Source organism: Cryptomeria japonica, chromosome 10 (assembly GCF_030272615.1).
Source record: "Cryptomeria japonica chromosome 10, Sugi_1.0, whole genome shotgun sequence".
NCBI classification, from domain to species: Eukaryota; Viridiplantae; Streptophyta; class Pinopsida; order Cupressales; family Cupressaceae; genus Cryptomeria; species Cryptomeria japonica.
Window position 1 is genome coordinate 691,059,369 of NC_081414.1, and position 72,089 is coordinate 691,131,457.

Sequence of the window (72,089 nt, forward strand, 5' to 3'; positions counted from 1 at the left end):
AGGGATGTCTCTCTCGAATGGTGCATCAGAAGTGTTAGGTTTAGGATATGGATACCAGTTTTTGGGGTCCTTGGATATAGAATGGTTAGCCTTGCAGAAGCAGCCTTTGTTGTTCCAACTGAAACTATTCGCCTTGCACTTGTGTGGATCAATAGGGCACAAATTACCACTTGAATAGGGATTTCCATGGTTTAACCGCAGACTGGAATATTTGGAGCCCTGAAACCTACCTATTACCCAAGATTTATCCGATTCTTGGACCGCTTGTATTCTACCAGTCTTAATGGGAAAAGAAATGTTTTCTTCATTGCTCCAAGAAGCAACCTTCATGGACTAGGAGACGGAATACCTCAGATCGGTAACCTTGTTCTATTCGCCAACGCCGCTCCTGCTGCCATCCAGTGCCGCCATTTCGCTCCTCCCCACTCTCATCCCAAATAATATCCCTTATTATAAACCTACTTTAAATCTAATAGTAGCCCAAACCCTAACCTTGATTAAATTATAATTGAATGATAAAGCTAATTGAAATCTAACACTAACCATAACTACAAGTAAACCCTTATCATAATCAAATCCTAGCCCAAATGATATATAGTTATAACTCCAATCTAAGCCCCAACCTAATAATGAACCTAAACCAAACTCTCTCTAATCCAAAGCTAAGCCTAAGCATAACCCTAACCATGATTCTAACCCTTACCCTAACCAGAATCCAAAACCAACTGACCACAATTCTAACCCTAACCCTAACCCTACATCGAAACCTGACCTTAATCCTATAGTTATAATTAAATTTGACATAAACCCTAACCCTAACTCTAATCTTGATATTGCCACTAAATTAGCAACCCTGAACCCTAACCCTAACCATAGTTCTAACCCTTACCCTATCCCTAATCCTAATTATGATGTAAATCGTAACCCTTACACTAAATATATTATCTTTAACCTAACCTTAGGCCCTAACCCTAAACTTGACAATAATCCAAACACTACCTAACCCTCACCCTAACTGTTAACATAAACCTAACCATAATGTTAACCCTAACACTAACCATAACCATAACCCTAATTACAAATTAAACATTATATAGTATAACTCAAAATTGATTACATCAATATTTATTAAATTAATATTATGATAATAATTAATTCACATTGTCTAAATATAAATACACAATGAAATTAATTTAATTGTTTTTTTCATATATATCCAATTCCAAATCCTACTAGCATATATATCTTATATAATCTATATAAAGCACGCCGAGATATCTCAGTGTTTAATCTTTGGGTTTAATCTTTATACAGACCTAAATATAAACTCTATAGATTAAACACCAAGATATATCTCGGCGTACTTTATATAGATTCTATAAGATATATATGCTAGTTTCTTAACTGTTTTTTGCTCTGAGAAAGGTCCTAAAATTTGCTTAATTTTAAAAAACCCAACTTAATAGGACCTAAAAATTTTGAATTCTTCCATATCTCACCTCATGTTTCTATGTGGCTTTTTAAGTGCATTATAAGGAGATAGTGTGTCCCATGCAAGTTTTTTTAGTAAATTACATAGTTATTTTCTAATATTATAGTAAATTGGAACAATGTGGTAGTGGTGTAGTAATATGTTGTCATAACAACATTTTTTGGTTTTTCAATTATTTAAAAGGGAGAGGTTTTAGGTGTATCCAATGTTAAGGAAAGTATATTTTAGAATTTTTTAGGAATGGGAAGAAGAAAATAATATTTAAAGAAAGTTCAATACAAAAAGAAAAAAGAAAAAATAAAAAAATAAATAGAAAATTGAGTGAAAGTGTTATTAAAAAATACATATAAAACAATTATATAGAATTTTATTGTGAAGTTTTGTTATAATTAATTGATTTTTTTGTGAAATTAATATATATATATATATATATATATATATTATTTATTTTATTTGTTAATAAAATATTTTATAAATAATTATTTAGTTGTATTAGAATTAAGTAATGCCATAAGAATGACATTTCTTATACTTAAAATTCCATGTCATTTATAAATTATAAACATAAAATAAAAAATAAGTGTTTTATGCGAAATGGCTCTGCAACATATCCACGAAATGGCTCTACAACCTAACAGATATGCGGACATCAAAGTAGTAGAAGAGAGGAGAGAAGCTAACATAATTGCCACAACATTTGGCAGGGCTCCCTTATGGCAAGAACACAACTAGGAATTGGTGAAAAGTAAGGAAACCATTAGGGCAGAAAGGAGATGGGTTGCGAAGGCAAACAAAATCTATTCAGTTCAATATCATGGCGAAAAAAATTTAAACTAGGGAAAGATCCGGGAGATGGCAAAGAGACAACCATATGCAAGGTATGCTTCGACACATACCCTTTCAAACATTGTGGATATGAGAAGGAAATCAGCTAGGACATAGATGAAGAAAGGAAGGGTGTTTGATCAATCGTAAATGCGAGTGATTCCAATCACATCACAAATCCCTAGTTATGCAACCAAGGTTAACAGGATTCTTTTGGTGCTCGAACAAACTCTAACTTCAGAGATTCCAACCATAGACCACAACACATGGAAGGGTTTTGGTAGACCTGTGGAAAATCGAGGAAGGGCAACAAATGTCCCTAAATTGGTCAATACGGCCCTGGACATGAAGCAGGACAAAATGCCCCACAAAGACCCAAGAAAAGTAGATACCCTAGAGACATTAAATCTTGCTTCAAAGCCCATCAAAATAAAATTGCCCATAGAAGCAGAGGCCCTAGGATATTATTGCAGAGGGCACAAGCTCTTTGCAAAATGGGGAGGAAACAACCTACCAATAGAAGAAATTATGGAATGATGGAAATCAAAATTCCACAGCGAGGTAAGTATAACAACCCTAGCCAACAATTTCATATATTTAGAATGCAGTGATAAAAATATGAAGGCCAAACTATTGCATGAAGATTATGTTTTTTATAAAGGCATAAACTTTAAATTTATAGATTGGAAACCAAATTTTGATGCCAAAAGCTTTGAATTTGAAACGGAAACAAATGGATAGAAATCCACAATGTTCCTATAGAACTAAGGCATGCCAAAATCCTTATAGAGATAGGGGAAAACCTAGGCAAATTCATAGCGGTTGAGAAAAATTGGGCAGAGAACTCAGACATAAAAATCCTCATAGAATTTGATGCTCTATAAAAAGGAGATTGTTAGGATGACAAAACACAAACAATAAGCGTCAGTGTTAGCAAATCAGAATTCTAACAATAGCCTAATCAATCATATCAAGAGAGATACTAAATAAGAAATGGAAAGCATTCAAAGATATAAGAAATAAAACCAAATTCCTCCAAATGCTAACCAAAACATCATAGTGGCTCCTCCTTTGTTCCTCTCCTCTCCAAGTTCCCAAATGAGTGTAGTTCTCAGTATCTTTTTGCAGTATTTTTAGATGTCTTATGGAGATTCAAGATTATGAACTCATGAAATGCAAACATAAACAAACTTAGAAATGAGATTATTATCTAATCTAGTGTTGATTTTAGTCCAAAAGATTAAATGTAAATGCTTATGCTAAATGCTCTCTAAAATTCACTATAGGTTAAATGCATACAAGTTTGAGGATCTAGATTATGAAGAAATGGGCTCTATTTATAGGAAAAATAGAGCAATGGATGGTTGAGATTGAGCAATCTCAACAAGGGTCTGGATTGAATGATATTCAATCCATGTGAGGTATTTCAACCCAATACCAGGATGACAAGTGTCAACATGAGATGAGTTGAGACGAGAGGAATAAGCATTAAATTCTTGATATGACCCGAGAGTTAACTTGGGAGTTAAGGTCAAGGTTGGGTTGAGTGAATAAATTCATTATTCAAAGAATAATGGTTTTATCCAATGGATAAACTCTTGTGCAAAGGTTAAAGGGATAACCATGGTCAAAGCAATAAATGCTTGAGGAGACACATGGGTCACATGAGGGTTGATTTATGTGATTACATTTGCCCCTCTTTGAGACGGTGTGGTTTATCGTGTTGTTTGAAAGAAAGAAAAATAGGTGTGAAGAAATATGCCCCATAAATATAAATTTAGTGGGTGGTATGCCCCCTCGAGAGATGGGACAAATTTTTTTGAAAAATTGAGCGATCTCTCGAAAAAGAATGAAAAATGGCGGGGTGATAGAAGAGAAGATTTTAGTAAGACTGGTGAAAAATAGAAGAAATCAGAGATAAAATGAAGAAAGAGGAGGCACGGGAAGTTCACGAGGACCACGGTGGTGAGCGGGAGAAAATTAGGGTTACGATGAAGGGTATAAATGGGAGGAAAGGGGTGAAAATAGGCTCATTTGCATTCGTGGCCATACTGAATTTTGAGCTCTGGGAGTGACTTTTTAGAAGAGCAAGGAGCAATTAGGATTTCGGTTCTCATAGCAAAGCACTGATTAGAGCGAGTCTGATGATTCCAGTAGCCAGACGACTACAGACCAACGATATGTGAATTTGAATTTTTGAATTTCATGCATTTTTTATATGTTTTTTTGCTTAGTCCAAGTTGAGTCAATACAATAGTGCTAAAACAATGTTTTGGCGCTATTGTCAACTAAATTAGCGCTATTGTGCCGCTATAGCGCTATTGCATAGTGGTTTTCATTCTTGTGTCAAGTCTAGCATTATTGTATAGTTGCTTGAGCACTTTTGTTTGTTTAGCTCTATTGAGTAGTTGATTGAGCACTGGTGTTGTGAGGTGGTGCTATTGATAGTCAATGTAGCGCTATTGTTGATTTAGCACTATTGCATAGTTGATTTAGTGTTCTTGTGTTTAGAATAGTGCATTTGGTTGGGAAAATAGATGTCCCAGTGTGCTTTGAACAAGAATCTCTAGATGCCAATGATGGATGGATGGAGAGGTTAGGTGAGAGTTGTTTTGAACCATAGTAGCCCTAATGAGACTTAGGTCATTAGGATAAATGTTTGTTCTAGTCTAGGTGTGCCATGATTGCTTACTTGTTGAGACCCAAAGATACTTGATCAAAGTATCTATTGATAGTCTAGGCTTAAACTTAAGAAGGTTAGAAATAAAACAACTGATAAGATGCGCGTGTGGAGGAGGATCTTCACATCTTACAAATCCGTGAGAGGCATCCCGCCACATAGGTGTTGCATGATCGATTGATAGAGGCTGAGGTGGATTGCATTGTAGGGACAGGGTTGTATGATGTTATACATATGTCCATGATTCAGACGAATCGCGTGTTGATCAAAGCATTGGCAGAGCGATGGCATAGTGAGACATGCATGTTTCACTTGGCGCAGGGGGAGATGACAATGACCCTGGAGGATGTATGGCACATCCTACACATTCCCATTCGAGGAGAGATAGTGACATATGACTGAGCGTGGGGGACATTAGAAGTGCATAGATTCTTTGAGGAGGGTGTCTTTATTGATGATGGATCGATAGCCTGGGAGGATATAGCAACCTTGTATGAGCCATTACTAGCAGTGCTATCAGGAATTGTTGGGGTACTGCTATGTCCAAATCGATGATCACATGGACTTGCCGTTGGTTGGGGTCAGGTGATCGAGCAGATGATGACAAAGGGGACCCGGTTTGCATGGGGACCATACGTGCTATCGTACTTATATCAGGATCTACACGAGGTAGCATACTAAGGGGTAGGCTCATTGGGAGTGGGGATCACACTACTACATATTTGGGATTGGGAGGGCTTTCCTATTACCTGACTAGTTAGTTTGAGATTCTAAGCAGTGGACCAGCCATATGTATACATGTATGGAGGTATGATGAGTTAGTCCCACTTGGGGAAGTTAGAGTGGTGGCCACAGGCACTGGATGATTTGGATATAGTGGTTTGGAGGCCGTACATTGAGTGTTAGCCATGGGAGGATGATGCAGAGACATTTGTGTATGTGTTTATGACACAATACCTCATTGGTAGGACATCCTATAATGTGGAGAGATAGCTTCCTTGCAGAGTATTGAGACAGGTTTGGTGGTGGCAGGGATTGCCTAGTGGATCGGGAGAGTATGCACGGGTGGTTTGAGAGAGGTACTTATGGGGATCGGTGTTACCTTATGATCACGCATTGGCAAAGTTTTGCATGCTACAAGAGACCATGGCATATTAGGTCAAGGGTAGTAGATGCAGGGGTGTAAGAGGAGTACACTCAATACATTGCGGCACATCCGATTCCAGATTTTAAGGAGGATAGGGGTCAGTGACGGAGGAGGAGAGGAGGTCGTGGAGTAGTAGGTGGATGAGGGAGAGGGGATGGTGGTGGTGGGGATGGAGGAGGTGCTGATGGAGGAGGAGGAGGAGGATGGGGTGGGGGTTTTGGAGGAGGTGGGGGTGGTGGACGGTTACAACAGAGAGGGAGAGGTGGGCAGCCATTGTGGCTATCTTAGGGACCTTTGATGTAGGGAGGCATGAGACTATGTGGCAGGGATGTAGGTGAGGGACAGGCACCTATGGATACAGGGGAGGGAGCCACTGGAGAGGCACCTATGAATATGGGAGTGGGAGCTATAGATGGAGATCTATAGGACCATATGATATTATATTTGTGGATGCAACTAGAGGATATGGAGGCAGAGGTGGCTGATAGAGATGTGCAGCTATTTGCACGAGATTCAGAGCTGATGGTAGTGTTGTGGGAGAGCAATCAGGTCATGGAGAGATTTTTGGCATTGTAGGAGAGAGTATGGGTGGGAGCAGGAGTAGGAGCACAGGGTCCTACTGGGGATGTGATGAGCACAGGAGGAGATAGATTATTGGTGGGGGTTATATGAGCAGGTGGTGCCAACTATTCAACAAGCACTTAGCTATTCCCAGATGCGGCGAGCAAGATTAGAACGGTCTCAGAGGATGCAGAGCAGTGGTGGTGTGATGGGTCCTCCATGGAGAGATAGATTAGGTGGTGTGGGGGCTAGTGGGGGAGCAGGTGGTGATGGTGGTGTGACATCTAGTCAGAGTGGTATCTAAGAGGGCATTTTTGTATGCTTTTACATTATAATTTTGGACTATCTTGGATGGCTCTTGGTAGCCGATATTTTGGACTTCATTATACTTTGGTACATGTATGTTTTTGGCGATATGATATGATATATGAGGAGATCCCATATTTTTGTGTTGATATGCATTTTGATGATATGGATGGATGTATGCAGGATGATGATCTTATGATTTATGCTTCGATGGATACTTGTACTTGCTATATGTATGCATTGATGAGATGATTCCTATTTGCATGTTGTATGATGATTTATTCCTACATGATGTCTATATGCATTTTTTATGAATGTGATGCCAATATGTAGATGCAGGTTTATATATGTGTACATGATGTGTTGGTGAAATGCTTTATGTATGTAATGCCATGATGATGATGTATTCATAATGAAATGATGCTTATGATTATATAGACAGTATCGTTTAATTTATGTTGATGCAATCATGAGATAATGATATGCAATGATGTTCGATTATATTGAAAATATAATGCTTGATTTATGTAAATGCATTTAGATGGTTAAAAATGAATGCAATATGGATAAACAAATGTAAGGTACAAATGTTTATATGATGATATCTAAATGAATGTAGATGTGTAATGTATAAACTAATGTTGAGACAAATGGTTTTGTTTATGATTTGATAAAATATGACTAAATGAAATGATAATTTTATGAAAATGCAACTTTATGAGAAATGAATAACTGCACTACAATGCAATTAAAAGGATAATGAATGCAATGTAATGAATCCTAAATGAAATGAAATGAATGAGTATAAGGACGTACTAGATGTATAGATGAATGCACTTAACTAATGGATAGACATATATAAATGCATGCAACTATGGGAATCTAAACAAATGCAGGGTAAACAAGTTTTTAAGTGATGGAAAATGATGATCAATAACTGACACTAAATGACTACATAGTAATGGCTAATAATAATAGTAAATGCAATGATGAGGAATTTATAAATGAATCTAAATGTCATTATTTGTGCAATGATGAAATGATGTAATGATGAATGATAATGGACTATATGTATTTAAATGCAACTAAATGATTTGAAATGCATGCTAATGAAGATTTTAAGATTTTTAATAAACCTATATGCAAGAAAATGAACTAGATTTATGCAAATACAACTAAATGTAATGATGATGTGATTTATGATAATGAATGCAAGGTTGTTGAAACTTTTGCATGATGCACTGATGATGTATCAGAGAACTCTGTCGTGATTGTATCCAATACCAACTCAATTTCACATAACTGCTCATATTAACTTGTTCACACTTGCATACAAAACCATGCATATGAATAATGAATGATTAAATGGATGGGTGACATGCAACATAATGCAATATAAACATATGGGATGGAATGATGATCCATAGTGCTTTACTTTCATCATTGAGCATGATAATATCAAACTTGGATGAGGCAGTAGGAACCAAGGGTGGAGTATTGTACCTGCAAACAAATAGCATAAATAAAGCATATAGAATATGGACCCTCGATAATGGTTCACGCTCTTATGGTCAAGGTATACATTGTTGATATGTGGCGACTAATCAGCAAAGTGTTGTACACTTAGCATGTATTTTTTTTCCCTTTTTTTGTTGATGAAAACTGATATTCTAATAAAACACTAAAAAGGTTGACTTTGTTTGTTGCCCTAAAAACGCATGTTATAAGCGGCTGGGATGCTTAAGGTATTGTAATGTTGATGTACTATTTTTGTTGGATAATAAGAAAGATTGGATGGCTGTGTATGGTGGACGTAACCCATTCTGGGTGAACAACGTTAAATCTCTGTGTTATCTATGTCCTATTTTATTCCTTTATCTTTTGTATTTAAATCTGCATATACTTATTAGTTCATATTTGCTTCAGATCTACTTGAAACTATAACAATTGGTATCAGAGCGAGGTTTTCTGTAAATTGGCAGGACTTTCAGATTTGAGTGGGAGCAATGGAGGATTCCAAATTCAAGGTCAAAAAGTTTAACGACCAGAATTATCAGTTATGGAAAATGCAGATGGAGGATTACCTGTATCAAAAGGATTTGTGGTGGCCATTAGAAGGAAAGGCAAATAAAGTGACCACAATGTCAGATGAAGAATGGGACATTTTAGATAGAAAGGTACTGGGATCCATTTGATTGTGCCTTGCACCATCTATAGCTTTCAATATAATAGAAGCAAAAATGGTTGTAGATTTGATGGCGACATTGGCTAAGCTGTATGAGAAACCCTCAGCTTCGAATAAGGTATTTCTTATGAAGTGTTTGTTTAATTTGAAAATGAGTAAGGGAGGATCTGTAGTGGAGCACTTAAATGAATTTAATACAATTACCAGTCAATTGTCTTTGGTAAAAATTACTTTTGCAGAAGAGGTTAGGGCTCTCTTGAGTTTATGTTCTTTGTCAGAAAGCTGGAATAGCTTGGTTATGGCTGTAAGTAACTCTATCTCCGGAAAAAATACTTTGGTATTTGATGATATTGTTGGTGTTATCCTAAGTGAGGAAATGTGAAGGAAAAGCACAGGTGAGATTCCAACATCATCAAGTAGTGTTTTGAATGTGGAGAATAGAGGAAGATCAAAGGAAAGAGGAAAAGGCCCTTGGAATGAGAAGTCACAAGGGAATTCAAAGAAAGGACGCTCTCAATCTAGAGGAAAGAAAGATTTCTAGTACTACAGAAAGCCTGGTCATCTAAAGAAAGACTGTTGGTCTCAGAAAAACAAAGGAGACAAAAATGAAAACGATAGTAAGGAAGCTAATATTGCAAGTAATACTTTACAAGATGCTTTAATCTTATGTTTGGATAATGTTAATGATTCCTAGGTAATAGATTATGGGGCTTCATTTCATGCTACACCCCATAGAAAATATTTTCTAGATTATGCTCAAGGTGATTTTGGACAGGTATATTTGGGTGATGATGAGCCCTATCAAAATGTTGGAAAAGGAAAGATAAAGATCAAGTTGAAGAATGGTAATGACTGGTTTCTACAGGAGGTAAAACATGTTCGTAACTTAAGAAGAAATTCAATTTCTATAGAGCAACTAGGTAGTGAAGGTTGCATAGTTACCTTCTTAGATAGTATCTGGAAGGTCACTAGAGGATCATTAGTAGTGGCTAAAGGTGTGAAGGTGGGCACATTATATCTGTGTACTAGTAACACTTACTCTACCTTAGCTGCTACAGATAAAGTTACTGCAGGGACAACAACAATAAATGTTGCAAGAATAGATTCGATAATGTGGCACCATAGGCTTGGGCACATGAGTGAGAAAGGGATGAAAATCCTTCACTCCAAAAATTTATTGCCAGGACTAAAGAAGATTGATTTAGAGTTCTGTGAAAACTGTGTTCATGGCAAATAGAAAAGAGTTAGATTTCTCAAGGTTGGGAAAGACAAGAAGAGTGAGAAGTTAGAGTTTGTGCATTCAAATGTATGGGGACTGACTCAGGTATCATCTCTTGGTGGCTCTTATTATTATGTTATTTTTATTGATGACCCAGCCAGAAAAACATGGGTATATTTCCTAAAACAAAAATCGGATGTTTTTGAAACTTTTAAGAAATGGAAAGCTTTGGTTGAGAATGAGATAGGAAAAAGGTTGAAGTATCTCAGATCGGATAATGGAGGTGAGTATTGCAGCAAGGCATTTGAAGATTATTGCTCCTTAAATTGGATTAGAAAGTAGAAGATAGTTTCAGGAACTCCATAAGAAAATGGTGTGTCAGAGAGAATGAATAGAACTATCATGGAACGCGCGAGGAGCATGAGATTGCATGCTGGATTGCCCTTACATTTTTGGACACATGTTGCACATACTGTTGTCTATTTGATAAATAGAGGACCTTCAACCCCTTTGGATGGTCGTATTCCAGAGGAGGCATGGACTGGTAAAAAGGTAAATTATTCTTTTCTAAAAACCTTTGGTTGTGAAGCTTTTGTCCATGTTGATAAAGAAAATAGAACCAAGCTTGATGCTAAATCTCATAAATGTACCTTCATTGGATATGGGATAGATGAATATGGCTATCACTTATGAGATTTTGAAAATAAGAAAATAACTAGAAGTAGAGATGTTATATTCAATGAGAAGGTTATGTATAAAGAACAGATGCAGGAAAAGAAGCATGAACATGACAAGCAAGAATATATGATGTTGGATGAGATTCCTGAAAAATGAAATGCCATAGGTATCTGATGCTCAGCAACAACAAAATGTCCCACAAAATCCTGCAAGTGTTAGACATTCTATGAGGTCAAGTAGACCCCCTGAAAGATTTTCTCCTTCTTTGTATTCTATATTATTAACTGATTCTGGTGAACCATAAGAATATGAAGAAGCAATGCAGGTGGATGCCAAACAACAGTGGGAGCTAGGCATGAAAGAGGAGATGGACTCCTTGATGAAAAATTAGATTTGGGACTTAGTCCCTTTACCTATAGAAAAAAGTGCCTTGCCTAACAAATGGGTTTATCGGCTGAAGGAGGAGGAAGGAGGTCAGAAAAGATATAAGGCCAAACTTGTGATAAAGGGTTTTGCACAGAAAAAGGGTATAGATTATGATGAAATATTTTCTCTAGTTGTAAAAATGACTTCAATTAGAACTGTACTTAGTCTTGTGGCTACAGATGATTTACATCTTGAACAATTAGATGTGAAAATGGCTTTTCTCCATGGAGATTTGGAGGAGGAAATTTACATGTTGCAACCACAGGGATATGAGGTCAAAGGTAAAGAGAACTTGGTGTGCAAGTTGAAGAAAAGTTTGTATGGCCTAAAGCAAGCACCCCGACAATGGTATTTAAAATTTTCTAGCTTCATGGCTGAACACAGTTATCATAGATGTCATTCTGATCATTGTGTATATTTTAAGAGATTGGATAATGGCAGTTATATTATCCTGTTGCTTTATGTTGATGACATGCTTGTTGTTGGGTCTAACATGGAACACATAAATGATCTTAAACATAAATTAGCTAGGTTATTTGCTATGAAGGATTTGGGTGCAGCTAAGCAAATTTTGGGTATGAGGATTACACGAGACAGAAAAAATAGAACATTGAATTTGTCCCAAAGTGAGTATATAAAGAAGGTGTTGAAAAGATTTAACATGCAAGATGCAAAAGCAGTTAGTACACCTTTGGCTAGTCATTTAAAATTGACTAAGGAGATGTGCCCAAAGGCACAGGAAGAGGTAAATAAAATGTCTAACATCCCGTATTCATCAGTTTTTGGTAGTCTGATGTATGCAATGGTATGCACAAGGCCAGATATTGCACATGCAGTGGGAGTTGTGAGCAGGTTTATGAGTAATCTAGGTATGGAACATTGGAATGCTGTGAAATGGATCCTTCGGTATTTGAAAGGAACCACTACGAAGGCATTTTGTTTCAAAGGATCTAATGCTTCTCTGAGTGGATTTGTTGACTCTGATCTGGCAGGTGATATTGATTCATAAAGGAGCACTACAGGGTATGTTTTTACTATAGGGGGAACTGCAGTCAGTTGGATTTCTAGGCTACAAAAGGTTGTTGCACTTTCAACCACTGAAGCTGAGTATGTTGCTGCTACAGAAGCCAACAAGGAGATGATTTGGTTACAATGTTTTCTGGAGGAATTGGGTCAGACATAGGAGGATCGCCCATTATATACGGATAGCCAGAGTGTCATTCATCTTGTGAAGAACTCTTCTTTTCATTTAAGGACAAAGCACATTCAGCTCAGGTACCACTTCATCTGGAGAAGCTGATTTCTTGATCTGTTTGTGTTGGTCTTCTTGATTGATAATTGTGGAATGTATACTAGTCGAGTCCTAGTGTTTTTTTTTTTCCAGTGGATGTTGCATGTACAGTGGTGTCATGTAGTTTTAGTCTCCAAGTGGGAGATTGTTGGGTGTGGGGCCTGATCAGTCTCCAAGTGGGAGATTGTTGATATGTGGTGACTGATCAGCAAAGTACTGTACATTTAGCACGTATTTTTTTGCCATTTTTTGTTGATGAAAAATGACATTGTAATAAAACCCTAAAAAGGCTGACTTTGTTTGTTGCCCTAAAAATGCATGTTATAAGCGGTTGGGATGCTTAGGGCATTGTAATGTTGATGTACTATTTTTGTTGGATAATAAAAAAGATTGGATGGTTGTGTATGGTGGACGTAACCCATTCTGGGTGAACCATGTTAAATCTCTGTGTTATTTGTGTCCTATTTTACTCCTTTATCTTTTGTATTTAAATCTGCATATAATTGTTAGTTCATATTTGCTTCAAATCTGCTTGAAACCCTAACATACGCTATAGTCAGCAAACCATAGTTATCCATGATTGTATTTTGCATATGATCACGTAGCTTAGTCAACTTCCCACATAGACACCATTAGTACATGCCCCAGAATTTCATTGGAATAATTCATAGAAGACATACAAACACTTGTTAGGAACCATCCCGACCACTCTAATCACTTGTGGATATCCCAGAGTAGCGTAGGAACCTGATATAAATGAATAAATAACCTACAAACCAACCAAGTACTTGACAGCTTTAAACAAAGTTTTCTTGTCAAAGATAACATCATCTTGTCTTTGTTTTGGTAAGGAAGAATGTATCTTTGTTAAGACAATTGGATTTTGTGAGATAGTTTTGAATGAAGAACTCAATGAATCACAAGTAATGCAGAATCCACTTCCATCAATAGGTCAATGGTATTGCCCCTAGTTTTTAGACATGACTATGAAAAAGCGAGATGCAAGACGCATAGAATACTATCCTTGATTGCACATCAATAACAAGCCATGGTTTTGGACTGATATATGTGTGGATGCAATGAATGTGATCACAACAAGTTTGAAAGACAATGGAGCCATAGTATTTACAAGTGGTGCCTGTTTGCCAGGTTTTCACCATTGTACTTACCCAAGGTGCCACCGGAGTGGTTGTTCACCGTTTGGATGCATGATTTTTCTTTACTATTTTGATGTTTTGGTATTTTCTTTAGGACATTTTTTGAATGTTTTTGGTGTTTTTCCTAATATGTATGGGAGCCTAATGCTCTGTGCAACTTAGGTATAAAAACCATTTGTGGTGCATGTTGTTGATTAGATCTGCTTGTGGTTCTCCTTCTAAAGTAGCCAACTGGTATGCCCCAGACCCAAGTACGACAGTGATAACACATGGGCCCAGCTAGTTTGACTCAAATTTTCTCTGATGTTCTTTGTTTGGTTGTTTATGAGGATTATCTCGAAGAACAAGATCACCTACCTCAAATGTGGGAGGTCTAACTCGATGATTATAGCTTTTGCTCATGCACTGCTGATAGGCTTTGAGGTGATTGTATGCAGCTTGTCATTTCTCATCAAGTAGCTCTAAATTTTGGAGACGTAAGACTCTGTATGCTTCATCATCGATGATATTATGCAAGGAAACTCATAGTGATGGTATCTCTACCTCAATAGGTAAGATAGCTTTTGCACCGTAGACTAGTGAGTAGGGAGTTGCCCCTGCAGGGGTTCGAATGCTAGTTTGATATGCCCATAATGCTGGATTCAATTGAACATGCCAATCGCGGCTGGCATCATTGATTGTTTTCTTGAGGATTATCAATATGTTCTTATTTGATGGTTTGGCTTGACCATTTCCTTGTGGGTAATAGGGAGTGGAAAAGCGGTGTTGGATATGAAACTTCTTACAGAGCTCACGAACATCTTGAATTTTCAAAGGAAGACCGTTATCTGTGATGATGGACATGGGTACACCATACCAGTAGATGATGTAATTTAGAATGAATTAGGTGATTTTCTTGCTGGTGACTTGGGTAAGTGCAACAACTTTGATCCACTTTGTGAAGTATTCAGTGGTGGTAATGATGAACTTGTGACCGTTGGATGAAGATGGATGGATTTTACCCACAAGGTCAAGTCCTCATTGACAAAAGGGCAATGGTGTTGTGATTGGATGCAATTCCTATGTGGGTGCATGTATCAGGTCTCCATGAACTTGGCATTTCTTGCACTTTCTGACAAAGTAGTAGGAGTCTTTTTCCATGGATGGCTAATAGTATCCAATGTGCATGAGTTTCTTGGCTAGTGACAGACCGCCTATATGAGTTCCACAAATTCCTTCATGTACCTCTTCCAAGGCCTTTGTTATCTCATCTTGTTCTAGACTTCAAAGGAGAGTACCATCAAGACTGCATCAGTATAGGGTTTCAGTAATAATAGTATATCAAGTGGTTTGGCAAATGAGGGTTTTACGTTGGTTATTCGATTGGTTAGGAGGAAGCGTGTGATCATGGAGGTAGGTGTATAACTCACCATACCATGGGGATTCAGAACTGACAAGGTGGCATATCATCTTGGATTTGGGGATATCATAAGCAGGAATCCAAAGCTATTTGACCAAGAACTCGTAGCGTGTTGAATTTTGTGGAAGATCTAGGAGAGATGCAATGGTAGCCATAGCCTTAGCAGCTCGATTCTGATCTTTGGGTATCTTCTCAAAGGTGATAGTAGTAAATGATGCCTTGAGATTGTCCATCATTTGCTTGTATGGCATGATTTTGTCATCCTTGGTGTGATATTCATTTGTTACTTGTTGGATGACCAATTGGGAGTCACCATATATCCGTCTCTTTCAATTTCCATTGTATGGCTAGTCTGAGTTCTGTGATCAAGGCCTTATATTCTTCTATGTTGTTTGTGCATGGAAATGTGAGCCTGTAAGACTTCAGGATGTTGTCACCTTGAGGTGTGATAAACAAAATGCTTGCCCCCGAGCCATGCGTAGTGTATGAACCATCAAAGTATAGTTTCTATGGTTGTGCTACTGTGATCATGAATATCTCTTCATCTAGAAAATTGGAAATAAGAGGATGATTGCCTATGAGGGGTGCATCAACCAACTGATCTACAATAACCTGTCATTTGATAGCCTTACGGTCCACATATTCGATGTCAAATTCACTTGGAATCATCACCCATTTGGCCAATCGGCCTATCAATGTTGCTTTGCTAAGTAAGTACTTTAGTGGATCAATTTTGGCAATGAGTTGTACTTTATGTGTTAACAGATAGTGCCTTAGTTTAGTAGCTGTCAAGATTACTACTAGGCAAGCTCGCTCAATAAGTGTGTAATTGAGTTCATAGCCGACCAATGTGTGAGAGATGTAGTAAACAACACACTCTTTCCCTTCCACATTGTGTTGAGCTAGTAGTACACCCAATGTTGTACTTGTTGCTAAAATATAGAGCAATAGAGGCCTACTTGGATCTAGTGGGATCAAAAATGGTGTATTCATGAGATAGTCTTTAAGCATCTAGAATGCTTGTTGGCATCTGGTATCCCATTGAAAGTGGATGTTTTTGTGTAACAATTGTGTAAAAGGATGGCACTGATCTGCTAGTTGTGCAATGAATCTTTAGATGGACTGTAGCCACCCTTGTAATGTCCTTAGCTGACTAATATTCTTTGGAGGTGGCATGTCCATGATTACTTTGACCTCTGCAGGATCGACCTCAATAACTTTTCTTGAGACAATGTATCCTAGAAGCTTCCCTGAAGTTACTCCAAAGACACATTTCTTTGGGTTGAGTCGAACATGATATTGTTCCAGTCTATCAAAGATTTTCTCTAATATTTCTAGACGACCTTCTCTTGTTAGTGATTTTACCAGTAAGCCATTGACATAATCTTCCATTATGGTATGCATCATGCCATGAAATATGGTGGTCATTTCTCTTTGATAGGTTGCTCCTACATTCTTTAGACCAAAAGGCATTATATTCCATAAGTAATTGACATAATCTTCCATTATGGTATGCATCATGTCATGAAAGATGGTGGTCATTACTCTTTGATAGGTCGCTCCTGCATTCTTTAGACCAAAAGGCATTACATGCTAGCAATATGTACCCCATGGACATGTGAAGGTTGTCTTATGTTGATCCTCTGGTGTGATCTTTATCTGATTGTACCCTAAAAAGCCATCCCTGACTGAAAGCATGGCATGTCCTGCTATTAGGTCCACTATTATGTCGATGTTGGGTAGGGGGAAGTCATCCTTAGGACATGCTTTGTTCAGATCCTTGAAGTCAGTGCAAATATGGATGGCCCCATTTGGTTTTCCAATAGGCACAATGTTGGATATCCAATCTGCATAATCAATTGGTCTAATGAAATGAACATCTAGGAGTTTCTTGAGTTTTGCTTTGACGAGTATCACAATCTGAGGGTGCATCTTGCAAAGCTTCTATTTGACAGGTTTGGCTCCTTTTGCTATGGTGAGGTGATGCATGACTAAATCTGGATCAAGACCAGGCATGTCTGCATATGACCATGCAAAGTTAATCTGATGTTTCTGGAAGAATTTGACAAAGTTAGGTTGTTCCTCTAGAGTTAAAAGAGATGCTAGATGTATGTGGTGAGGAGTTTAAGGAGTCCCCACGTTGTATTCTTTTGTCTCTTCAATGAGAATCGTTGATCATTCCTACTGTGTACTAGAGGGGAGAATGTCAAACCTTTCATCCTCAGGAACCTCATAGAGGTTTTCACCATTAGATATGCTCTTTCTTTTTACTTTTGCAGGATCAAACAGTGCCATAGTGTGGTTTTCACTGTAAGATCCATGTTTTATTGTTATATTTTTGTAGCTGAAAGGTTTGGCATCCACCCCAAAGTATGTTGCGCTATTAAGTTCTATGGCAAATCCAACTTTATGATCCCTGCTTGGTATGTTATCTTGTAGTTCCAAAAAGTCAGTGATTGCCTCATCATTTTGGAAATGGTCAAGACATGGGGGATTAGGTTGGTTCCATTCGATGAGTTTAGGATGGATAATGGTCATTACCTCATCAATTAAGTTAAGTTCGTTAGATGTGTTAGTGAGGGTTAAGACATTATGGTGAAGTTCACTAATGGTACTCTCCCTATCAGAATCAGGCATAGGATGTGATGTAGGGTCTGTGGAAGGTGTTTCCAGCTCAAGAACCCAAGAGGTCTTTATCTATGCTTCTCTATAAATAGGTATGTCTTTGTGCGGTGGAGGGGGTGATGTGTCTTCCTCATTTGAAGTATTAAGTTGTGTTGAATCAAATTCCCGCTCATGCGAGTCAGTCTCTGAGTCATTTTCCAGTAGCCAATTACTATACCATACTGGGATGTCCTTTGAGTTAAACACTACAGGTGTGATCAGCTAATGTACCTTTGTAGATGAAATGATTGGTGTTGCAGGAAGGATTATGGGGATCAATGAATCTGATACGAGAAGTTGGTAGTGTTGAAGTTGCTTCTGCTGAAATTGCTGATGTTTTCGATACTGCTATTGGTTCTGATATAGTTGTTGCTGCTAAGGGTGCTATTGAGGTTATTGTTGTTGTTGATGGGGTTGTTGGGATGACTGGTGTTGTGGATGGTTTTGCTAGGATTTTTAGCCTCAATGGGGCAGTTGCTATGGTGTGCGATGTCATTGATATAATCAAAGGTGACTTCTTTATAGCCGGCTGATATAGATGTTTGCTGGGTTTTCCTTTGAATCTTATCTTAGCAAGGATCTCTTTTTGAAAGCCTAATCCTATGTTATCTTTGGGCTTTAATTCTAGCTACAATAGTTCATGTCTTCCTTGCTTGCAAGGTCCCAAAGCACTCTGACCATCATAACCCATTCTTTTCATAATGAGAAGGCCTTTTCCATACTGATTTGTCTGAAGCTTAGCATGTGGAATGTCTGTGGTGATTGGGTCTTTATAGATCCATTCTGCTAAGTCCTCATCTCTGGTCTCTTCTTCTTGACTCTTTCCAAGGATGAACAATGTCAAAGTACATGTTGGCTTGGTTAGTGGTGTTTGAAGTAACCATTGAGGTTTACCATGAGTTCTAGGAGAAGTAGGCATTTGTCCAACACAAAAGAGTTGGCTCAAATTGTACTCCCCAGGACTTTCATCTTGAGCTTCTCTTGCTTGGGTATAGTGGTGTTTTAACTGGAAAGAGAGGTTGAACTTACATATGATGTGGATGAGATGGCTTCTCTATTATTGGGAACGGTAATCTCTAGTTGATAACTGGTATTGTGACAATATGCAAAAGGGTTTGCATCGCCCAGGATTGTGATTTCTACACCATTATGTGGGAACTTGATATACTGATGGTAAGTGGATGGAACGGCTTGCATGGCATGTATCCAAGGTCTTCCTAACAACAAATTGTATGGTAGAGAAAGGTCCAAAACTTGACAGATGATGTGTTTCACCACTGGACCTACTCGGATTGGTAGTACCATAGCTCCTTTTAATGAACACTCTACATCATCATAGGATTTGATTGTTATCTTCTTGCAGGGATCCACTGATTCAATTGCATATCCCAATGCTATGACCAATTGTAGTGTACAAATATTCAGGCCTGCTCCATTGTTGATCAAGACTCACTTGATCTTATGTTGATTGATAAACCCTTCAATGTGGAGTGAGGCATTATGAGGTTGCTGGAAGGATGTGTTGTCACTTTTAGAGAAAGTGAGACACTTTGATGACCTTAGATTTCTAACCATGGCTTGGAATTGATTTGTATTTAGGTTTGCAAGGACTGGTGCCTCTTGGAGAGCTTGATCCAAGATGGTTTTATGAGATGGAGATAGGCACAATAGCTCTACAATAGATATTAGTGCGGGGGTTTTATCTAATTGGTCCACAAGGTTATACTACTTTGGGATAGATGTGGTGCCTTGTGAACCTGCTTTTATGGTAATCTTGCCATGACGTGTAACAACATTGTAGTTAGAACTAACATTTTTGATGGTAATAGTTGCAATTTGTTCACTGGCATCATATAGGTGATTCACAGTGTAATTATATGTGGCTTGCATATAATCAATGTCTTCAGTTTGATGGTGCAGGAACCAATTCCTCTAACTAGATGTGAGGAATCATCTCTGATGGTTACTTCCTCATCATTATCCTCTGTCATGGAGTCTAGCACTTCTCTAAACCCTATAATGTGTCTGGATGAGCCACTGTCGATCACCTAGGAGTTAGACTTATTTGATGCATGGCTTGTAAGTGCTGAGTAGAGGACATTGTTCTGGGAGTCATCTTCTCTTTTAGATTTTCCTGCTCTGGCAAATGTGGCTTGTTTGGCTCTCTCTAGACATTTTGCAACAAAGTGCCCGAACTTATCACACCTATAGCATTGAATATGTGATAGGTCTCTCTTTGATGTGTTCTTTCCTTGATGGCCCTTCCGCTTCCTAAATTGCTTCTTCTTGGTTGTCTTATTTGTGTTAGTATTTAGAACTTGAAGGTCTTCATATATGTTCTTTTTTTTTATTTGCATCTTGTTCAATCTTGATTCTTCATGGAGACAATCGTCCCTTAATCTTTCAAACTTAGGATACTTGGACCTTGCACTGATGCCTTGGATGAATGTACTCCATCCACTAGGCAACCCATCTAGAGCAATGAGTGTTAACTCTTTGCTTTGGATCTCATAATCCAGAGTTGCTAGTTCATCTCTTAGAATTGATATCCACATAAAGTAGGTGTTGATTGTCTCCCCCTTGTTCATGGTGATATGATTTATTTCTCGTTTTAATGCCAGAGGTCGACTTGCATTTGATATCTCAAATGTCCTTTCAAGTGCTCTGAACATTTTATAAGCTGTCTGATGGTTTCTCATGATGGGCATTATGTTGTTTCTCACCCCATCAACTATTATTTTGATGGCCTTTTCATTTCCCTCAATCCATGTTGTTTTGTCAGGTTCATGTCAGGATTTATATGTTTTAGAAGACCGGTCAATAGATGTCCTGACTGATCATGTCTTTTAGACATGACCGATCAAGGCACCTATTGATCGGTGCACATCTTGATTTTTGTTATGTTTGGTAACTAACATTAATACTTAACACTCAGTTGAAACAGTGTTAGTTATGATGCTTTGTTAATGGCCTAAATAAATGTTTATCCCGATAACAAATAGCATTACATATGCTATCGGTTTAATACCCCGATAGCATATTAATGCTGATTCATAAATGAATCAATATTAATAAGCTATCAGGTTACTAGCCCGATAGCATTTAGATCGACGCTTAACTATGTTAAGCAAGTCGTTGATCTAATCCATATTTATCCAATGTCAATATCATAATTATGATCAATGTTACAATCTGATAAACATATTCAGTTCGGAAATCATAAATCAGATATTCTAATAGCATAGATGAGTAAACCAAAATAGAATAGAGGAGATTAAAGGATTAGGAAAGTCTTATCTTGTAGAAGCTACTAATGCATTAACACTAGAGATCTAGATATTCGAGCAAATTACATGTACTAGACCTGCTGGAGTACCCATTGATTTAGTTCTAGAGTAGCTTATGGTGTCTCATATCCTCTCACCCATGAGTGGTGATTTGGAGATTTGTTGCATTGGAGAGTGACATTTGACAGATTAACAATAAAGGTTATTAGATGGAGACCCTATCTCAAGATGCACATCTGGGCGGGCATACATAGGTAGTTGTTTTGCATGTAGAGGAACCGTCTAATAGGTGGATGGTACAACCATATTGTAGTCCCACTCTACTTTGATCGAGTCTGGTGATAGTTTGGGTTTGAGAAATGTGTCCTTATAGATGTTCCTATCTATATCTAGCACTCATTGTGATTCCTAGGTCGAGAGCCATTCTGAGGCCTACTAGCGATGAGATTGATATCATATATTCAGATGGGTTAGATCAGGATATTGTGACCAACTATAGAGATGATGTGGGTGCGCACCGATGGTACATCACATGGTGGGGTAGGACATACCCTAGAGCCATCTTTCTGGTAGACTTCCCTAGAGGGAACCCCAGACCATGGAGACAAGTGGGTGATGATGAAGATCCTAATACATTTGAGGACCTTGGTGAGGAGGACACAGATGTTTAGGATGATGATGCGGGATAGTAGGATTTTGGTGGTGATGAAGATGATCATGATGCAGGAGAGGGAGATCAGGATGGTGATGATGAGGAGGATGGAGAGGACAAGGACAAGGATGAGGCTAAGGAAGATGAGGAGGATGAGGAAGAGGAGAAGGATGAGGAGGATGAGTCAAATGTAGTCAAATGCAGTTCCTCATCACTCTAAGGATGACACCATATCCCTAGATCCACCGAGCATTCTATTATGAGTAGAGAAGGACCCTATAAGGGGTCCTGATCCTAGTCCCCACCATTTCATACCCACTGTGCAGAGACTTTATGAGCATGTATGTCTAATTTAATTTCCATGTGATTCATTTATCAATCCTTCGTGATCAAATTGATACATGTGTGATTTAATTAAATATCTAAGTATTTCATTAAATGATACCTTGATGATGTAGAAGAAAAATTTGTTAAGCTTAAGAATTATATGACTAATGTGATCTAATTAAACCCAATTAAACACAACATTATATAATCCTACTCAACACATGTCAAATCGTATAACATTCTAGCACATATAAAAAAAATGTAAATCTATTACAATTTACATAAATGAATCCAAGACTAACTATCAAGTGAAGAAACATGCTTGTCAAGAATGAAGTAATGTAGACTAAACAGTACAATATCATTTAATACTACATACTTTAATGAATATATGCTAACATATTATCCAATTTGAAGAAATAAAAGACACAAGGAGAGAGAGAATAAACTATAAAGAGAGAGAAAAAGATAGAGAGAAGAAGACTAGGTATAGTATCTACCAATATGCATAGCATTTATGGGTTCCTTGAGAGGTGTACCCTCCACATCTACTATCTTGTAAGAACATAATCCATAGACTTCGATGAAAATATATGGCCCAAGCCAATTAGGGATAAATTTTCCTTTTTCCTCAAGTAAGGCATTCACGTTATGCTGATTTTTATAGAGTGCTAAATCACCTACTAAGAAGGAATGTTGAATGACCTTATCATTGTAGCTTCGTTGTAAAGTTTTATGATATGCTTGAATATGCTCAAGAGAATTTATACATCTTTCATCAAGTATCTCAAGTTGTTGGACACTTTGTTCTCTATAAGAATCATCATCCACTATAACTTTAAGAGAAACCCTTAAAGATGGAATTTCTAACTCCTAAGGAATAATAGCATCAACTCCACAAACAAGATTAGAAGGAGTACAACAAATAGTAATATGCACACTCTTCTGGTAAGCCCAAAGAGCATAGATCAATTGAATATTCCAATCCTTACCATGCTTGTTCACGGTCTTACAAAGGATTTGTTTGATTATTCTATTTGAAGACTCGGCTTGACCATTTGATTGAGGATAGTATGATGTAGAAAATTTATGTTGAATATGATATTTCTTTAGAAACTTATTCACATCTTTGTTTTTAAATAATGTTCCATTATTCGAAACCAAAGAGGAAGGTATTTTGAATCGAAAAATAATGTATCTAAAATGAATTGATAGATTACGTCAGCAGTAGTGGACCGAATAGGAACTGCTTCTACCCACTTCGTAAAGTAATTAGTGAAAAGGGGGAAAAAGTGAGACTAAGCAAACAAGGCCTAATCCCACTATCATGTACACATTGTAGAATACGAAAGATCCTAGAGAGGTAACGCACTTTGGCTACTTCTTATAAGGAAGAGAGAGCCAAGGATTACCTCTTAGAGTTTCTATTCCTTCGCTACAAATGAGAGGAAGAAGTGATGCAAAGGGAAAATTTGAATGATTTAACCTAGAGTACAAGTATGCATAAACAATACTAATCTAGAAATGCAGAACTGAGAATAATTGATATACTGCTAAAAAGTACAAATTAAGAGACAAATTCAGAGGTGCACCCGTGCCAAAAATCTAAGCCAAAATGTTTGAGACCGGAGATCAACACCCTTGTCCTCATTTTGCAAACTAGAATTTGTACCTGACAGACTGGGGTCTATGGATTTTGAAATGTTGGTCAGCCAAATTTTGTTGAAAATAGGGAGGACCAGGCACCACGCTCCTATCCTAGGCATGACCAAGGTACCATGCCCCTATCCTAGGGGTTTTTATTGAGATCTGAGCCCTAGAACTGTCTCTGTGTGCTTTGTTGGTCTTGAAACTTGCAACAATGCTCAGATCCCGAATCTGCACCTGTAGCTAAAAATAGGGTTTTGGGTGGCTATATGGGGTTTTGCCTTAGTCAAACCTCTATTTTGGTGATTTCCACCTCAACATATAGCCAATTTGTATAGTAAAATAGTGTGTGCAAGAACCTTGTTTTTGTGCAAGATCCTAGGATGAGAGTAAACAATCTAGAGCAACCCCAAAGACTAAACCCTAAATTCTTGTAATTGAAAAAGTAAATGCTCTAAATAAATGATCCAAAGTGAAATAAAGCATAAATGTAAATCAAATTAATGTAATGAAGCTCTTACAAAGATATGAAAACATTATGAAATCATACCCAATCCTAGGGGAGGGGTGCAAGCCAATCTTCAGTCGGTGATCTCCTGTCGCTTTCCTACATATTCAAAAACCCTAATTGATGAAAGAATTCTTGATGAAATGCTTGATAGGTGTTGTTGAATGTTGTTGAAGACTCCAAAGATCTTCTCTTTCACTAAATAGAAGACTCCTTGTAATCGCTCCAAAATCTTTTTCCTAGATTCGATCCCTCTTTTTTTACCTTCAAATGAAGAAAGACAGATCTTATATATGAGACCCTAGATATTAATTTCACCTTTAGGCTGACCTAGGATTTGAATTTCCTACCAATATTTTTGGGTTAAGCATTATAATATCATAGAATTGTGCTCCCAAAATTTTGGGAAAAATGTCAGGGACTGTGTTGCACTTGCACACAGTCCAACCAACTTTTTACCAAATTTGCAGGGCTATTAGATATGATGATATTAGAGAGGATCCCAAAGTTACAACTGATTCTAAGATGTTTTGATATGCAAAATCGAGCCTTAAAGATCAAATTAGGACATAATTAGGGTTTATGATTTAATGATTAAATATATATTTAAATTTAATTAAACTAATTAATTAAATACTTAAAAGAGATTAAAAATTTAAGATTCAAAATGCAGTTAGATGGGTACTAAACCTAGCATGGAATTGTACTCCATTAGCAAGGGTTTACAATTAAAAAGTCTACACTTGGGCTTCTAGGCTTGAATATTCAATGAGGGCTTGAACCAATATTATAAAGATAATCTAAACATCATGGCTACTCGCCATAGCTTGTGGAATTAGGACTAACTCCAAAGTGTTGGCTCTCATCAATTCCATAGTTCCCAAAGTTGATGATCACTTGGCTTTCACAATTAGGATTGATAAGCATTGATGGCCAAAGGTCAAATCAATGAATCTCTACACAAAACCCTCTTAACCTAATTTGGAGGATCCTACACAAGACTGATGATTGGTCCTTTAAACTTACAACATCAAAATTTACCAGCCTGGTAGCATAAAAAACTCAGTAAAGCCTAGCTGGAGGCCAAGATACCAAGGGTTTATCAGGCACCCTTTGACAACAAAAGGATTTTCCCAGACTCTCTTAACCTTTAACAACATCACTAGGCCACAGCAAACCAAGCCTGGACCTAACCAAAAATAATAGCTAGTAAAATTGGGCACTTGAAAATTGTTAGCATCAGTTTGTACTTGGCAAGAACAAGAAACATAGGGTTTTTCCAGGCTCCCTCAACCATGATAGTGGGTTTTACAAGGCTCCCACAACTTGAAGTAGGTTTCTTTTAGGCTCCCTCAACCATGAGCGAGGGTTTTACAAGGCCTCCACAACCTGAGAAAGTGGGTTTTATAAGGATCCCACAACCAGAAAGAGGGTTTTAATAGGGTCCTTCAACCCACAAAATAGTTTGGGAAACTAGGAAAAGAAAGGGAACTTAGATCCGATTGTGAAGAGAACCATGAAAATATTGACAGGAAACCTTGACCAGCAACACGAACAACAATAGCCGAAATGTTTCCTCACCCCTTTTCTCCACCTCAATAGGAGAAAGATCTACCTCAATAGGACAAGGATGAAAGAACATCGACATCCCAAAGAGTCCAATTGCAACTAGCAAAAGCCAACTCACTCCCTCACACAAAATCTCCACCTCAATAAAAGAAAGGGTCACCTCAATAAGACAAAGAGGAGAGTAGATCGAACACCTAGACAAACCTCTCACAACCCAACACACAATCAACCTCTCCACCTCAAAAAGAAGGAGAACCCACCTTAGACAGATACCCAAGGAAACAAGGAGGAGGAGAAAAAAATCCCTAACCAAGAATGAGACAAGGAAAAATCCAGGGATCTATACACACCCTAAGCCTAAGGCTTCCACCAAAATAACCACACCAAAAAGAAGTCAAGCCAAGCCCTGATCCAAGCATCCAGAGATAGACAAGAGTACCCAATGCCAAACGAGGAGAACAAGGGAGAGCATGAAGAAAGAGGGAGAGGCAAAACTCACAAAATCCCGAAGCCACCCCATCCAACATGAACTCAACTTCGTCCACCCCTCCAAACACAACCCAGGCCACACCCACATCATAAACCATGTAGAGAAAGTAATCAAAAACCTAACCATTGACTAAATAGATTACCGCACAAAGCACAGTCGCCCACAAGTGCCTCCCAGCACACCACAGAAGCAAAAAGAATCTACCTGAAGGGAGAATCACCAACATTCACTACAGTTCCTAGAGGAGCATGAAACAAAACTTTTAGGGCATGTCCCCATGTTGCTGCTTAGCTTATTTTGGGTAGCAACAACTGTTCAACTTTTTAAGGAGCAATTTATGGAGCAAGTTTCCCCATAGATAGTCAAAAGGCTGCTTATTTTTATGCAATCTTCTTAAATTATTTTGTAAATAAAATTATTGATAGTATTTTTTACAAATAAAATTCATAAGAAAAATTTTAGGCAAGTAAATAGTAGAGCAAAAAAATATGGCGAAGCCATGTGTCTTTTTTTTCAATAAGTAGCCATTGCTTATTTCTAGCCCCCCGTTTTTTTCAAAGCTTATTTTTATTTTTTAAGTAGCCGCATGGGGACATGGGGTTAGCCCAGCGAAAAGAGGGAGAATTCGGTCAACCCCCAAAAGCACATAGGCACCAAAACATGAAATACCCAAAAAAGCTAGCCCTCCAACAATCCAACCCTCACCATCTCCATCATCTTCCCAATCGGCATCCTCATGTTTTATTTTGCTTATATAAAATATAAAGTTAGAATTTTTAGAACTAATACACATTACATATTGTTATATTAATGTATAAGTTAAGAGTAAAAGAGAAAATAAATAAGGATAGTAGATATTAATTTAACGTTTATTATAAAAAATAATAAATAAATATAATAATAATAAAGTGTTAATTAATTTATTTAAAGGAAGAAAGTAAAAGTATGAATAAATGTTATTAAGTAGTAACTTTTATTGATATAATAAACATATACATGTGTGTGTTCAAGTTAAAGAGAGTTATTATGGTGGAAATTTCACTTAATTAAGTGTTAAATTAAAAAGTGTATTGCTCTTGATAGTTTTTTAAAATAAATAAAAATTAATTTTTTTGTGATAATTAAAGATTATAATGTGACATTGCATCACCTTTATTTTGTAAAATAGAGATAAAGAAAAAAAAATTGATATCTACTAAGTATTAATATATTATGGGAGGTCTTAGGTTGAGTCTACTAGACTGGTTCTTTGGCTCTAGGGAAACTTTAGGGAAAAGCTACAAAATACCACTGTGGTTGTGACTCATAAAAAAAATAAAAAAAATCTAATTCCAAACCTTATATGATTACCCTTAAGTGAATATTCTAAGGATTTAGATTTTAGTGTATATGACCATAAAAGCCTTTTTTTTTTAATATTATGCTAAAAGAAAAAAATTATGTATAAATGCACTGGTAACTATAAATACAAGGAAAATAACATGAGAACTTACCCACTTGAGTAGATTATATTATGAAAAAGTCAATTGGTGATTATTAATATCCAATTTGAGGTGGTATATTGAAATGGATATAGACAAAATTTATAATATCATGTGAAATAAACTTGTTATATTCTTAATACATCATTTTTCTTTGATTACTTATGAATATCTTAGAAGGCATTTACGCATATGATCCATAATCTTTATCCTTGGAAGGTATTTATACTTAAGTTGTAAACAATAATAAGGGATATAAGAAATAGATAAGAAAATAGTATTTGGACCCTAATGTTAAGGAATATATGGAGTTATTAAATGTATTCATATTAGTTTAAAGAAAAAAATTATTGGAGTTTTCATGCCATGAAAATTAGGGCATGAAACAAGAACACTTAGGGAAACATGCCTATTTTAGGCCTAGAAACTCTTGAAAGTTGTCATTTTAAATGTTTACGGAGGATGATGCATATTTTTTTCTTAAAACCTACAAGATTAGTAATCACATACCTTGTATAATAGAAGAAAGAACATAACATAGAATAATAATATACTACATGCACTAGGAAAACACTTCTCTAAAATTTTTATTTTGAACATGAAACAGCTTCAAATACCAATTCCTACAATTCTTTCTATCTCTTTTTATTCATCAATTAACTCCTAAATTACCTCCTAACCAGAAAAGTTAAGTCATAAATTAACTCATATAAATCTTGCTAAGCATGAGTAATTTTAAATAGAATAATCAACTCCAAAATGAGCTCCTACAGTCCAAACCAAAAAATCAACTCCTACTTTTATGGCTTTAGTTAGCACTAAATCTCCTAATTCTTAATTCTTAGGACTCCATTTGCATTAGAGGTGGCCATTTGCACTTGAGGGAGAACAATTTAGGCAATTTTCAAAATTCATTTCTAGGTTGTTTATCTTGGTGTGAAATTTTGGGAGTTGGAACCATCCATGGTTTTGGAGACTTTAAGGGTTAACTTTCTTCACGTAGTTTAGAGGAGGAGGTGGCAGTTTTGCAAGTTGGAGGATCGAGGAGCAAGTTTATTTTCAGAAATCAGATTTTTAGACTTGAAGAATTTCATGGTAGTTCAAGTGCTTGAAATTTTCTGATTTTCATCATATGTTGTTGAATTCTGTATTTAGCCACTAACACTGAAATCTATTGTAACTTCTTAAACAACTCTCTAATTCCATTTTAAGGGAAAAAATTTGAAAGAAAGAATCATGTCTTGCATGTTTTCTGTAATTTTATTGTTGTTTTTGTGAGTTGTGTGAGTTGGTTTATATTAAGTGAGCACATTTGCATCAAAAATATTGTAATAAATATTAAGGAAGGTAATGGGTCTCAAGTTCTTATTTGAGTTTTGTTACGGTTTTGTCATGTTACATGCCATTTCATGCAACAATTGTGATTACATTCAAGAAGCAAAGCAACCATCATCAACAAATTGCAGATCTACAAGGTATGCATTTCCATTATTTACATTTAAGCATTTGCAATTACTTTCTTTCAAGGTTGATTCCTCAACCGAGGTTTGACTAAGGAAAAGTCATATTTGCATCTTTGTAGGTATCTTTCAAAGTTTTCAATACTTCATTTATGACTTGATCACATGTATCATCAAGAACATTCCCTAGAATACTTAAATTTTATTGTTCTACTTTACCCATTGATTCTTTAGATAGAGTAAACCCTTGTTTATATTGAAATTCACTATTTGAAACTATTGTAGGTTGATCTTTGTCAATGGTATGTGTATATGGTGAAAATGGATAACAATAATAACGATATTGAAAGGCTAAATGAATTCAACCACAAAACCCTAGCCTAACAACAACAAAGATCCACCATAACATATGAAGATTACCTAAGACAATGCAAATCAAATGAAATTACAAAGATTATACCATCACATGTCCAATAGGGTTTGGATCTCCATTGATTTTGCTTGATATATTTGCTCTCAGATTTTATGTGCACAAGAGTTCAACAAAGAACGAAATGTGGTTGCAAGTAGGATCGTAGTGTAGTCAATTGCATAAAATGATTCATTAGAATGAATGATTAGGGTTTGATAATGAAGGAAGCATCTCCTTATATAGAAGACACAATAAGAAATGGAGGGATAAGATTGAGAGGTGTAAAAGGAGGTCGGCTAAGATTAGAGGGTAGGTAAAAGAAATAATAAAATAATGAAAGGGGTAGGTAGTGTATGAATTAAGAGATGAATGACATGTGTCATGAGTAGAAAAGGTTAATGAATTGATTAAATAAATAAAGATTTATTTAATTAATAGAAGAAATGAGATCAATTAAATAAATAAGATATTTATTTAATTTAGGAAAAGGGTAATTTAAATAAATAAATGTATTTATTTAAATAAGAAATAAGGCTAGAAGAGGATAAATGAATTAATTAAATAAATAAAGATTTATTTAATTAATAGAAAAATTAGGCTTAGATAATTAAATAAATAAAAATATTTATTTAATTAGACATGACAATTTTAGGTGTCTACATTTTGCCCCTCTTTGAGACAATGCGGCTTGTCGCGTTGTTTCAAAGAAGATAAGACAAACTGATACAAAGTTGCCCCAAGATGGGAATGATATGCCCCCTTGAGAGATTGGATGAAAAAAATGTCTGAAAAGATTGCAGACAATCTCTCGATAAGAAAGAAAGGCTAGAATGGACTGACTGGATAAAGTGATAGAGTCATGGGATAATGAAGATTGACTCGGGAAATGACGGCTAGTACTAGGGTAGTCTATAAGATAGACCATGGGGGAAAATACATCCTCATTGTCATCTACACATCCACAAGAGCAGAGTGTAGAGCAAAAATAGAGCAGCAGTAGTCAGTAGTGATGGCCTTCGTTCACAGATTCGACCGCATTCACCGATTCCAGAGGCCAGCAGAGGCAGGAGAGCCGGTAAGTACCACCAAACCTCCTCGTACTTTGATGCATTTATTATTGTCATTAATACATGCTAGATAGGGCAATAAATGTGCCTAGAATAGGGTCTAAAAAATGTCCAAAAACATCCAGGCCATCTGCGTTGGTGCTAGGCGCGTCTATGCTTGCGAGGCGCATCTGTGTTTGTGCCAGGCACGTCTGTGTTTGAAACTGCATCTGTGTCAAATGCGGCCGCATTTATGATGTGTAGGCACGTCTGTGCCAAGAAGGCACGTCTGTGTCGCCCAGGCGTGTCTATGCAGAACATTGGCACGTCTGTGCAGTCTTTAAGCACGTTTATGTTAGGTAAGCGCGTTTGTGTTTAAAAAAATGTGAATTTTTGTCTTCTAGGTCAAATTGGTAGTTCTGTGATGAACATACGCTGTCGATTGGATAAGCTGCTGAGAGGATACACTCAAACAGGTCCTCTAGGGAACACTAGGATAGATCAAGGCACTTTGTGATGAATAGTGAGTACCAAGATATAGTACTTTGTGATGAACAGGGAGTACTAAAATATGAGCAGCACTTTGTGATGAACAGTGAGTGCAAATGTGAGTAACACTTTGTGATGAACAGGGAGTGCCACACATGTAGTACTTTGTGATGAATAGGGAGTACCACTAGGATAGAAGCAACACTTTGTGATGAATAGTGAGTGTCACTAGGATAGATAGCCATATGCATTTAGATAAAAAGTAGCATTTTGTGATAAACAGGGAATGTCACTATGACTGACATGATTGATTTGCTTGACTGCAGGAGTATTTTCCGATGCTGGAGTCACGGGAGAGATTCCCGTCTACTCAAAGATTGCGACCTAAGGTTATAGCCGAGGAGTGAGCTAATATCAAGGCTATGGGATTGAGACACGTTCTATATGTGCCTGAGTTTCGGGCGAACATGGGACGGTTGACTGTGTTGGCGGAGAGATGGCACTCCAAGACATGTACTTTTCATTTACCAATGGGGGAGATGACAGTCACCCTTGAGGATGTATACAAATCCTGCAGATACCGATCAATGGGGAGCTAATCCCATATGATCGAGATGGAGATAGGGAGGCCCTGAGATGAGTGTTCCAGGACCCAAGACTAGAGATGAGGGCTGGACATGTGGCGTGGGATACTATGACAGCTACAGGGCTAGCGCTGCCAGTAGTTATAGGAGGAGCGATCAGTGGGTTCCTGTGTTCGGATAGGGCGACACGGGGGTCGGCTGTAGGCTAGGGAGGAGCATTAGAGACACTAGTGACATAGAACACTAGATATGCTTGGGGACCGTGTGTGCTGGCACACCTCTACTATGAGCTGCATTAGTTTGTATACCACAGATCAGTGGGATTGGGCTGCGGGGTGACATTGTTGCAAGTGTGGGCTTATGAGCATCTGCCAGTGATGAGGCCAATACACTTCAGAGGTAGGGGTCATGGATGCAGTTTTGTACATTTATACGACATGATCACGTCACAACCACGGATTGGCAGGCTAGAGCATTGGCGGCGGGTGATTGATGACATTGATATGGTCATATGGAGGCCATACCTGGGATGCGAGCAGTGGGAGGATGATGCAGTTGAGCTTCCCTACACCTTCCGAAGCAGGTACCTAATTGGGCAGATGCCCTATGTGCTGGAGAGGCAGCTAGTGGACAGGGTTGGCAGACAGTTTGGCAGGATCCAGAGGATGCCATGGGGCTCAGGCATGTATGCACGGACTGTGAGAGATCAGGCGCAGTTTGGGCCCCTATTGTCATATGATCAGGCTGTTACATAGCTGGTAGAGATGATGCCCCTACCCTGGGACATGTGGCCAGAGATTGAGGATGCCGACATGGATGCCGAGTATACAGCATACTGGACGGAGCATCCATTCCCATGCCTGACGGATCTGGGAGAGGCCTTAGATGGAGATGGTGGTGGGGATGATGATGATGGTGGAGGTGATGGGGGCAGAGGCCGACGGAGGAGGAGGGGAGCAGTCGGAGAGAGGAGGGTTGCACCGCGAAGGGAGGGTGGAGAGGAGAGGCAGGCTCGGGTGGTGAGGGGTCATAGTGGATTGCCGCTACAAGTGCCAGCAGCACAGGGTCCCAGACAGGTACAGGTATAGGGACAGGGATAGATACAGGGACACGTACCAGTACAGGCACAGGCACAGGGGCAGGCACCTGTACAGGGGGAGCCACAGGTAGAGCTGGAGGGGGCTGATGCAGAGGAGGATGAGCTGATAGAGCTGAGGGAGATCTGCCAAGGATAGGCAGATGAGATCCAAGAGTTGGAGAGGGAGAGGGATCCGCTTAGGAGGAGGCTCAGAGATATTGAGCAGGAGCGAGATTAGGCTATTCAGCATTATACAGAGGCTGAGACAACACTGAGGGTTGGGAGACAGGTAGTGGAGGACACAGGGGCCAGATATGCCTATGTCCTATGGGCAGGGGAGGAGATTGCCTACTTGCGGGATCTCTATTATGGTGCAGTGCCAGTAGACCAGCGGGTGAGGAGCTTCAATAGATTGTTGCATACAGCGATAGCTACGGGAGGGAGCCGGAGGAGATAGGCATCGAGTGGTGGGGTTATGGGTCCTCCACCACCACCAGATAGAGGATACAAGAGGGAGGATCCTGGGGTGGGTCCTTCAGGGGCTCAGATTCCATCGAGGCTAGGTGGCTCCGAGGGAGGGAGTTCATCATAGCCGTAGAGGGCTCCCTATGTATCAGTATTGTACCATTTTTGTATGATGATGTAGACACCTGCGGGTGCTTTGTAGCCATATGATTGTTTTGACATCATTGTATTATGACACTTTATATATATATATATGACATTATTCATCTTTGTGGCAACTATATGCATGTGTACCTATATGATGAGATGTTCGTATGTGATGTTTATGATATGGATGCAAATATGTACATGATGCAATGCAATATTTTTGTTCTTTTAGGTTTTATATGTTATGCAAATGCAATTGTGAATGTATGAAATGCAGATGAATATGATAATGCAAATGATTATTGTGCTAACAGGTGTTGTGTGCGGGATGTGATATCTATGTGTATGTATGAAATGCTTATATGTGGTAATGCAGGTGCAACTACATGAAATGCAAATGTTTTCGGTGTGTCATTATACTCAATCATGTGATAGTAGGCTACGCGGACTCAAGAAGGACTATGGAGGTCAATCAAGAAAGGGGGATGGAAGACAGAAGATATGAAAGTGAAAGAGCTTCTTGTGCATTATCATCATTGAGCTTTATTATGGCAAGTAGGTTATGACAATCAAGGCATATGTTCGACCCAGAAAGTAACTATACCTGTTTGCATGGAGATAAGACAGTTGCAAACAAGGAATGCCCCAATTCATACTAGACTCACAGTGTCCTCATATCCTTGGACAAGTCATAGCATTACTAAGAGACAATCCACAGACAACAAATACAAATAGGTGATGATACCCCATCCTCGCCTTTCTAGTCAAAGACATCCTGGAGATAGAATCTCTAGTCAGAGACATCCTGGAAAAGCTAAAAGACATGTCACCAAAAAAGATGAAATCAAAAGAAAACCAAGACTCGACACCAACATCCACTGTAGTCCTCAAGTTTAGTGTCTCTTGTCACTTGTATAAAGTTGTATTTGATTGTGGTCACAATGTTTACTTTCACAAAGAGGATAGATAGCATTGAACCATAATGTTGTCTGAGTCTATTGAAAGATTTGATTTGTTGAAGCCCATTATTTCTACTGTGTCTCATCTGAAACTGACTGAATCTATGAAACTGATACTTTATTGCGGAGAAGATGAAACTTTATTGCAGATCTGTGATGCAAATGTTGCTTTATTGCAGATTGTGCGTGGATAGACTAAAGGAAGTTGGAAGAAACTGTACTCCTCAAAACATGTGATGTTCTCAGTTCCACACCCATCACTAGACGTAGGATTTGCCTTAGCCACAGATAGGATCTGATTTATTATGGATGGAAAGGGAGGTTTATTATGAATGGCTAACCAATCTTGGGTAGATCAATAACAAGCCATGATGGGAATGGGTAAGTTTATTATGAATGGATAGGTTGTGAGTGTGTGCAAAGTGAAAAGATGAAAGTGAATCCTGAAGGAGGGAGGAGCAATGTCTCTACGCATGGCGCTGGTGACCCAGTTTTCACCATGGTACTTGCCCAGGGTGCCACCAAAGTGGTTTTCACTATTGGATGAAATTATTTCTCTTTACTTTTTTCGATTTTTCAATGTTTTTTTGTGTCAAAAGGTGCCTGTTTGCCAGGTTTTCACCAAGTAACGATTTTTTTTGTTTTATAATTTTTTTTTGTATTTTTGAATTTTTTTGATTTTTTTTGTATTTTTGAAATTTTGATATTCTGAAGAGCTATGTGTAGAACTTGCGAAGGTGCATGCTGTTGATAGGATCCTCCAAAGGTTCACCTTCTGTAGTTGAGAGCTGATATGCCCCAGATCCATATGCTGCTGTAATGATGTAAGGACCAAGCCAATTTGGTTCAAACTTGCCCTTCTTCTCTCTGTCTTGCTGATTTTTGGGATTTTCTCTGAGGACCAAATCACATACCTCAAATGTACGAGGCTTGACCTTGTGATTGTAGCTATGACTCATTCATTGTTGGTAAGCTTTGAGATGATTAAAAGCAGTTTGTCTTCGTTCATCCAATAGTTCCAGTTCTTGTAAGCGAGAAACCCTATAGTCTTCATCACTGATGATGTTTTGCAAAGAGACCCGTAAAGAGGGTAGCTCAACCTCAATAGGCAAGATGGCTTCAGCGCCATAGACAAGTGAATAGGGTGTAGCTCTTGTAGGTGTGCGGACACTCATGCAGTAAGCCCAAAGTGCAGGATTAAGTTGGATATACCAATTACGGCCAGCGTCATCGACTGTCTTCTTTAAGATTTTAAGGATTGTTTTATTAGACGGCTCAGCTTGACCATTACCTTGGGGATAATATGGCATGGAGAAACAATGGAAAATATGGAAGTGGTCACAGAGTTCACGAACATCCTGATTTTTGAAAGGACGCCTGTTATCAGTGATAATGGAAACAGGAATACCGTATCGGCAAATGATATAGTTGAGGATGAATGTAGCAATTTGTTTTCCTGTGACTTGTGTGAGAGGCACGGCTTCAATCCATTTTGTAAAATATTCTATGGCAGTGATAATGAATTTATGACCATTGGAAGAAGGAGGGTGAATCTTGCCTATGAGATCGAGTCCCCACTAACAAAAGGGCCAAGGAGATGCAATTGGTTGAAGTTCTTGTGCTGGTGCATGTATGAGGTCTCCATGAATTTGACATTGCTTACATTTCTTGACAAACTGATATGAATCTTTTTCCATATTGGGCCAGTAATATCCAGTCCTAATGAGTTTCTTGGCCAAGGTAGGACCACTAGCATGCGGACCACATATCCCTTCATGTACTTCACGTAACGCAATCTGAGCTTCATCTCTTTCTAAACATCTAAGAAGAGTGCCATCTAGACCTTGCCGGTATAGGATATCAGCTAAAATGACATGTCGAGAGGATTGGCGAATAAAAGTGTGACGTTGGCTATTTGATAGATTAGGAGGTAGGATATTGTCATGAAGGTATGTGAAAATGGAACCATATAACTGGGACTCGGGACCGACGATGCATATCGTCTCAGTAGGCATGATCTCGTATGAAGGAACCAAAAGGTTATCCACCAAGAACTCATAGCAGGTCTCGTTTGGAGGTAAATCAATTAGTGAAGCAATTGTAGCCATGGCATCTGCGGCACGATTCTGCTCTCTTGGTATCTGTTCAAAGTCTATCTTTGTGAAGTGTTGTTTCAGGTCATCCACCATTTGTTTATAAGGCATTAATTTTTCATCTTTTGTTTGGTAATCATCAGTTGCTTGACGGATGACAAGTTGGGAGTCCCCAAAAACACAAAGTTCCTGGATCTTCCACTGAACTGCAATTCGTAATCCTATTGTTAATGCCTCATATTCTGCTATATTGTTAGTGCAAGGAAATGATAAGTGGTATGACTTTGGTATAGAATCCCCTTGAGGAGTTATAAAGAGGATGCCAGCCCCTGCCCCATGCTGTGTGTATGAGCCGTCGAAGTACAGTTGCCATGGCTTTGCATGTGACATTGTCAAAATAGATCCATCTGGAAATTCTGAACTTAGAGGAACATCATCTATCATGGGAGCGTCTGCTAATTGATCTACGATGGCTTGTACTTTTATTTATTTTTTGTCCACATACTCGATGTCGAATTCACTCAGGATCATTACCCATTTGGCTAGTCACCTAGTAAGTGTTACTTTATTAAGAAGGTATTTCAATGGGTCTATCCTTGCAACCAACTTGGTCTTATGAGTGAGCATGTAATGTCATAATTTATGTGAAGCAAAGACCACAGTGAGACATGCATGCTCAATTGGTGTGTAATTTAGCTCATATCCTACCAATGTGCGACTGATATAGTATACTGCTTTTTCCTTGCCCTCAGCAATTTGTTGTGCTAAGAGTGCCCCTAGTGCTGTTGAAGTAGTTGATATGTATAGTAACAGAGGTTGATCTGGAACTGGTGGCATCAGAACTGGTAGATTTAGAAGATAATCTTTGAGCGTCTGGAAAGCCTATTGACAGTTATCATCCCATTTGAATTTGATGTTTTTATGTAGCAGGTGCTGAAAAGGATTACACTTATCTGCAAGTTGTGCTATGAATCTTTGTATGGACTAGAGTCTGCCTTGTAAAGACCGAAGTTGACTGATATTTCTTGGTGGTTGCATCTCCAAGATGGCCTTGACTTTTGTTGGATCAGCTTTGATTCCTCTTTTGGATACAATGAATCCTAGGAGCTTCCCAGAGGTTACTCCAAAGGCACATTTCTTGGGGTTTAATCTCACTTTGTATTTTTCCAACCGATCAAAGATGACTGAAAGTATATCTAAATGTGTATTTCTGTCTATTGATTTTCCCAAGAGGTCATCGATATAATCTTCCATGGTTACGTGCATGAGGTCATGAAAGATAGTAGTCATGGCTCTTTGATATGTAGCACCTACATTCTTTAGCCCGAAGGGCATGACATTCCATCAGAAAGTTCCCCAAGGACAAGTGAATGATGTTCTGTGTTGATCCACAAGCGCAATCTTTATTTGATTATAACCAGAGAATCCATCCATTAATGATAACATTTCATGACCTACTGTGAGATCAATAATTAAGTCAATATTTGGCAATGGGAAGTCATCCTTTGGACAAGCTTTGTTGATGTCTCTGAAATCTGTACATATTCTGATGCTGCGATCTGGTTTACTGACAGGCACTAAGTTGGAGATCCATTCGGGATAATCAATTGGGTGTATGAATCTGACGTCCAATAATTTCTCAAGTTCTGCTTTGACCACTAATTCCACTTGTGGATGCATTTTTCTTAATTTCTGTTTCACTGGTTTTGCCCCCGGTTTAACTATCAAATGATGCATTACTAAATCTGGATCTAATCTAGGCATATTAGTGTATGACCAGGCAAAGTTGATTTGTCATTCTTTGAAGAAACTTATGAATTTTGACCTTTCTGACTCTGTCAACGATTGAGCCAGGAATATGTTGTGTGGAACCTCTTCTGTACCAATGTTTGTTTTGATAGTCTCCTCTACCAACATGGATGACTTTTCCTCATATGATGCTGGGAGAATGTCAAGCCTTCCATCTTCGGGTGCCTCGGAGAGGTTTTTGCCCTCAGATACGTCCTTTCTTTTTACTTTTTTGGGGTCAGACAATGCCATAGTGTGGTTTTTGCCATAAGACCTTTGATTTGTTCTTATTTTCACATTTTTGCGACTAGAAGGTCCGACACCCTCACCAAAATATGCTACACTGTTGAGTTCTATAGTGTATCCCACCTTATGGTCCCCAGGAGGAAGATCATCTTGTATGCCCAGATAGTCAATAAAAGCTTCATCATTTTGGAATGTGTCAAACTGTGCAGGTCCTTCATGATCCCAGTCAATGAGTTGGTGGTGAACAAGGGGAAGGTCGTTAATGTCTTCGAAGTTAGCGGGGCTAAGAGTGAAGATGCAGTTATATTCGGGTATGTCAAGGTAATTATCAAGGTCATTGATGGCACTCTCCTCATCAGTCTCAACTGCGAACGAAGCCAAATTATCATCACTAGTAGCACATTCTGGGACAGGTGTTCTCATCCTATGTGATTTCAACCTAGAACCTTGAGACAAGGACTATGTGGAATCCTCATGGGTTGTTTCTTGACCAACTCTGAACTTGTTATAAAATTCCTCTTCTTCTGTTGGTTCATCTGGCTCTCTGAATATCTCGGTGAGCTCGTAGTCACTGGAGGACTTATCTGAACCCCATTCACATTCGTTGGAATCTGTTGAATAGCGATCCTCTTGTTGAATTTTGGCAGCTTTGATTTGTAAGGCTTCTTCTGTCCTTTGGGTGTGGACCTTGGAAGTTAAGAAACTAAGTCCTTTCGAGCGTTCCTTTTTGAAAGTCAATTCAGGTTGTAAAGGTTCAATGATGCCTTGCTTTCGTAACCCAAGAGGGCTTTTTCCATCATACCCGAATTTTTGTAGAATTTTGAAGCCTTTGCCATATTTCTCACATGGTAGACTGATGTGATCTTGTGTGTCCTCTTCATTGTCTTTGTAAAGCATTTTGTATAAATCTTCCTCTTCTAGTTCACCCCATCTCTAAAAGGTAGTAGGGTCCCATTTTAGTATCATGATGGATACTTGCTTGTTAGGATGTGGTCTTCCATATTCTTTTGGGGAACTCATGACTTGTCGTAAGTACATGGTCTGATTTAAAGTGTATTACCCCATGCCCTTGTCTTGAAACTTGCCTTTAAGCTCACCTTGTTTTGATGTCGAGGGTTTTAATGACTCAGGATCAATGTATGCTGAGGAAGGAACCACTTCACAATTACTGGGAATGATGGTCTCAGTCTTTGATCTCAGGTTATTGCAGTATATGAATGGACTAGGATCGTCGTTAACTGTTACTTCCACTCCATTATGAGGAAACTTAATGCATTAGTGATATGTGGATGGGACTGCCCTCATTTCATGAATCCAACCACATCCTAGTAATATGTTATAAGTGAGATCTAGATCCAAGACTTGACAAACCACATCCTTTGTAACTGGCCCAACTCTGAGGTAAGGTGACTATGCCCTTGGATGAACGCTCTTCATCATCATATGCCTTAATGGTGATTTGATTTGTAGAATTCACAGCTTTATCAGAATATCCCAATTGTTTAATAGTGCTCAATGTGCAAATGTTTAGACCTGCTCCTCCATCTATCAGGACTCTTTTTATTTGATGTTTGTGTATGAAGGCTTTAACATGTAACGGTGCATTATGTGGCTAACTTACGAAGGCGTCATCAACTTATGTGAATGTAAGGGGATGTGGAATGGAAAGGTATCCCACCATGGCCTGAAACTGATCCACATTCAGATCAGTAGGAATGGCAGTATCTCTCAAGATTTTGTCAAGAATGGCTTTATGAGAGGGGGATATGCGTAATAGCTCAAGGATGGAGATGAGCGCGGGTGTCTTCCCTAACTATTCTACAAGGTCATACTCAGGTTTGGTTGATGAAGAAGTCATGTTTTTAGTTGGAGCACCTTGCAAAGTGATTTTACCTCGGCAGGTTGTAACATGACATTCAGAGGTGGGTTCGGAAGAAGATCCAATGCCTTTTAGAATGATCTTGGGTCTCTGGGTAGAATTCTCAGGGGTTTTGTCCTTGATGATAATGGTAGAGACATAATTGTCCATCAAGATGTGATTGATGGTTGAATCATAGTTATAAGATGCTCTGGTATAGTTGGTTTGGTCATCTGTGGTTGCAGCTTTTCCCTTGTCATGCTTTGGGAATGGTTCCTTAAACATTTCACGTTCTTGATTGGATGTGTCCTTCAATCTCAATGTCACCTCTATCAATGAGATCTTGTATGATGTTCTTTAGTCGATGGCAATTTCCTGTCTTATGACCCTTACTCTTATGAAATTCAAAATATTCATCATCATTCCACCAATTTGGTTTAACCTTTGGTTCATATGGAGGAAAATCTGGAACTGTGATTACTTTTTTTGCCACGAGCTTTTTGAAAATTGACTCAAGTGGTTCTCCCAATGGAGTGTACTTCCTTCATGATTTAGAAGTTGTTTGAGTATTCACCTGATTTGATCCAGAAAAAATGAATTTGGGTCACACTGTATTGGCATCAATAACACCATCATTGACTGTGTTCTTTTTTTTATTCCAAAATCTTGGCTTGTCTTTTCCTTTAAAGTCATCTTTGTTTTCCTTGAATATCTTAATGACTCCTTGTTCAATTAGGACCTTTTCTGTCGCTAAGCCTTTTTCAATGATGTCCTTAAAGGTGGACAAACAAGCTTTTCTTAAATCATAACCAATGTCTTTGTTAACATTCTGGGTGAATATCTCTACCATTTGTTTTTGTGGAATTTCATAAGAGCATCTGTTGGCTAGATTCCTCCATATTTGTAAAAATGATGCAAAATACTCTCCCTCTTTTTGCTTAGTATTGCACAAAGTAGTGACTGAAATGTGTGTCTCTATGTTGTAGGAGAAATGTTGGATAAATGCCTTTGCTAGATCACCCCATGACTTAATACTAGGTGGGAGTTGGGAGAACCATTCCATAGCCTAATCACCTAGGCTTTGTGGGAATAATCTCATCAAATATGTCTCTTCTGCTGCTACCTCAATGCAAGCTGTAAAAAACTGTCTTATGTGTGCCTTAGGATCCCCTTTTCCTCTATACTTATCAAATTTAGGTGTCACAAAGTGTGTAGGAAATGGAGGCATTGGAATGCTCTTGTCAAATGGATAAGGACATATGTCTCTCATTGTGTATGTTGGCTTTGGTGTATTTATGTCCTCCATTTTCTTTTGTAAGTCCCTGATTTGTTGCTCCAAATTGCTCTTAGGTGGAGATCGACTTCTTGGACCATACCCCATGCTTGAGACACCAATTGGAGGAGGAGCATGTTGCATATATGGATGATATTGATCATACACATGTTCATATGGAGGAGGTCTATAGTGATGATGTGTATATGGACCACTTGGTATAGATTCATGTTGAGGAACACCATATCTATTTTTTGCATGTATACCATACTCTACAGGCATGTCATGTTCTAATGTGTTGCCCCCAAATTTGACACAGGGTTTCCTTGTGTCCAAATTTTGAGCATGCCTTTGAATATCCAATTTCTTTGGTGGTTGATCCTTAGCATTGGTATGTGATTGAGCATATCTTTTTGCATAAGATTTCCATAATGGTCTGCGAAGGTGAGTATCATATGCTTGACCATGTGTGTATGAGACCTCTGGTTTTTGAAATAAAGATGATGGTGATTTAGGTACCATATGTGGTCCTCTATTGCCTCCACTATTAGGTCTCCTTTGATCCATGTTGGAGTGAGTTTGTTGCAAAGGCAAATTTTTCATTATTTGAGACGTCAAAATCATGAGGTATCTTGGCTCCACTTTGTGCCATCATTTGTAAGAAGTATTGTCTGTCCCTTCTCATTATTTCCTCAACCAATCGATTGAAATGGAGATTCATAATGGATTCTTCCACATCTGCTGAATGTATGCAAAAGTTGTCCATATTGTCATTGTGTGTAGCATTGTTGTTTGTAGTGTCCATGTTCTCAACATTTGGAATATTTCTATAGGCATCCATGTCAGGTAATGTAGTATGATCAGAATTGAAAAAGATATCATTGTCATACTCATAAGAACTCATGTTTGTGGACTCTTGAGCCTCTTTAGTTTCTCTCCTAGATTTTTGAAGATGGGTTTCAACCATGAACTAGGTATTGACCGAGATGTGTGAGACTAGATGAAAAATGGGAAAAGTATGGAAGACCAAGAGTTGGATGGAATGTAAATGAATCTGAGGTGTACTTGCAATGTCCAAAGTGTAAGACCAAGTATGTATGTAGTAGAGTAGGTGTGACTTCCAAAGAGAGGATAGTTTCTCTTGATGAGGTAAGTTGACCTTGACTCTAAGTAAGACCAAATGAGACCCAAAGGTAAGAAACCTTGATGAGGGACCACTTAGCAAAGTGTTGTTGTATGTAGTGTGTTGACAAAGTATGATGAGGACAAGCAAGTGACCTTTTGACTCAAGTTTAGACAATTGTGAATGTAAAGTGAGATGTGAAGCAATGATGGAATTTGTGAGACCCAAGGACAGGTTGACTGCTAAATGAAACCCTGGAGAAATGACCTAGGAAGCTCAAGAATTCTGAAACTGACTATGTTTGTTTGCTGGACTGTAAAAGTTTTATTTTCAATTCTGAAAACAGACGCGCCTGTATACTTCACAGATGCGGTTTCCTGACACAGACATGGCTCTATTCAACACAGACACATCTCTGAGATTTTTTTGCAAAGTGGAATGTTGATTCTGTAAACACAGACGCGTTTTTGCCCTTCACAGATGTGGTTATACAACACAGACACATTTCTACAAAATTTGTGCAATTTTTTTCCAATCTGTGAAGTTGTTTTGTTGTGACCAAATCTGACTCTTTGACAGTTTTTCGTGATAAGAGGACATAGTGTTGATGAAGACCCAATGTTTGCAAGTGTCTAGACTCAAAATGACTCCAAGAAAAGTGTGTTGTTTGATGTAAAAATGTTTTGCATACACTTGAAGACACAAAAGACACAATGTTTTGCTGTTTGGTCTTGAATGTTTTGAATGTTTAAAATAAGTCAAGCACAATTCTTATGGCTGGCCAAGACAATAGTTGTTGATCCCACATGGGGTTTTACCCCCGAGGCTACACTATTCAGAGCGGATACTTAGATGCTTGACCTCACTGGCTCCACCCTCGGCACTCACTTCTCAGGTCAGCCAAGCATCAGTCCCCATGAAAACTCCCCATGGTGAACTTTGTATCTCTACTAAGAACCATATGTGTGTGGGCCACTACCAGAGGTCCGACCTCCTGCCCCAACAACTAGAAGGATTTGGGCTTCTAAAACAAAAAGGTGCTAGTAAGGGCATCCGCTCGTGTGGCCATACATGTGGCACTTTTAGCTTTGTAAATACAGAAGGCTCCCAGCCGGTAGGGGTTATGCCCTACAACTGATCAAATAAATTTGATCAAACGGGTTTATGGGGAGACATAGTGTCAGTATGAACTAATCAGCACATGTTATCCATAGTTTTCACCATGAATACAGTTGTTTATAGTGGTTCGGAAGAGGTGGGTTTTCCTCGCTACCACTTGGGTCGTTCTCTTCTCACTAGTAGTCCTAATGACCACACAGGAAGACAGGCCCTCTAAAGATTAAACAAAAAGAGCCTATTGCTCAAGACACAAAAGACAATGATTCAATTTTAGTGCACCAATTGAAGTGTTTGCTAGTCTATGAAAACAAGGCACACAATAAAAATCCAAAAACCCTTGCCAAGGACCTGCAACAAAGAGTTGTTAGTAGTTTGGATTGTTTCAAATAATTACCCCTTCCTGCAAGCACACAAGTTAGGTAGATTTTAAAACCAAAAGGACTTTGTGAAAATAGGGGCCTTCAACAAAATGATTTTGCTTTCAAGACAAGCTGCACCAATTTTGTTAGCTAGATCTGAAGATGTTAGCTCAAAATAAACTGGATCTGAAACATTAAATGGAAGACAAAATGGCGAAAAATGAAAACCTAAATTTTATTTTATTTTTTTTTGAAAACACAGACGCGATTTTACCTTACATAGACACGATTCCACCCTACACAGACGCGATTCCACAACACAGATGCGTTTTAACACCTCACAGACACATTTCTGCAAAAAAAATGCAAAACAGAAAATCCTGCAGAGGACAGACGCGAGTAAAATGATCACAGACGCGACTAGATCTCACAGACGCGATTAAATTGCCCATAGATGCGATTCCACAATATAGACGCGTTTCTGCAAAAAAAAATGCAAAACAGAAAATCTTGCAAGACACAGACGCGATTAAAATGATCACAAACACGATTAGATCTCATAGACGCGATTAAAGTGCCCACAGACGTGCCTATAATGAAAACCTGCAATTTGAAAAATGAAAATACTGCCAGAAACATAGACGTGGTTTAGAGGTTCACAGATGCGATTCGGGAACACAGACGTGATCCAAAAGTGCACAGACGTGATAGAAAGCCAAAAACACGATCCGAAAGTATGCAGATGAAATATCAAAATGTTGTCAAAAAATGTCAGATCTGCAACTTCAAAACACAAAATTTGCAACAAGGATGTTAAATGCAAAAGGGACAAGAGTCCCACCGGGTGTGCCAAAATGTATATGGTGAAAATGGATAACAATAATAATGATATTAAAAGGCTAAATGAATTCAACCACAAAACCCTAGCCTAACAACAACAAAGATCCACCATAACATATGACGATTACCTAAGACAATGCAAATCAAATGAAATCACAAAGATTATACCATCACATGTCCAATAGGGTTTGGATCTCCATTCTTCCTATCTCCATTGATCTTGCTTGATATATTTGCTCTCAGATTTTATGTGCACAAGAGCTCAACAAAGAATGGAATGTGGTTGCAAGTAGGATCGTAATGTAGTCAATTGCATAAAATGATTCATTAGAATGAATGATTAGGGTTTGATAATGAAGGAAGCATCTCCTTATATAGAAGACACAATAAGAAATGGAGGGATAAGATTGAGAGGTGTAAAAGGAGGTCGGCTAAGATTAGATGGTAGGTAAAAGAAATAATAAAATAATGAAAGGGGTAGGTAGTGTATGAATTAAGAGATGAATGACATGTGCCATGAGTAGAAAAGGTTAATGAATTAATTAAATAAATAAAGATTTATTTAATTAATAGAAGAAATGAGATCAATTGAATAAATAAGATATTTATTTAATTTAGGAAAAGAGTAATTTAAATAAATAAATATATTTATTTAAATGAGAAATAAGGCTAGAAGAGGATAAATGAATTAATTAAATAAATAAAGATTTATTTAATTAATAGAAGAATTAGGCTTAGATAATTAAATAAATAAAAATATTTATTTAATTAGACATGACAATTTTAGGTGTCTACAGTATGTTTTCTTTCTTCCTCCAACACATGAACATTTCCACTAGTCTCACCAATATACAAATTTTTATTTACATTTTTCAGAGGAGCTGATAAGTACTTTACAACCTCCAAAGAAACTTGACTTGCAATATCATCATTTTGTCTAATAACTCATTTGATGTCATTTGAATTTCCGCCCATTATTAGATTTAGCGTCTCATTTTTTCTAAAGTTTGCATTGAGAGTAAGTTGAATCTTTCGTCTAGCATCTTCAAACAAAGGACTACAAACTTTATCAATAGCAACAATCCAAATATCATTTTCTTTTTTAATAGCCTTGCTTCCTTTCTTTGTTAATTCCTCATATAAACTAATAAGGATCGAATCTTGAATATCACATAAATTTTTATTACAGATAATCAAATATCTTACCACTATGTATTCTCAATTACTTCTCTATCTATAGGTTGAGCTTCATCATAGACATCTATAGCATAATTTATAGACTCATTTTCATACATAGAATTGACAAGACTATCCATATTAAAAGACATGGTTCTACCTTTTGTTCCTTCTACTTTTCATCTTTCTTTTGACTTGACTTCTTTTGATCACTTTTCTTCAGTTCAACAACAAATTGGATTCTAGTCTTCTTGGCAGGACGACAACATCATTTTCTTCAATGTACTCCATTTTAGTCGTTTTGGTCTTTGCATTGATGACCAATTTCTCCTTTTTTCCTCTTCACCGCTATTAAAATTAACTTCCTCAACTTCCTAAACATTGAGTTTTCTTTAAGATTTATCTTTCTTCCTTTGGGTCTTTCTCTCACTCGATGCGAATAAAGAAAGAGTTATGGGGGAATTCTATATCACCTGGGGTGATGCAAAAGATTATCTAGTCGATCTCTACCCATAGACATCTACAACTCTAGGCAACCCTATGTCATGATATATTTTTTTTCATTATTTTATCTTTTCCCTTCTTGGACCTGTCCTCTCTCAAACTAGCTTCTAGGTCTTCAATAGTCCCAAAGAATAGTTCATTGGGATCCTTACCTAGATTAATAATCTCAGAATTTTTTTATTCAGCCAACCCTACAGAAACTTCGTAAGGAAACTCTAGAATCCAAATTGATCCTTGTTTCAACAACCATAATATAACAATTATCTCTATTGACTGAGAAGGTAAATACCTCTTTATATTTAAGAACCAAATCTGGAGGAAACCTATATATTTCCTATATATTTTCTTTAAAGTCAACAAACCATCCACCAATATAGGACTGATTATCGAAATGTTTTATGTATAACCCTATCAGCACTCTGATAGGTGTGGATTTTTCCATAACATAATTTTCCCTTCCAAGAAGCTCATTCAAGTACATGAATGCAAAACAAAATATCAAAGAACCAAACTTGAGCAGGTAATTACTCTCTCTTTTTTAGATCCAAATTCTCCATTAACTATCCAAGCATGAATTTGCTTAGATCAAATTATTCTCCACACACAATCATCCAAAAAATAGTGTGAATAGAAATCATAGTCACGATGCCTTAATTGTTCTAGAATTAAATTCTATACACAAGAACCTTGGATACATATTTGACTCTAGGGTCAACAATATCTTCAATTGTCATGGCTCTCCCATGCCACTTAGCACCTGCCATCTCAGGTACTATATCATTTTGCTAGAATGATGCCCATCTTGTAAAAGACATTTAATTTCCTAACATCCTTCTTTATAATCTTGTAGGGTTTATATAGGTATGTTGTTTCCATGAATTCTACTTAAAATAACCCTTATCCATCTAGAATCACAAGAAAAATTAGGAAAAACCCTCTGAATGACTAACCCTAACTCGGTGATGTTCTTGTACTCACTTTTGAGAGAGATTCCATTGTTTTTTTATATTTTCTTCCAGAGATCATTAAATCTTGCATGGCTCACCTCTCTAATTTCTACATGAATGTAAGATTGAACATCCTTTGTATATAAATAGTGAATTTACACACTTGAAAATGCACCTTCCCTATCCTTTACTGTTGCAACAAATGGTTATGACTTAAACACCGATCATGGCTTGAGATCGGCATCGACAACAACCAAAATCGACATCATATCTACAACTAGGATTTACTTCTTTTAAAAAAAAAGTGTACACTAACACTTATTCACACTAAAGCTATCCAAATTATCAAGCTGCAAGTGATCAAATAAGCCCGAAAAACCAATATATTCATTTTGTTGATGTATTGTCAATCATAAATGCACAAAACCCATAAAGTTAATAAATGACTTATGCCAACTACAGACCTAACAAAGCATTCAAAAATCACTAGAAAATTCTTTTTGAGCACTACAATGCTAAAAACACTCTTCAACATCAAACAAAATAGGGGTTCATATGATATTTCTTCAAATCTCCCCCTTAGACCTTTTTGTCGGATTAGTTTCCAAAAGAGGGCTCAACATCTTGAATGCATGTAGATCCATTTTCAACCTTTTCTTTAGTCTTGTCATCTGATTTCTTCACCCAAGTCATCTTAATTTTCTATCTTTCTAGATTGGTATCAATTTTATTTGTCAGACCATTAGATTTGTGTGCTTTTCTTTTGTAATGTGACCCTTCTTGTTACAATTATATCATACCGAACCTCTCTAATACTTTCCACCATCCATTTTATTATATTTGAACCTTTTGTTTGACCTACATTCACTAGATTTGTGTCCATGTGTATTGCAATCAAAGCATACTCAATTGAAGGAATGAGAATGATTCCAATTGATGTATTCATTCCTCATCATCCTACTTCAACATTCAGTGGCCCTATGCCCAACCTTATTTCAAGAGTAGAATCTTATGTTAATTGATTGATTTCTAATATGACTTCTACATTCACTAGCTCTATGTGCAAATATATTACTTGAAAAATAAATTTCCATTAAAACAATAGCTTGATCTAGTCTAAGAGAATATTTTTTTCATTCTTCTTGTTGTTTTTCGGACTAGAATGAAACTAGCATCCTCAACCTTCTCTTTTCCTTTGGTATTTTTGTCTTTCTTATAACCAAGTCCATCCTTGTTATTATTATTCTTTTGAGCACTAGGTATAGTATCGATCATTTCGCTTCCTCCTTTCAACTTTAAACCTTTATCAATTTGTTCCTTCACCTCCTTCATTTCCTTCCTTAGTTTATTCATTTCCTTTTCAAGTCTCGAATATTCCTCTATTTTGTTATTCATTTTTGTATCAATATCATCCATCACTTTTCTTCCTTAATCAAGAAGCTTTGAGGAAATAGGCAATTTTGTCTTTATCCTTTTTGCATATGAATCCGCTCTCATCTAGATTGGTCAAAGTGGATCTCAAATCTCTTTCCATATCAACAACACCTTCAGTATCTAAGTTATGACAATTCTTAGTATCCATATCAATGATTGAAAAAAAAGGTTTTCAAACGCTGAACCTACCTCAGTACATTCCTATTACACCACTCTCACACTATATGTCTTCTTATCACAACAACATTGTGCATTCCTATTACACCAATTGTATGTTTCATGAGGTTGGCTAAAAAATATGTAACGTGTGAATTACCATTAGACTAAAAAAAATCAATTCCACCAAGCTGAAACACAAAAAATGTGTAAACTAAACACTTCATGAACTACAAGAGATCTATCCATTTTGTATGCTACCAAATATGTGCAAACACCTTTAAGGGATATGTATCTATAAACTAACCCTTAATCAAGACCGAAATATAATCACCATGTATTTTGAAAACACATCAAGCTAATCTTACTGAACATTCTGAATCACACTAGATATAATATGATCATCCAGACAATATCTAACCCATATATACATAAACTGTATATAATAAAACCAGGTTGAGCGATACTAGACTACTTCCAAACTTGAGAGTTGACATTAGTGACAAGGTGGGGGTATATTGCAACAAAGTATTTCATAAGTAATAGGGTTGCATCCTTCCAAAAATTAGGGAGGTCCTCTCTGTTATACCTTCTGTTCAACCTCAAAACCCATTTTTTGAGCTTGAAAAATATATTAAACTCATCCTTATGGGATTCTTTTGGTTTTTTAAAAAAAATTATTCCCTCTTGTGTTAAACCAATGATAGCAACGATCATGTTTGGTTAGATTTTGAAAGTAACTCCCCCAGTTTTCACATCACCTTTTTCCCATGACTGAGAATTTTTTTTGAGAGCTCAAGATCAAAACCCTACATGTCTTCCACATAGCTTTCAAAGTTCCCCTTGACCACTTTCTATCATAACTTGACATTATTTTTAAAATCATCACAACTATCTAGTTTAGTTTCTATGAGGTCACCTCCCATCATTATCATTGAGAGATTAGAAGTAAAAACTAGTTGGGGAGAGCAAAAAATAGTAGTATGAAGGAAATAGCACTTCCAAGGGTTGGGGAAAGTGACACTATTGTTTGAAAGAGATGTCTTCCACCAATACGATAAAGGACTAGAAAAAAGGGCGGTGATGGTAATAAAAAATGCAATCCTTGGATTATACTCCATCATGAGTCTTTATGTCCTCAAAGATAGCAACAAAAACAATATTTTGGATATCATATATACCCGTCCATATTTTCAAATGGTTGAAAAATAGGCCCAATAAGGTCAGGCTATTTGCAACTTTATTTCCTTCCCTCCTTATATGATAAACATGTATGTGGTTCATCCCATAAATAAGGTCCCAATATTTGGCAACAAGGCTTTCACACTTCTAGTCGGGTTTGGCTTCACTTTTTAGCATTAAGATAGTATTTTTTAAATTACCTTTTGTATCATCCTAGAATGTACTCTCTTACAATTTAGACCATGTTTAGGGCTCTCACCTTACCGCATGTATCTCCACGCTTGACAAAGACCTATTTATGCCCCCACCATTCAATAATGGCCATATTATATCATTTTATCTTGTTGGTCCCTTAATCTTGGTCCAATTATGGGGTAGGACTAGGGTGTTGGTCCTCACTAGGACCATGGCACCATGCCATGGTCCTCCCTAATTGGAGCCCATATTTGAACCATTTTCCGTATCCAAATTTTGGGCAGGAATCCCCCCTATGTCGTCCTATGTAAGAAAATTAATATAATTAACGAGGAGAAAGTGCATAGGGAGGTCTTCCCCTCTCATTTGGACACAAGAGGCATAAGTGGATAATTGGGATAATCATTTTAAATTCCCTTTAAGCATATAAAGTCTTCCTTTATCATTCCACACATCATAAAATTGGGCCCTTTACCCTAAGTGTACTCCTTTTTGTTCCTCCAATTAATTAATTCATCAAAAGCCCTAATTATGTCCTATTTTCAACCTTCAAGGCCCGATTTCACATATCTAAACATCTTTAATCATGAATACAATTTGGGGATCACCTTATAATAACAATACCTTTCATCCCTAAAAATTGGAAAAACATTGGCTGAACTGACGTGAATCACATCAGTTCCTACTTTTTCTCCTTGAATTTGAGGATCATGATTTGGTGGTATTATAATGTTCAAACCTGACTTGGTGTCAAAATATATCATTTCTCGGTTTATCTATGATAAAAGAAAGCAATGTTAGGGTTTTGTACATATAGCCTTTCCTTTCCTCATTTGAGGGATCAACAATCCATCATCCAATTAACCCAATCCATAAGAAAGAAATGAAAGGAGCCTCTTGTGAAGTACAAGTCCAGGTCATGTGAAGTCTTCTCAAGCATTCATCAATTCTACATCAACCATTTTCATTCAATCATTATGGAGAAACTTTACATTATTCATTTGCAAACATATGTGTGTGTTAGGGTTTTGTTTGTTAGTCCCAACCAGTGTTGAGAAGGGAGGGGTGAATCAACACTTGATCAGTTTTTCATAATTAAAACTTTTAACTCTAATCTGCATTTATTGAATATTCATCAATATACCTAATCACTGAAGTATAATATGCATGCATGAAAAGTTGACAGTGACAAAAAGATTTATCTTGTGGAAACCCAAATGGGAGAAAACCAAGGTGTGAGTAGAAACTCACAAAATTTTTCCTCTTCTGGAGTACGCCCGATGAGGAGCCATCCCTGTTAGGAGATTACAAACACACTTGTTAGGTGCCACCTGGTTAAGGGATTTTGTTTAAGGCTGGTTAGTGCCTTTATCCTATTAAAGGTAGCCTGATTAAAGGACTTAAGAACATCAATTAAGATGTCACTTGGTTAAGGGATTTTGCAAAAGGGACCTGTTAAAGTCCACCCGATTAAGGGATTTAAGTTTCAATGGCTATAAATCAATAAATGGATGATCTGTCGACTTAGCTACTGATAGCTTGATTAGATTACAAAGAGAATCACACTCTATCCACACCAATTGTGCCTCCTCTGTACAAAACTAGTTTTCTTCTTCGGCTTTGCACTCTGCCGGTCCTTTGACCTTCGGCTCTGTACTCTATCAGTCCTCTAACCTTTGACTTTGTACTCTCCAAGATCTCTATCTCTTGTCTCTACACTCAATTGGTCTACCTCAAACACCCTATGCTCTGTTAAATCCTTTTAGCACTTCCTCTCACTCTGCTCTTCACTTTGGATCACCTTCTACAAGATCTCCTTTTTGCAAATTTTATGATCAAGTCTTTTTGAATGAACTCAAAAATACTTTATACATTTTTTGCCAACACCTTCAAGTCTTCCCTCTATCAAAGAAATTACATATTTCAGAACATTTCAAATTTAAAAATCTCCCACTCTTTCTCTGCGTGCCCTGCAATAATTCCACCAATTGTCCAACTAATTCTACCACCACATCCCCTAAAAATAGTAACTTCTGGGTCGAGTTTAGTCATTAAGGTGAGAACCAAAAAAGATGTAGGTAATCATGGCTTGATTGCATGATAACTAAAGTTGACCTAACCGAATTATGATTTGGCATAGACACAAGCTCACCAAACTCACCAACTCACCTTTTTCTACCGCAACTGAAAAATGGATCACTGCTCTAAGATTTATGGTGATCAGTTATCTTCTTTTTGTCATACTGATGTACTGGTAAGTCACAACACTTCTATAAGACGAGTTCATCCATTGATTTCCACTTTGCGATCCTACCATCGAGTCTCTTTCTATGTTTGCCAATGAGATTCTTATTTGTATACAACCTCAGACCTTCTTGCCTAATTCACCTTTTGTGACTTCATCATCATCAGACTGGCCTCAACACCGATCTTCTTGAGTGACAAACTGGTTAGCTTAATCTATCTTCCTTTGAGCTGATTGAACTTTGGCCATCTGTCTCTTATGTTGTTTTCATGTGTTTACAAGTGTTCACCTTTTCTTGCTGAAATAGACCACTCTATTGATACCACTTCACTGGTCAGTGTTAGACATCAATGACAAATCTTAGTTCATATTTTGGTTCTCAAGATTGACCAGTTTTGTCAATACCAACAATCTCCCCCTTTGGCATTGATGGCAACACTTCAAAATCTGTCTTATAAGTTTCATTTCAGTACCACTCATTACTTCTTCCCTGAGAAATGAATATCTCCCCCTAACACTGGTAAAACTTTGTTTTAGCAACTTGTAACTTCATCTCAACCACTACTTACCAATGCTTAAGATATTATAATCATATCTCCCCCTTTGAAAACAATGCCAAAGATTCATTTCATACACTTACAAGACCACTCCCCCTAACTGGAGTAGTTCACATTTATCAATCTAGTCTTTGAAAAAAATTGAAATCATACCAAATTGATATAGAGCCCTTTTTTCTTACTTTACTGCAGGTAGGGGCATCACCCCCAACTTACCTCTAAGATATTCAAAGGTGTCCTTCTATAGTGGGTTGGTGAAGATATCAGCCATCTACTCTTTTGTTGGGATATACTCCAACATCACTTCCTTTTCCTGAACTTGTTCCCTTAGATAGTGATATTTGATAGCTATATGCTTCATTTTGGAATGCATCACCGGATTCTTGGATATGTCAATGGCACTGGTGTTGTTACAATGAATCACTACTAGTCCAATCACCTTTTCTTGGATACCTTCCAACAATTTCTTGATCCAAACTATCTATGTGCAGTTGATTGTAGTAGCTACATACTCGGCCTTGACTGTAAATTAAGATATGCAATTTTGTTTCTTTCTTGTCCAAGATACAATCCTATCTCCAAGAAATAATCCACCTCCACTAGTGCTCTTTCTATCATCAATGTTCCCTGCCCACTAAAGACACTTAATTGAAGTCTCCCTTATGTGGATACCAGAGACCATACTCATCAATTTCCTTGAGGTATCTAAATATTCTCGTCTTCCACCATGTGAGTCTCTTTTGGATTTGTTGAGAATCTAGAAACCAAGCCAACAACTTGTGCTATGTCCAATCAACTATGGACTGCATACTGCAACTTACCAATCATGGACCGGTAAAGAGTCTCATTAACTTCTTCATCTTCATCATATTTAGAGAGCTTACAACCTATACCATTGGAGTTCCAATAGGTTTGCAATCTTCCATTCCAAGTTTTTAGAATTTCCCTTATGTACTTAGTCTAACTGATGAAAATGCCATTCTTTGGCTATGAGACTTGCAAGCCAATAATAAACTTTATCTCACCAATCATGGACATCTCAAATTCTTGCTTCATTTGTTTTGCAAAGCTTCTGATCATCTCATCATCTCCTCCAAAAATGATGTCATCTACAAAGATCTCAGCAATTAGATGTTTTCTTTCAGCGCCACTCTTCAAATACAGGTTACTATTATCACTGGTTCTTTTAAAACCTATGCTTAGCAGATATGAGTCCAACCTCTCATACTGAGCTCTTGGTGCTTGTTTCAACCCATATAGAGCCTTCTGCAACCTCCATACCATATTTCTTTCATATTCAGATGCAAACCCTTATGGTTGCTCTATGTATAATTCTTCCTCTAACACACCATTTAAGAATGCCGATTTGACATCCATTTGATAAACTTTAAGAATTTTGTAAGCAACATAGGCCAGCAAAATTTTGACCCCTTCCAGCTTGGCCACTAGTGAAAAGGTTTCTCCATAGTCCAAACCTTCTTCTTGAGCATAGCCCTTACAGACTAATCTTGTTTTGTTTCTTATCACTTTACCAGTTTCATCTATTTTATTTTTGAACACCCACTTAGTGCCTATCACATTTTTGTTTTCTGGTCTGGGCACTAGAGTCCATGTATCATTTTTCTCAATTTGCTCTACTTCTTCTTCCATGGATTTGACCCAATCATCATCTTTTAGAGCCTCCTTTGATTTTTTGGGCTCAAATATGGAGAGCATACAAGCATTCTCTCTTGTTCTTCTTCTAGTTAGAACTCTTGCATCTTTGTCATCAATGATATTTTCTATAGAGTGATTGTTTCTAACATACTTAGCCAATACCAGTTCACTTCTTGGAGCTTCTTCTACCAATTGTGTAGGTTCTACTTCATAGGCTTCTACATTTGCCACTTCAATGGGATCTTTTTTAGTAGGTTCCATTGGTACATTGTAGTTGAACCCTTTATATTTCTCTGGTTCACTATTACTATCCTATTCATTTTTCTCAGAGTACTCATCTACTCTGACATTTGCACTTTCTACAATCTTACCGGTCCTTTTGTTCAAACATTGGTATGCCTTACTCTTTGTGGAGTAACCTAAGAAGGTCCCTTCATCACTCTTGGGATAAAATTTTCTAGTATACTCATCCCTCTTGATATAGCATCTACTTCCAAATACTTTGAAATAACAAACATTAGGTGAATATCCACACCATAAGTCATAGGGAGTTTTATTTGTCCCTTTCTTTACCTAAATCCGGTTCAAAGTGTATACAGTAGTGCTTATTGCTTCTCTCTAGAAAATATGTGGAATGTCCTTCTATATCATCAGAGTCCTTGCACAATCAATAAGAGTTTTGTTTCTTCTTTCAACAACCCCATTCTGCTGAGGTGTTCTGGGTCCAGACATTTGTCTCATAATCCCCTATTCCTCGCAGTAATTCATGAACTCTTAAGAGGTGAACTCTCCTCCTCTATCTGATCTCAGACACTTTAGATTATTACTGGTTCCTATTTCTACTTGAGCCTTAAATAATTTAAGCATGTGAAAGGCTTCATATTTTTCCTTCAAGAAGACAGCCCATATCATTCTTGAGAAGTCATCCACAAACAACATAAAATACCGATCTCCATAGAAACTCTTGGTTCTGATGGGACTGCATAGGTCTATATGAACTAAGTTGAGCACATTTTCAGCTGAAATATATTTGTTGCTGAAACTTGACTCATTCAACTTTCCTAGTTGACACTCTTTGCACATAACATTTTCAGGTTATACTATTTTAGGCATATCTCTGACAGACTTTGTCTTACTTACTTTTGCTATGCTATCAAAGTTAAAATGACAAAGTCTTTTGTGCCACAACCAAGTGTCTTCTACCTTATATATTAGACAACCACCTATGGTAGTGGCTAGGTGAAACAAATTGCCTCTTGATTGTTTACCAGTAGCAATCAGACTTCCTGATTTATCATTTATTTTACATATTCTTTCATTGAATTCTAACTGGTAACCCTTGTTGTTAAGTTGTGCAACACTTAACAAACTATATTTTAGCCCTTCTACCCAATATACATCATCACAATTTGTTTTATCATTCAAGACTATAGATCCCTTACCTTTTACTACACAAGGAGCATCATTGCTGAATCTCACAGTTCCTCCATTGCAATCCTCCATGCTGAGGAATTTGTTTTTGTCACCGGTCATGTGGTGAGTGAAACCACTATCAATCACCCATTCTCCACACTAATTTATACTAGAAATCAATGCCATATCTCCTTACTTTATGCTATCCTCCTTGACTACCACTAATGTAATTCCATCTCCATCAGATCCTTTTGATTCTTCATCAGTGACTCCTTCTGCAAGATAACATTTCTTCTTGCTCTTGTCCCTATAGCTTTTGAAATTATCCTTCTAGTCTCTATCATTGTCAGGACATCTTGAAGCAATATGACCTATCTTATTACAAGAGAAGCACTTTAGGGGTAATTTACCTTTATACTTTCCTTTTCCTCTTGGTAATCTTCTTACCAATAGAGCTTCAATTTCATCTTGCTCATGTTCCTCAGATAACAGGTTGTCACTCTCATGTGAATGACCAGTTCTCGTAGTAGAACTACTTTCGGTTTCTTTCTTTCTCCTTGTTGGTGCATGCATCATGGAGGCTTTGAAAGAAGTATCAATCTTTGGTATGCTATTGTCATAATTGCTCAGTTCAAAACCAGTCAACTTACTGATCAGTGAGTCAAGAGATACATTAACTATTCCGAAGGATCCGAGTTCCTAGATAGTAGAAACCCATATGGCATATTGTGGTAGCAAGGATCTCAGGATTTTTCTAACCTCATCATCCTCCTCAAGCTTCCCTCCAACACTTTTAATGGAGTTTACTACATCCTTTAATCTCTTGCTATATTGCTCTATGTTTTCTCCTTCCTGCATCCTCATCTCATCATATTTTCCTCTCAAGCTATCTACTTTAGATTTTTGAACATGAGGATCTCCCCCATAGACTATCTTCAGCTTATTCCATATATGAAAAGTTGTTTTCAAATCCTGAACCTCAGTAAATTCATTATTAGAAAGAGTACTAACAATCAAATCCATAGCAGCAGTATTATCTTGGCTTTCCTTGATCTGATCTGGAGTGAGAGTCCCTAAAGGTTCAATATACTCTGTGATTACATGATTCCAGTAATGTTCTCTTAGGGATCTTAGATAAAGTTTCATTCTTCTGCACCATAATGTGTAATTCTCCTTAGAGAACTTAGAACCCTCCTTTCACATCATCTTGGATCTTTCCTTAAGCTGATTAAGATTCTTCTTATTCTAAGGTCCTAATTCTCTGATACCAATTGTTAGTCCCAACCAGTGCTGAGAGGGGAGGGGTGAATCATCACTTGATCAGTTTTTCACAATTAAAATTTTTAACTCTAATATGTATTTATTTAATATTAATCAATATACTTAATCACTGAAGTAGAATATACATGCATGAAAAGTTGATAGTGACAGCAAGATTTATCTCGTCAAAACCCAAATGGGAGAAAACCATGGTGTGAGTATGAACTCACAAAATTTGTACTCTTTTAGAGTACGCCCGATGAGGAGCCATCCTTGCTTGGATATTACAAAGACACTTGTTAGGTGCCACCCAGTTAAAGCATTTTGTTTAAGGTCAGTTAGTGCCTTTACCTTATTAAAGGTAGCCTGATTAAAGGACTTAAGAACTTCAATTAAGATGTCACCTGATTAAGGGATTTAAGTTGCAATGGTTAGAAAGCAACAAATGGATGATCTGTTGACTTAGCTACTGATAGCTTCATTAGATCATAAAGAGAATCACACTCTACCCACACTAATTGTGCCTACTCTGCACAACACCAATTTTCTTCTTCAACTCTGCAATTTGTCAGTCCTCTGACCTTTGACTCTGTACTTTTCCATTCATCTGACCTTTGGCTCTATACTCTATCAGTTCTCTGTCTCTTAGCTCTGCACTCAGCCGGTCTACCTTAAACACCCTCTACTCTTCTAAATCCTTTTAGCGCTTTCTCTCACTCTTCTCTTCACTTTGGATTGCCTTCTACAAGATCTTCTTTTTGTAAATTTTACGATCAAGTCTTTCTCAATGAACTCAAAAATACTTTATAAATTTTATGCCGACACCTTCAGGTGTTCCCTCAATCAAGGAAATCACATATTTTGAAAGATTTCAAATTCAAAAATCTCCCACTCTTTCTCTGTGTGCCCTGCAACAATTCCACCAATTGTCCAACTAATTTTGGCACCGCATCCCCTAAAAATACTAACTTCTGGGTCGAGTTTAGTCATTAAATTGAGAGCCAAAAAATTCGCAGATAATCATGGCTTGAATGCATTATAACTAAAGTTGACCTCATCGACTTGTGATTTGGGATAGACACAAACTCACCAACTCACCTTTTGGCACTGCTTTGAGATATATGGTGATCGCCTATCATATTTTTGTCATACTGGTGTACCAGTAAGTCACTGTGCTCCTATAATATCAGTTCATCATTTGATTGTTGGTTTGTGGTGCTATCATCAAGTCTCTTTCTATGTTTGCCAATGAGGTTCCAGTTTGTATACAACCTCAACCCTTCTTGCCTAATTCACCTTTTGTGACTTCATCATTATCAGACAGGCCTCAACACCAATCTTCTTGAGTGATAGAGCGGTTAGCTTAATCTATCTTCCCTTGAGTTGATTGAACTTTGGCCATTTGTCTCTTATGTTGTTTTCATGTTTTTACAAGTGTTCACCTTCGCTTTCTGAAATACACCACTCTACCAATACCACTTCAACGGAGTGTTAGACATTAATGACAAATCTTAGTTCATATACCAGTTCTTGGGATTGGCCAATTTTGTCAATGCCAACATTGTTATGGTCATAGCATTTCATAAAACATACGTGAGTACATTCAAGAAGCAAAGCATCATCGTTAGTGATTGTAGATCTTAGGTATACCTTCCATTATTTATTTCAAGCAGTTGTAATATTTTATTCAAGGTTAATTCCAAACTAGGGTTTGACATAGGAAAGCCCTATTCCCAACCCCTTTTCTCTTCTTTCTATGTGTAGGAAACATGCATGGAGTTGTACTCTTCAGATTAAGCTTTATTCATAGAGATGAATCATCCCCCTTTGGCATGCGAAAATTTTAGAGGATTGATATGATGTGCCATGGTCCCAACACTTTTTGGGAAATTTCAAGGAGCAAGTCCGATTAAGCTTACATTACTTGGATCCAACTGGGTGCAAAAATCCCACATCCGTAGCTTGCTATTTTCATGCTTTTACCTCCATGTTTTTAGCATTTTACCTAATTTCCAAACTTCAACTTACAAAAGAGGAAGATACATTTAATCAAAGCATTCAGTCTTCATTTGATTTATGACTAGATCTAGTGAATTCCTCATCCTCTTTTAAATGTAAAGTCACTAAGTGAAAAATATAGTGGCTTCCATTCCTTGGGTGGAAACCCTAGTTCCACATTACATTTAGGTGAACCTGACTCCTTACACCTTCAATTCTAATTTTTGTTCTCAGATCTGAGTGTTTATGCAGTTTAAAATTCAAATTTTCATTTACAAGTTTGATTTCCATGAAAATTTCAAAGGTTTAGAGGTTAAATTCATTAAAACCCTAATTTTTAAATTCAAAATTGAACTTGTATTTTTCTTAATTTAAAATAATTATTTTAGATCTGAGTGCTTTTCATATTTCACAATTCAAAATTTTATTTGCAAGTTTAATTTCCCAATTAAATTTTAAAATTAAGTGGTTTATTTTAAAAACCCTAGTTTTTAAATTTAAAATTAAGCTTGTGATTGGTTTAAATTATGAATTAATTATTTAAGATTGGTGGTAATTCAAATTCAAATTTTAAATCCTAGATCTCATTGCAAATTAAATTTCAAAACTAAGTAGTTCACTAAAAGGACCCTAATTTTTAAATTAATCTTGTGCATTTCCTAATTTTGCATTAATTTTCAAAATTTCAATCTTAGTGTTAGACACAATGTACCACTGAGAGGGGGGTGAATCAGTGGTTCTCAAAGTTTTCCCTTTGACTATCCTAGGTGAGCATATCGGTTAATAGATTTGACTCAATGCAGACTTACCAGTTAGTGGGGAGACTAATCATAAATGCATTCACACATAAAGGGCCATCACATAACACCAGCATATACGAGGAAAACCCAAGATGGGAGAAACCTTGATGAGAAATGTTGTTGGAGACTACTACTCCAATCCAGAATCACAATGAATCTCTAAATACAATATTTAGGGAACCAACCCAAAGGAGCACCAACCCTTGATTTTAGGGCACCAACCCCCAATTTTAGAACACCAACCCAAGGCATACCAACCCCTGATTTTAGGGCACCAACCCAAGGAGATACAACCCTTGCACTGAGCTCCAACTTAGTGATTACAAAACATATTAATTTACAAGTTAGTAGCCTTGTTACAAATGTATTTTGTAACACTTCTTCAAATCTCTCTGTTGGATCTCTTGTCCAGTTCATTGTCGGTTCACTTTTTTGGTTGCCTCTTCTCTCTGCTACTCTTCACCAGTACTACACTCTATCGATTCTATTCCTTGCTCCTCTATAGTTTCCTTCACTTCTTCTCTATTGGTATGGTCACTATCGGTTCTGCACTTCTACCAGTTGAACACTTCAACCTTGTTCTCCCTCACACTCAGTCTCTTCTATATCTCATTGATGAGAACTTGACTGATTTATCTTACATGGAACTACTTTTTCTCATCCATCAGAAATATTCTCTCCTTTAGCATCTCACTTCAATGATTTTGGCTTGCATATTTATAGCCTTGTTTTACCGCCAAAAGCCAATTCAAATTTAGGCGGTTAAGGTTTCTTCCACTGATCACAGGGCACATTGAATCCAATCAAATTTCATTCGATCTGATCTCCAATATAACTACCTGCACAACACTATCATTATTGTTGGTGTTGGAAATAAGCCACACCCAGACCAATGATGGACTTGTCCAAGAGGTGCTAGTAGCTCAGTGGTAGAGCACTCCAGCAGTGTATGGAAGGTCCTAGGTTTGATTCCTAGCTGGTCCATGTCTCAACATGGTATCAGAGCTAGGTCTAGGATAGGAGCCCCAAGCACATGAGAGGTGTGGCTTAAGGGGGGGTGTTGGTATTGGAAATAAGCCACACCCAAACTAATGATGGACTGGTTCAAGAGGGGCAAGTAGCTCAATGGTAGAGCACTCCAGCATCTTATGGAAGGTCCTAGGTTCAAGTCCTAGCTGGTACATGTCTCAACAATTATCGTGCCTTCCAAAACATGTTTGCTATATTTAGAAAACATAGTCAGTCAGTTGGCGAGACACAACACCAATCACCGTTAATGGTTCATAGATTTCATCGCCAACCTCATCCTGCACCTGGGCACTCTGCATCGATCATCTTAGTTTGACCTTCCTTGATTCGCACACCCTTGCAAAATTTATGCAACACTTTCCATGATTTACAGGGTCTACAATTAATGCCAACCAACTCTATAACAACCTCATCGATACAAACTCCATCTACCGCTACATGCTTGTCCGCCAAATTGACTCCAAGTCAAACCATTGTCGACATCCACCTTAGCACACTATTTATGTCAGTTTAGACTTAGTCATTGACCACACACATAACTGGTACACACATATTGGTTCAATAACCCTACCAACAGAAATCACCTTGCCGGTTATCCTTCCTACCAATGTCTTATCGCTCCTGTTGGTATATCATGTTTGCCTAATCATTAAACATGTCAGACCTTAGCAGCCATAAGGAGTAACTCATCATGTGTACCTTCATCAATGAAGGTCTTTCACTTCTTCTCATTTTGTTCACTCTACTACATACCCATGATCACCTAGATGACTCCATGTCATCATCCTCTAGCGCTCTACACTTTTGGCAACACAACACATCATCTACATAGTGGTAACTTCATGATTGCAATTTCATACCTCATCTTCTCCTGATTGGGTCTCTTCTCTATCGGTTTGCCAAGATGGAGAACTCATCAATTCACCTCTCCTTCTCTATCACAGTAGCACACCTTATCATCACACACTGATCTAGTGTTCATCTCTGATTTCATGTACCTGAGGAATCTCTATGTTTTACTGGTAGATTTGGTTTGAGCCATCAATCCCCTACCATCTGCACTATCAACCTATCACTTAGCCTTGTGATAGCTTCTTCATCTGGTGGGATTCCTGCTAGTTAATGTCATACTAGAAATCTAGTGGCTTGCTCATACTTCACCTTTGGTGTTGATGTGATTCAAATAACATTTCACCTCTTCATCATAATCAACAACCCATCATGCAGTCTCTTCATTTCAGTTGTATGCAACACCATGGCAACAACCTTTTACTCATCGGTCACTTAACTGCACCACTAACATACCGGTACATAAACGTTCATCCTTCTACATTCTGATGATCACTTGATTGTCATGCTATACTAGTTGACATTAATCTTTAATGCCAATAGCCTCCCCTTTTTGCCAACACATAGGGTACCTAGTTCAGCTACCAATTGATGCTCTGCGTTACTATCACAACAGGCTCTTTCTCCCCCTATTATGTACACCATCTCAATCAACATCACATGAGATGGAAGACTTAGACACTAACATACCTCAGTTGCACACACTAGTCTGATACTGATTATTGATACAAATTATTGATAAGAATTTAATGTGATTGTACTATTAAAATCACATATTCTCTTCTATACAGGTAGTGATGGTATGATGAAAGAATAAGTATTAGGTAAATTACTGAGAGGGGGGCGGTGAATCAATAAGAAGAAAAAATGATACAAACTTCCCAAACTTAAACTCAAACATACAAAGTAAACTTATCAATGAAAATACCACTGTCAAGATCAATACTCATAAGAATATCGGTTGACTATTACAACGACTTAACAGTAAACAACATTTAACTTGTAAACATCCAAATGCTTTATCATATGCCAATGCTTCATTTCTCAATGCTTCTAGTAATCATGCCTTATTAGAAATAGTTAAGTAGTTAATCAAATCAACCATAAGATCATAAACACAAAAACATTCACCACATGACACAAGTATTTATACGTGGAAAATCCAAATAGGTAAAAACCACGATGAGATGGGACTCACAAGATAATATCTGAACTCTTCTGAAGTTCGCCCTATTAGGAGCCAAGCCTGTTAAAGGTTTTACAAAAGTCTTGTTAAGAAATGATCCTGTTAGGAATCACCCAATTAAGGGATTGACTACAAATGCCTTGTTAGAAGAAAATACCCTTAAGGAGTAACCTCAGTAGAGGGTTTGAAAATCCAATCTAATGGACCACCTTGTTAGATGATTTAATAAGTAACCAAGCTTGTTAGAGCTTGCCCAGTTAGGGGATTTGAATTCTGTTGTAATTTTTAGAAAACAATAGGAGTTTCTTGATCTATCTAAATAGCACTACACTTTCTTGATTAGATCCATTTAAGCTTCTATCTACCTTTACTCAAACTGCAGACTCATTATCCGGTTTAGCAACCACACACTCAACTGATTTCAGCCAACTCTTGCCAACACTAAACAAACCAACTTCCTTGACCTTAAATACAAATCAATTATGTTGGTAACACAACAAAAATCTAATCCTCTCACCAAGATTACAAACAAGTCAGTACAAACATGACCGTTGGATTTCATAGCAATCTCTACACATCAATTAAGAAAACCTCAACCACTCCTTGATTACCGCTTCATCAAGCTCAGTAACTCATCATGTTCTTTACATTAGATGCAATACACTTTTCTCATTCCCTAGACAAACAAACAAATAAACAAACGCGCCAAAACAATTGACCTTGTCTTCATAAAATGACCTTTCGTGTCACTATCATTACCACTCAACATTAGATCATAAACCAGCATAACCAATTCAACAACCTTAATTGGTTAGGGTTTACCTATTACATAACATAGAAAGGGTTTAACCTTTTACTCCGATTACCAGTTCAACTCACAAACTTACATACCGGTGTACAATATCCTTCACAAAGCTCTTCCTACCGGTTACAAGACAATATCAACAATATCATTACTAGTTCAATTGACATCATTGAAAACATAAAATATCATTAATGGAGTCTTCATGCAAATGCCAACAGGTAGTTCTATAGGTAGTTCTACATCGGTGTTGTTAAACATCTGACAGATCTCCCACTGTGTTTAGCATGTCTAATATTAATAAAAAAATATGGCTTTGAACTCCCCCTGAAACACAGATCTTTGGTCAACATCTTTCTAGTAGGTCCTAAACCGATACCCTAAAATAGTACTTTGTACCAGTGAAAGTGAGCATCTATAAATGTTGATAGTCTTTCACCTCCATGACATTCATCCTACCTATGACATCCTCAATCATGACCACAATACCAACCACGGGTCACTACAACTTTTTGTCACATATCCAACCGATTGACTCACTAAGATTACTGCATATATGGTCAACTATCGGACCACCTCCTGTCATTCAGGACCTTTACAATATCACCTAAGACAAAATTCCCACAATTCATGCTACCGAAGTTACTACACAGACCCCTCAACTCATCGACTTACATAACCTACAGTACTAAACCAAGGTGGTAATATACTATACCTACCGATATCATATCTCTATTGGGACACTTAATTCACTGACCTACAACTCCTGGTGCCAAATACCTCTGCTACCATTCATTTCACCTGTAGCAGTGATCCACCTTTCCTGTGTAGATGTGTAGCCAAGACAACAACTACACATACTGCTAACTCACCTTCTTCCTCTTGCCGGAAACAACCTATCCTCTCATTTGTTCTCTTTAATCATGGGGGGTAAATAATCTGATCAATAAGTATCTCCCTGTGACATCCTGCATCTCCACTAAGCCATAAGAGATATCACTTGTGCATTGAATGCATAATGTCGGTCCATGCTCTTATCTTCCTGCTTCTTTCTCCATGTCTGCTTGATTTCTTTCCTTTCCACTTCTGCAGCCATGGGATCAATGTTGACCTTCTTCTGCTCATTGGTTCTCTCTCTGTAGATAGTGTTATAGTAGCATACAACATCCATGTCAATCTCATGATTGGGGAACCTTCTAACATACCAATTTGTTTTTCTTTTTTTTGTTCATGCCATTATACCCGATTGTCAGTCTCCATGGATTCCTTGTATGTGTAGGAACACTTTTCTTCTCGTTCCATGCATATTTTTGTCTCTCATGTGTCCTATAACTGCCTCTGATTTTATTAGGACAGTTCCATGGGTTGCCATAGTAGTGCAAGTTCTTCTTCCTGCATTCAAAACTTCTATGACCAAATCCATTGCAGTTATAACATATTGTATTTACATTTTTAGGAGCAACACATGGATACTTGTTAGCATAACCAGAAGAGGGAACATGCATGTTTCTACTTTGTGAAACATTCTGCTCATATGCATGATATCTATAGCCAGCTGATTTACCGTTCCTAGGAAGAAGACTTTGTCTATTCCTAGACCTCATTTTACATTCTTCTGCCCTATGGCCATATCCTTTACATGCAAAACAATAACCAGAGAATGGAGTCTTATTACTTACAAGTTTATTTTGCCATGCACGAGGTGATCTTACCGGTTTGAGATCTCCATTTCTGCTTCTCTGGGGGTGAACTATAGGTTGTCCATTCTGAGCAGTTCTACCATCAGCTCCCTTCTTCTTCCATGCTTGATTTGACTAATGGGATTCACCATTTCTTTGTCTTCTACTAGAGGGAGGTCTTCTAGACTGCCTTCTCATGTTCTTGCTTTCGATGAAGCTATCTTCTCCTAGCTTCATTTTTCTGTTTACATCTACATTATTTCTCCATGCAGCACCATTCTTCAACCTCAACTTTATGTCCTCATCGGTTGTAGTCAGATTAACCTTTTTTCTCAAAGCATATCTATCTGTAAAGGTTTGTCCCTTGCCATTTCCATCTGAGGAGACAAACTCAATATCCTTTTGGGGGATCTTCTTTCTTGTGGAGCATTCATCGGTATGACATCCTAATCCACCAACATCCTTGGAGTGTTTCTGTTGGCTTAAGATTCTATCCAAGGCTTCAGTGCCACCATCATATTTATTTCTCAGTTTAAGCTCATCTTGGCACTTATCAGGCTCTAATGTGAGCTTTGCAACTTCATCCTTAAGCATATGACACTTCTTTTCTTTAGTCTCCACCTCTTGCTCTAACACTTTGCACCTACACCTATTGGTATCCAAATCTGATCTGGATTCCACATTCACATTCTTAGCATCAACCACTGTGCTTTCAGATTAGCAAGGGCTAACTCTAATTCTTGAAGACTATTCACCAACCACTTTTGTTCCACAATAGAAACATTCTTGAACATATTGTATTCTTTCCTCAGAATCTCCATTTCAATTTCCTTGGAGTCCAAGACTGATTTCAAGTCATCAATCAATCATTTTGCCTCTTCCAGTTGAGTGGTCAATAAAATAACCTTTTGGTTTGATTCTTCAAGGAAGGTTCTCAACTGGCTGCAATCCTCATAAATCAATCTTTTGTAGTTTTTAAATTCATTTCTAACATTTTGTAGCTCTTCTAGTGCACTTACTAGTTCACCTTCAAGATCAACTTCAACATCATCTTCTTCATCGTCATCACTTCCAAATAGATCTTGTCAGCTAGATCTATCTACCTTGTCTACTTTTCCTTCTTCATCTTCTTCATTATCACTGCCAAACACATCATATCGATGGGATCTATCTCCATTAACCCCTTTTGATGTGTGATTCTCAATATTTGTCTCATGGGCCATGAAGAGATGAGTCTCCTCATCACCATTGCTATTGCAACAATCTAATCTGCATATGACATTTGTACATGTGTCAACTTCATTTTTCTTCTCACTCTCACAAACTGATCCAGCAGTAGTAGTCTCATTTCCATAGAAATTTTTCATTCTATTGCATAGACATTTTGCCAATCTGCACTTATCCACCTGTGGGGAGACATCACTGGTAAGCCCACTGAATATAACCTTCATGGCTTCTTCATTGCAATTGCATCTTCTTTCTTCTTCAGAGCCAGTGGGAGGATAGACATTCCTAGGGAGACCATTAACTACTAACATTCATACATCAAAACCTAGAGAGGACGAGTAGACTTCCATTCTACAACTCCAAATGGAGTAGTTTGAACCATAAAAAACTAGAGCAGAGATTGAGACTAAACAAACCATTGTGTCCTTAAGCCAGAATCTACCCAAGATGGATAAATCTCGTCTGACTAGGAACCTATGCTCTAATACCAATTGTTAGACACAATGCACCACTGAGGAGGGGGTGAATCAGTGGTTCTCAAAGTTTTCACTTTGACTATCCTACGTGAGCATACTAGTTAACGTGTTTCACTCAATGCTAACTTATCGGTTAATGGGGAGACTAATCACAAATGCATTCACACATAAAGGGCCATCACATAACAACATATACTAGAAAAACCCAAGATGGGGAAAACCTCAGTGATAAATATTGTTAAAGACTACTGCTCCAATCCAACCTCACAATGAATCTCTCAATACAATGTTTAGGGAACCAACCCAAGGAGCACCATCCCTGATTTTAGGGCACCAATCCAAGGACCAACCCCTCATTTTAGTGCACCAACCCAAGGAGCTACAACCCCTACATTGAGCTCCAACTCATTGAATACACAACATATTCATTTACAAGTTAATAGCCTTGTTACAAATGGATTTTGTAACACTTCTTCAAATCTCTCTACTGGATCTCTTGCCTAGTTCACTATCAGTTCTCTCTTTGTTGCTCTTCATTAGTACTACACTCTATCGGTTCTATGCCTACTTTCTTTGCATTTTCCTTCACTTCTTCTCTGCTGGTATGGTCACTGTCGATTCTGCACTTCTTCTAGTTGAACACTTCAACCTTATTTTCCCTTACACTCAGTCCCTTCTATATCTCCATGATGAGAACTTGACTGATTTATCCTAGACACAGCTACGCAATGTTTCTGCAACACTTTCCATGATTTACGGTGTCTACAATTAATGTTGACCAACTTTGTAACAACCTTGTCAATGCACACTCCATCTACTATTACATACATGTCTGCCACCTTTATTCCACATGGCACCATTGTCGGCATCCACCTTAGTATATTGTTTATGTCAGTTCAGACTTAGTCACCAACCACACACATAACTGGTACACACATATCAATTCACTAACCCCATTGACACAAATCATCTTGTCGGTTGTCCTTCCTTCCAATGCCATCTGGTTTGTGCTAGTATATCATGTTTTCCTTATCATTAAACATGTCGGACCTCAGTAGCCATCAGGAGTAACTCATCATGTGTACCTTCATCAATGAGGTCTTTCACTTTTGCTCATTCTATTCACTCTGGTGCATACTGGTGATCACCTAGATGACTCCATGTCATCATCATCCAGTGCTCAACACTTGTGGAAACACAACACATCATCTACATAATGGTAACATCATGATTGCAAATACAAACCTCATCTTCTCCTGACTGGGTCTCTTCTCTGCCAATTTACCAAGATGGCAAACTCATCAATTTAACTCTCCTTCTCGGCACCGATAGCACACCTTGTCCTCATACACTGATCCAGTGTTCATTGCTAATTTCATGTACCTAAGGAATCTCTATGATTTACCAATAGATTCAGTTTGAGCCATCAATATCCTACCATCTGCACTGTCAACCTATCACCTAGCCTGGTGGTAGCTTCTTCATTCGGTGGCAATCCTGCTAGTTAATGTCATACTAGCAATTCAGTGGCCTGCTCATACTTCACCTCTAGTGTTGATGTGATTAAAATTACATTCCACCTCTTCATCACAATCAACAACCCATCATGCAGTCTCTTCATTTCGGTTGTATACAACACCATGGCGGCAACCTTTTACTCACCGCTCACTTAATTGCACAACTAGCATATCGGTACATACCAATTCATCCTTCTACATTCTGATGATCACCACATTGTCCTTCTATACTGGTTGACATCAATCTCTAATGCCAACAACCTCTTTCTCACTAGTTGACATCAATGAGAGTTATAGTTGTAACATCCTATACAGGTTTGACATCTCCATTTCTGCTTCTTTGGGGGTGAATTATAAGTTGTCCATTCTGAGCAGTTCTACCATAAGCTCCCTTCTTCTTCCATACTTGATTTGACTAATGGGATTCAACATTTCTTTATCTTCTACTGGAAGGAGGTCTTCTAGACTGCCTTCTCATGTTCTTGCTTTTGATGAAGCTATCTTCTCCTAGCTTCACTTTTCCTTTTACATCTGCATTGTTTCTCCATGTAGCATCATTCTTCAACCTCAACTTTATGTCCTCACCAGTTGTAGTCAGATTAACCTTTTTTCTCGAAGCATATCTATCTGTAAAGGTTTGTCCCTTGCCATTTCCGTCTAAGGAGACAAACTCAATATCCTTTTGGGGGATCTTCTTTCTTGTGGAGCATTCATCGGTACAACATCCTAATCCACCAACATCCTTGGAGTGTTTATGTTGGCTTAATATTCTATCCAAGGTTTTAGTGCCACCATCATATTTCTTTCTCAGTTTAAGCTCGTCTTGGCACTTATCAAGCTCTAATGTGAGCTTTTCAACTTCATCCTTAAGCATATGACACTTTTTTTCTTAAGTCTCCACCTATTGGTATCCAAATCCGATTTGGATTCCACATTCACATTCTTAGCATCAAAAACTTGCGCTTTCAGATTAGCAAGGGCTAACTTTGATTCTTGAAGACTATTGACCAACCAGTTTTTGTTCCACAATAGCAACATTCTTGAACATCTTGTATTCTTTCCTTAGAATCTCCATTTCAATTTCCTGGGAGTTCAAGACTGATTTCAAATCATCAATCAATCTTTTTGCCTCTTCTAGTTGAGTGGTCACTAAAATAACCTTTTGGTTTGATTCTTCAAGGAAGGTTCTTAACTGGCTACAATCCTCATAAATCAATCTTTTGGAGTTTTTAAATTCATTTTTAACATTTTGCAGCTCTTCTAGTGCACTTACTAGTTCACCTTCAAGATCAACTTCAACATCATCTTCTTCATCGTCATCACTTCCAAATAGATCTTGTCAGCTAGATCTATCTACCTTCTCTCCTTCTCCTTCTTCGTTTTCTTCATTATCACTGCCAAACACATCATACCGATGAGATCTATCTCCATTAACCCCTTTTGATGTGTGATTCTCAATATCTATCTCATGGGCCATGAAGAGATGAGTCTCCTCATCACCATTGCTGCTACAACAATCTGATCTGCATATGTCATTTGCACATGTGTTAGCTTCATTTTTCTTCTCACTTTCACAAACTGATCCAACAGTGGTAGTCTCATTTCCATATAACTTTTTCATTCTATTGCATAGACATTTTGTCGATCTGCACTTATCCACTTATGGGGAGACATCATAGGTAAGCCCACTGGATATAACCTTCATGGCAACTTCATTGCACTTGCATCTTCTTTCTTCTTAAGAGCCAGTGGGAGGACAAACATTCCTAGGGAGACCATTAACTACTGACATTCATACATCAAAACCTAGAGAGGACAAGTAGACTTCCATTCTACAACTCCAAATGGAATAGTTTGAACCATAAAAAACTAGAGCAGAGATTGATACTAAAGAAACCATTGTGTCCTTAGTCCAGAATCTACCCAAGCTGGATAAATCTCGTCTGACTAGGAACCTACGCTCTGATACGAATTGTTAGACACAATGCACCACTGAGGAGGGGCTGAATTAGTGGTTCTCAAAGTTTTCCCTTTGACTATCCTAGGTGAGCATACCAGTTTATAGATTTCACTCAACGCTAACTTATCGGTTAATGGGGAGACTAATCACAAATGCATTCACACATAAAGGGCCATCACATAACATCACCATATACTATAAAAACCCAAGATGGGGAAAACCTCAGTGATAAATATTGTTAGAGACTACTACTCCAATCCAACCTCACAATGAATCTCTCAATACAATGTTTAGGGAACAAACCTAAAGAGCACCAACCCCTAATTCTAGGGCACCAATCCAAGGACCAGCCCCTCATTTTAGTGCACCAACCCAAGGAGCTACAACCCCTACATTGGGCTCCAACTCATTGAATACAAAACATATTCATTTACAAGTTAATAACCTTGTTACAAATGGATTTTGTAACACTTCTTCGAATGTCTCTACTGGATCTCTTTTCTAGTTCACT